The sequence below is a fragment of the Arachis ipaensis genome, chromosome B4 (genome assembly GCF_059453495.1).
Source record: "Arachis ipaensis isolate K30076 ecotype BB chromosome B4, ASM5945349v1, whole genome shotgun sequence".
NCBI lineage: Eukaryota > Viridiplantae > Streptophyta > Magnoliopsida > Fabales > Fabaceae > Arachis > Arachis ipaensis.
This window is the reverse complement of record NC_142439.1, coordinates 109,647,075-109,719,163: the sequence shown is the minus strand read 5'-3', so window position 1 is coordinate 109,719,163 and position 72,089 is coordinate 109,647,075. Positions and strand designations below refer to the sequence as shown.

Here is a 72,089-nt window from a genome sequence, read left to right as displayed (position 1 = left end):
AAAGGAGTAGTTTCTAAATCATGTATCTTATCCTTATTCATGCATAAATCTTTTAGAAACTTAGCATACTTAGGAATCTGGTGAATAGCATCAAAAAGGGAAATAGTTACCTCAACCTTTTTGAAGATCTCCACCATCTTGGGATCTAGCTCCACTTACTTCTTGGTGCTCCTAGCCAGGTGTGGAAAAGGAATGGAAATGGCCTCTTTCACAACATCGTCTTCCTTAGATACTCTATTCCTTGGTTGAGTAACTTCTTCTTCAGTCGCCTCTTGTACTTCATCCTCTTTTTCAACATCTTCTACCTCAACAACATCTTCATCTTAGATGTCTTCATTTGATCTCGGCTCCTCGGGACTTCTCTCTTGCAATGTAGTGCCAGACCTCAAAGTGATGGCATTGATTCCACCCTTGGGGTTGGGTAAAGGTTGAGAGGGAAGTGCACTGGAGCTTGAAGACTGAGTATTGGAGGTAGAGGGTTTTGTTGAGGTGGTTGGTATCTTTGGCCTTAGTTTTGCTGTTGGTATGGAGGGTTTTGTTGATACCGATTCTGTTGATAGTTGTTGTTCCACCTTTGATTTCCACCGTTGTCTCTGTCTCCTTGGTTGTAGTTGTCTTTCCATCCTTGGTTGGGATTGTCTTGCCAACCTTGATTGTAGTTACCACCTTAGTTGTAGTTACCGCCTTGTTGATAGTACCCTTGATTCAGACGATTGTAATAAGCATTGGTATCCACCAAGGTGTTGTCCTCTTGGAGTTGTGGACATTCATTAGTATAGTGAGAATAGCATGCGCAGATTCCACATACTCTCTGAGGGACTAACTGTTGACAGTTTTGTTGTGGAGGGGGCGGAGGTTGTTGTTGATTGAGCTGGATTTGCTTGAGTATATTGGTCATCTCTCCCAATATCTGGGTGAGAGCAGCTGTCTCACCACTAGAAGAAACTTCCGCAACAGCCTTGGGATGATTATTCCTTTGCCTTGCATTTTGGGTAGACTCAGCTAGATCGGTGATTAGTTGCCACGCTTCTGTCGCCGTCTTGTACTTTGTCAGAGAGCCATTACTCGCAGCATCTAAGAGGGTCTTGTCTCAAGGCTTTATGCCTTGGCAGAAATAGCTAATCAACACCAACTGGTCAATCATGTGGTGGGGACATGAGTCAATGAGATTCCTGAAGCGTTCCCAATACTCATAGAGAGTCTCTGATTCACCTTGAATGATACAGGAAATTTCCTTCCTCAATCTATCTGTGACCACTGTTGCAAAGTACTTGTCCAAGAATTCCCTCCTAAACAGATCCCAATTAGTAACAACAGCTTCCGGTTGAGTGTAGAATTACTCCTTCGCCTTCCCCTTAAGAGAAAATGGGAAGGCATATAGCCAGACGGCAATCTCATTAGCACCATGTCACCTAGAAGTTGAACAAGCTATTTGAAAATCTCTAAGGTGCTTGATAGGCTCTTGAGCAGGTAAGTCATGAAACTTAGGCAGTAGATTAATCAATGCGGTCTTCAGTTCAAAATCCACAGTCAAATTCGGATGACACGCTTGATATGGTTGCAGTGTAAAGTCCGGAGCTCCCGCTTTCTTGAGAGTAATTCTGCTAGGAGCTGCCATAGTATCTGCACTTAAATCAACAGAAGAGGTGCCAATGGAATTAATAGGAAAGGAACTAGTTTCTTCCTCAAATGACGCTTCAGACTCGACCTTAGATAAGACTGGTGAATTGGGCGAAATCCCTTCACCATCTTCAGAGGCTAACCGACACCGAGCTCGCCTAATACATGAAATGGTCTTTTCAATCTCAAGATTAAATGCGGATAGGCTCAGATCCGGTAATAAAATATACTAAGAAAAATAAATAATAACTACTACTAATAAACGAAAAACACACCAATAAAAATAAAATAAGATAAAAAAATGCAATTATGTAAATATAAAAATATTTACACCAACCAATAATTTAGCACACATATACAACTCTCCGGCAACGGCGCCAAAAATTGATGGTTGAAAAAATGCCGGTTAAGAATTTCTAAAAATTATTTTCTAAAATAACGTTGCAAGCACAGTCTTAACTGACGAAATTTTCACTATCAATTTAGAAGTGTGTCACAATTAGAAATAAATAACCGGGAGTAGAATCCCGGATCGATTCCCAAAGAGTTGACACAATGATGCAAATTATTGATCAGGATTTTTCTGAATATTTCTTTATGTTGAGAACGGGAAAATAAATAACCAGAAATTAAAGTGATGAGAAAATAACAAGAGATGTTATGTATTTAAAATAAAAGGCCTTGGCTAGGAGTAAAAATTAATTAGAATTTCTATCCTTGTTGTCTTTCCCAAGTATGATAGTAAATGTTCGTTGCTTCCACTTAGTTATCCTCTAACTAATGAAGGAAAGTCAAGTGGGTAGTACTAACTCTGATTCACGAGTCCTAGTCACTTCCTAGGGAAGGACTAGAGTGGGTGAAAGTTAAGTTAGCCAGCAATTCCCAATTACAGATCAATACTTGAGTATTACAACTCAAGTGTTTCCAATTAACCAACTCCTAAGCCAAGTTGAGAGCTTCAAATCATTAACACGAATGCCATTTTCAGAAACATATAATAGAAATAAATAAAGACATGATAATTATAATAAATTAATAAAATCAAAATTGCACGAACAATAATTAACCAGAATCAAACACGTACTAGAATTAAATATAAAAATAATTCATTGCATTAATAGAATTCAAAAATAACAATATCCAAATATGACACAAAGCAATTAAATGGGAGAGAGTAATTGAGTTATGGGAAAAGCAAACTATAGAAATGATGACTTCAATAGAAGGTAGTAGTAGCTCTTTCAACATCTAATCCAAAGCAAAACTAAGAAATCAAAATCCTAAGAGAAGAAAGTGTTTTCTCTCTAGAATTCAAAACTAAAACAAAAACTAAAGTGTGATGAAAAGTGGCTTCAGTCTCAACTCTACCCCTGCCTCTAATCTGTGTTTTCGGGTTTGAAACTAGGTCCAAATCGGCCCAGAAATTGCCCCCAGCAAGTTCTGTTAAGTGCAGCATGTGACGCTCTGTCACGCGTACGCGTCGGCCACGCGTACGCGTCGTTGGACTTCTGTGCAGGTCACACATACGCGTCGCTGAAGAACGCTCCAAGTCACGCGCACGCGTTAGCCATGCGTGCGCGTCGCTCTTCGCTGCTTAGCTCTTTAACTTCTTATGTTCCTTCCACTTTAACATGCTTCATCTTCATCCTTTGAGCCATTCATGCCCTGTAAACCTGAAAACACTTAACAAACACATCACGACATTGAATGGTAATAAAGGAGATTTAAAAATTAACAGTTTTATGGCTTAGGAAGCAAGTTTTCTATCATAACACAAATTTAGGAAGGAAATAAAAAACATGCAATTTCAATGAATAAGTGTGTAAATAGTTGATAAAACCCACTCAATTCAATCCAAAATATATCATAAAATAGTGGTCTATCAAAAATATTGCGAAGTTTTAAGATTAAAAAAAAATATGAGATTAGCAAATGGATTGGAACAATCAACTACTCAGGAGTTAAGGTCCTTTTCAGATTGGATACTTCAAATCGGTAAAGGTCAATGTGGAAGTGGTCAATGATAAACCTTGTGTTGATATTCCTTCTGATCTAATCATTCCTCTTTCGCAAAATCCAGTTGAAGATATTATAAATACAATTTATCCAAATTTGGTTCATAATTTTCGTGATCCAAATTTTTTCCAGGATAAGGCAATATTAGCTCCGACTGTCGAGAATGTTGAAGAGAAAAATAATTATATAGTTGACTTGTTTCCTGGTGAGGAGAAAAATTATCTTAGTGCTGATTTAATATGTGGTAGTGATGCCTATTCTGATTTTGATTGGATAAATGTTGAATTCTTGAATCAAATTAGTTGTTCTGGTCTACCTAATCATTCATTGAAGTTGAAATAGGCGTGCCTATTATTTTGTTGAGGAATATTGATCCAGCTGGTGATTTGTGTATTGGGACTCGACTTACTGTGCGAGATCTAGGGACAAATGTGATTGGTGCAGAAGTTGTTTCCGGTAGTAATATTGTGGATAAAGTTTTTATCACTAGAATGAATTTGATTCTTAGTGATACGGTTATACCATTTAAATTCCAACGCAGACAATTCCCACTTTCTTTGTCGTTTGCGATGACAATTAATAAAAGTCAGGGTCGGACATTATCAATAGTTGGTTTGTTTCTGCGCCGTCCTGTATTTTCTCATGGTCAACTTTATGTAGCTCTTTCTCAAGTCAGGAATAAAAATGGTCTTAAAATTTTACTTTGTGATGAAGGATTAATTGATTCTACCAAGACTGGAATGTTGTATTTAAGGAAATTTTTGATAAGATATGTAATTTTTTTATCATATTTTTCAATCATTGCTATGTAATTTGTAATTTTGTTTTGATTTGTATTTTCTTTAGACAGAGACATCTTCTTTAGTGCATAGAATCGAGAGTCTATATCTTCGTTTAATTATCACCCTGATAAAGTTAAAATTTGATTCTATGTCTTTATGACATGTGCCATTAATGTGTTTATTTTGACGTATTCAAAATGAAATCACAGGACTGACCTTAGTATTATGTTTGTTAGCTAGAGACTGAAATTAACATTTCATTCTCGAAATCGAAATTTCATTTGTTTCAAGGAGATATGTGGCTTCCTTGGGTAGCAGATTTCACATACTTCCTTCCCTGACAATAATAAGATTTGGCAGCATCTTCAGCAATACTCTTATTTCCCGGACTTCAATAATTACCACCCCATCATCTTCTCTCGTGCTAACGTTTGCATCAGTCCACAATTCTCAAAATTTTTTTAAGTTTTATTTTTGTTAATTTTGATTTTTTGTTGTTTTTTTTTTTTTTTTTTTGTGTTCGTTTATTCTAAAGTCTAGCTGTTTGACAAAATTTCTTATTCTACTTCTCAGTTTATTTTTATATAACGCATACAGTATTATGAGTTGCTGGTTTTGTTTTAATATTATTTTTTTGCTGATTATAGTCACACTGAATGGCTGCTTTTGATTATGATGATTTTAGAATATTTGTTGTTGGGTTCGGTTTACTTTTTTTAATGAAAAAATTACTTTCATTTTAACAAAAAAAAAAGTGCTCTTATTCAATTTATTACTTATTTGAATTTGTCTATTGGAAAAGGATTTTTCATTGACAAAGTAAATTATTTTTTTAAAATCGATCAATACGCTGTTTAAAGAAAAAGAATAAAAGATGCTTTTAATGGTTGAAAACTCTTTAAAAACCTATCCAAATTTAAAATGGTTTCTGTCTATTTAAACAAATATTTTTCTAAAATATAAAATAAAAAAGTATCTTTTTCAAAAGCTAATCGAAATTGATCGTTGGTGTTAGTTAGATTGCTTTTTCCCAGTGAAAAACATATTTTTTAAAATAAGGTTATTTTATCCAATTTGAAAAAATCTATTTGAATATGTTTTTTGGAAAAAGGTACTTTTATTTAAAAAAATTTAATTATTTATTTTTTTTACCTAACAAAATCTTCTTTTTTAAAAAAGCATAAATATAATATATTTTTAATATTTAAAATTTAGTTTTTGTGAATATATCCAGATGTAAATAAATTTCTTTCTACTCAAAAAATATCTTTTTATACAGGTGAAAAAAATTGTACTTTTCTTTAAAAAATGAATCACATTGGTTTTTTAACCCGTTAAACTCTAGTCTAATTTTTTTCAATACATTGAATCCATATAAAATTTTAAAAATATATATTAAAGGTGTGCCTCATATTTTCTACTATTGTTCTAAAAACACTTGTTAGTAGGACTTTTTTTTTAATTTCTGAAAAATAGTGGCCTCAATTCAACCATTAACATAATTAGAGTGAGACCAATCTCAATTTGTGGCAAACACATATAATTTTCAAGATGCTAAATGTAAATATTTCTATACTCCTCATCAGTTTCTCCTAGATTAGAGAGTTGTAAACCATAGCATTAATTCACTCCCACCTCCTCCATCCCCAATCTACTCTCCATTAGCCACAATATGTCTCCGCCCTAGTACTAGCCTCACTTGACCCTTCCACTTCTCTCCTCGGTGTCGGCCACATGCACAGAAGCCATGGGTTCCTCCACGACGCTCTTTGATTCCACCATGGCCATCACTCGGCCACATTCCCTCTCCACACTCCTCCTTTTGACCTGTCAGTCTCTCCACATTTGCACTCTTGTCTCACCACCTCATCCATCACTTGGTCTCAGCCCCTCTCCACTCTCCTTCTCACCGCCGCTCAGTCTCTCCAAATCGGAGTCCTTGTCTCACCACTTCAACCATTACTCTGCCTCAGCCCCTCTCCACTCTCTTTCTCACTGCTGGTCAGTATCTCCCCATTCGCAGTCCTTGTCTCACCCTTTTCCTCCCTCACAGTGGCAGTGTTGTTCGTCACTTGTCACTGCGCATTCGCGCTTCGAATCTGTAGCTAGTGTTCTCCAATGCTGTGCAAGAGCTGTCGTTCTTCTAGGTTTTCGTTTTTCAAAACTTCTAATTATTTTATTTTGTTCTTTGTTTGAGTCTGATTATTTGTTCTTGGTTCTGTTAATATCTTCTATCAGGATTTAGTTAATTATTATAATACTCTGTTTTTCAGTAAGAGACAAAATCTTGGTTTTCTTCTCCAGTGTTCATAAGAAGACTAGCAATCTCATACAGCTGAATGGTGATGCATGCAGATAGAGAAGATCCAAACAAGTAAATTACTGAATATTAGTAGAAAATCCTTTAATTTGAATAAACTTACCTAAGTTTCATACCTACTGTTTTATCCCTTCTTAACCAAAGCTCTTGGAATTAATGATCGTAAATAGTAAACTCGTAAAGAGAACAAGATGAGTAAATCGTGATTGAAGGAAGATGATTATATTTACTTTGGTTTTGCCATAAAAAAATTGTTTTGGTTTTATCATGCATATCCTCTTTCTTTTTTTAAATAAAAAAAACAAAGGCGATGAATGATTTGAGAAAAAAGAAGAAAGAAATGGTGCAACAACAAGATCATTGACTTTTCTGACTCTATCCTTTGAAAGTAATATTTAAGGTTCAACTATTTATAGATGAAAAAATAGTGCAGACTGAAATTTTGTTGTGATATAATCAGTATTACAACACCTCCTGAAAAACAAGGTTAACTTAATCTCTTCAGGGTGTTGGTCATATTATTATGGTTATTATTTTCCCTTCTTTTTAAAATAAACTTCTAGAAAACCTTCAATCTTTGTAATTTTATTTCTTACCTTAAGGTTTAGGTTAGTTTTCTTCACTGAATTTTGAATTTCATTGAAGTGTTATTTACCTTTTCATTGACTGTCCTTCACATTAAATTGTCAAAATTTTTATCTCACTTGAAATTTCATGTTATGTCATCTATGATTTTTCTTAAATGCTTTGTCAAATATTTTTCATGTTCTAATTCAATTTTATTGCCTTTTCAATCATATCTAGGTCAGAATTTATAAGTTTTCAGAATTTCTAAAATGTGTTATATATTAGTATTTAAAATTGGTTTCTTAGACTTTAGTTGGAGGAATAGAGCATTATTAGAGAAAGGATAGTATAATAAGTTATGTTTTCTATGATATTTAATGCTATTGATTGCTTAATGGATGTTTGGATTTCAGAGGCATCTAATTAAAAAGTGGTGATACTTTTTAGTGGTATTGGCTATTGTTAAAAATCATTAGTGAGTGAGGGGTGAAGAGTTTAGGAAAGTTTATAATGTTTAATAATTGGTTTGTATTTTTTGTATACTTAGGTACTTGTTTCCTTGCTTAAAATAGGTCAGCCTTAGATTGTGATTGTGTTGATATACTTGTTCAAATCGTTTTAGTTTGTATAAATAGGTATCACATCAATATGAAAAATGTGTATTCTATTTACTAAATTTTAAAATAATTACCATAGTGACTCTAACCTATAATGATACCATTATGTGCTATCAGGAGGTTGTAGCAATGCAACAACACTGGAACAAAGGAAAAGAAAGAATTTTTAGGTTTCGACTTTTCAATGGGCAGGTAACCAAATATATTATGTAATATTATATGATGCATTTTAAACAGACCTTGTTAGACATGAATTAATTTTAGATGTAATATCGAATATAGGGTGAGAGAGCTCTTCCATCGAGTTTTGTAGCAACTTATGGAAATAAATTAGGGTAAACCTTCTATGTGATTAATGAGTTGGATAATTGCGTGGTGCTAGAGTTGAAACAAAAAAATGAGCAGCTGCTTATAACTGACAGCTCATTTGAGCAACTTAAACTTTTCTCTTTTGTCAATAGAGGGGCAACTGTGCAATTTAGGTATGTGAGTTTTGGAATCTTTTTCATTTCCCTCTGGAATCACATGAACCAACCAATTCAAGTTCTCTCCGATCTTAACTTTTATGTGGCTGACCGAATAGACCAAAAAAAATACTTGACAACATATGTAGAGTTTTCCATATAAAGTACAACAAGAATGGTGATTCTTCATCACCTGATGTGATAGTGCTGTCTAAGTCTAAACCATCTAATAATGAGTTCTCGTCAGACGACGTTGAAAATGACACAATGGAAGGGCTTGATCCTCATAATCGAATAGATTTGTCTCGTGCAAGCCATTCATCAGAGTTGAGTTGAGCGAAGAAAGTAATGAAATAAGAGAATTGTTTGACAACGGATAATGTTAAATGCAATTTTTTCTCTTATGGATTGGATGATAATATCATGGTACATAGAGGTATGTTTTATTGTGGTGACTAACATCTTTAAATATCTTACTATAAGAAGGCCATGACACGTTCGAACTTGAGTGCATCTAGATTGACAAGTTGATCTTAAAGAACTCATTTCTTTTTTAACAAACTTGTGAAATATTGGTTGTGTATTTCTTATTGATTATATAGCAAAACTCTCCCTAGACCAACCCTAACTATGATTCATTCATTGCAGTATCCGTCCTCTAATTTTGCTGCATATCTTAAACCGTCTGGATATAGTTCGGTCTGGAAGATCACTGGTCCACCTTTCAGCGTAGGCAAAAATATATTTTTTTCCACCTACTGAAGAGTGGAGGAAGAAATTCAGAGTGAAAGTTCGGGGTTGAATAGAAAGAATGCTGTAAACGGATAAGTTAAAGAGAATGGACAACATTATCCAAAAGTTGACCTCCCTACCGAACCGGCACATAGAGTTGGTGATTGAAAGATTTTAAACCCTATAAAAAAATGGCCTCTTATCTATTACTCTATGGAAACACATGTTTTGGACTATATCTTGGATTGTGTTGGAGATATTTTGTTTTATTATCTATAACTATATGACAATCGATGTTTTGAAAATTATACATAGTAGCAACCTACATTTGTATTGGACATTTTTTTGTCTACGAATATCCATTATATTTTATTATCTAAGAATATCCATTATAATAAGGTAATGCATTACTTGTGTCCCCTTTTGCTTCTAATTTTTGAACAATTCAGTTGACAAATTCTCATGGGCATGTTAATTATTCCTTTAATTTGTATATTATTAATAATTATTTAATTAATTTGTAACTGCAATTTGTATTGGTGCATTTGCAAAAGCTTTTTACCTTTATTATTTAAACCAATCATATTTTCAGTTTCCAATTATTTTATTTTATTTTGTAACTATTTTACTTTATTTTGTTAAGGACTTCAAGGATCTATTTGGCTTTTAAATATGTATTTTTATCCAACATATTTTAGTTATATTTTAATATTCTTTAATTAAAAATTTTTAAAATACATGGATTTCGTACAATTACACGTGTTATCACGCTAGTAAAAAATAAAAGGGATAGATTGACATTGAATACAAACAGAATTACTCTACTTTTTATTCAACTTATTGATGCAACAAGAAATGAACTCCTCAACCTAACTTGTTTACACTGTAGTTTGAGAACTAAATCGAACGGACTTCTCAACCTTCTACGGTTCTACCCAATTTCCCGTGCAATAAGAGAATGACGCACTCAACCTCACTTGTTCACACCATGATTTCATCACGAAACCAAAATGTGCTTTGGCACTTCTATTCACTCAATATTACGACTACAGTAGTTAAGGACGTATTTATAATCTTTTATTAGATTAAAACAAAGAAAACTTTAAAGTCCATAAACATAAAATCCAATGTAGTAACTAAATAAACAAGAATAAAAAAATATCAAAATAAACTAATAACTTTTAAATAATATTTGATCTCTTCATATTATAAATATTTTAAGCACGTATCAAAATCTCTTGAAATTGGTGATTGTAATCATTCTTGATTATAGTGGAAGCTTTATCATAGTTCGTGGTGGAGACTATATGTAAGTCTTATTACACTTGGAGACTAAATCAGGATATATTGCTGTGTCATCTTCTTCCTTTATCTTTGTTACTACATATTCGGAAGGAGACAAAAACCAAAATAATCTCTTAGTTTATTAGTTCCGCTGCATAAACTATAAAAGTGGTTCCTTGATTTAACCCCTCTTCTCAACTCACTTGGGAACCTTCAATTGGCATTACAGTTTAGGTTCAAGAGGCAAGCTTAACATCTTGGAATAAAGGATCCATGACAACCTTTGTGGCTTACACACTAACCAAAAGACAATCATGTTATAGACCTCATCTCTTCAATGCAACCAACTATTCTTAATATCACAGTAATTCATATTTTTTTGAAAGTAAGAGAGAGAAAAAATTAGGACAGAGAGAGACAAGACAAATGCAATGAGCTTACTGAGAGAGGAGGAAAAGATAACGAAAGAAGAAGAAGGAAAAAATGGAGAAATGGGTAGTGACGGTGAGAAAATCTGCCATCATAGTCGCTGGTTGGGTCACCGAAAAAGGAGATTAAGGAGAGAGAGAGAGAGAGAGAGAGAGAGAGAGAGAGAAGAAGATTTGAGATTTATTTCTCCTCCTCTACCTCTGCTGCCACCACCATCGAAAGCGTTGCCACTACTGCTCTTCGAAACTGTCGTCGAAAAAGGAGGAAAAAGAGATCTGAAACCTCCCTTGATGTTACTCCTACTCACTCTCTCTATTTGCTGCGTCGACGGTGATGGTGGCATTCAACCCCACTAGCGTCTTCTCTTCTTCTCTTCCTCTCTTGCTCTCAATGGTGGCACTCTCTTTTTTTTTTTTTTATCTGAATGTGTGTGTGTGTGAGTGAGAAGAAGAGTATGATGGTTAGTCTTTGATGGAGATAAAGATATAATTTGAGTCAGAAAGATAAGAGAGTAGGGTTAGTGAGATAAGGATAAATGATCAAAAGGATGATTTCAAAAATAATTTTAATATTGAGGACTATTTTAAATAAAAAAAAAAGTTAGGGAAAAGTTTGATTTTGATCTAAACCTTAAAGATCAAAACAGTACTTATCCATTTTTTTAATTGTTTTAGTTTGTATTTTTAATACCATTACTAATTATTCTTTTAATTTGTTTTCATACACTCAAAACTCTTTTGCTCCATCATCAATCTATATACTCTTTCTTCCAAATACAACTCAAACTTAAACTCTTGGTTTAACTTGCAAAAAGTTTAAAGAATCTTTACTATCATTATAAATTTTGATTGTAGAAGTTGAGTTTTGATTTGTTACAATTATATAAACTAAGCTAAATTTGTACTCCGAACACAATCTTTGCCATCATTTGACCTTCTTTTAGCATTTGAGATTCATCAGCTTTTATCTCATATTTCATGTTCTAATGTTATGTTTGTTTAGAAAGATAGACACTGAAATATGAATACAGAAATATAAAATTGTATTTAAAAAGTAAGACATAGACAAAAACATTGTATCCTAGGACGCTGAATTAGTGTATTTTATGTCCTTCTTGATAAAAAAAACACAGAAATACTAGACAAAAATACAACTTATTTTTTATTTTTTTTATTATCACTATCAAATTTTTATAATTATATTTTTTATTATTGTATTTTCTATTCTAAATTTTGTGCAAAGAAAAAAATTAAATTAAATTTTTTATTCTTTATTCTCTCTTATATTCAGTTTATCACCAAATAAAATATAAAAGATTAATTTTTATATTTCTGTCTTTTGTACCATGTTTTCAATATTTTACTTTGTCTTGTTTTCAAAACCAAACTTAGGCAAAGGCGCTGAGATTTATTCACCTATAAACTCAATAGATAGATCTATTCTAATGTGTTCAAAAATTGCAGTGAACAATATTCCATAAGAAACTCCTACATTTTTTTTTATTGTTTCAGCCTTGCTCTTCTCAAGCATGTAGTCCTTGATAAAGTGAAAAAGGTTTATGGGTGTCTTAGTGAAAAAATAATAGTAAAGTAATGAATTTAGATTCTCTAAATTTTAAATTTTACTTTAGAGAATAAAATATAATTTTTTACTATTTATTTTATAAGTGAGACAAAAAAAAATATGAGAGAGAAAATATTTAAAAATAAAAGATTATACTTTATTTTTTAAAATAAAAATCTAAAATTTAGAGGATCCAAATTTCAAAATAACATATAGTTAGCAGTTGACATATTAACGCTTTTTTTTGTTCGAATTATGTTGTGAATTATATGGACCACTGCCCTTGCCCTGGCCAATAGTTTTGGAGTGTGAATCTTCTCTATTTTCATCATTCTCTTTGCAAGTGTCATGCTCACACTATTTTGTAGAAATTATTTGTTTTTATTTTAAATTTTAGACTATAAATATTAAATTTTTAATTTTAAATTTTATATTATAAATTTTAAATTTTAAATCTTAAATAATCTACTAAAAAAATTACATTTTATAATAAAAAAATTAACTAATGTTAAGTAACTAAAATTTTTAAAATTTTAGAATTTTTTTTAAGAAACTTATTAATCCCTATTTTTAACAAATATTTATCCTTAACAAATTTTTTTCTAATAAATAATAAAGTTAACAAAATTTATTTTCCACCTAACACATTCTTCTTGGAACGAAAATTTCGCACAAAAGTCAACGACTATGAAAACATCGATAAATTCTTATTCAATATCACCCTTCTTTGTCATATCATATTTTTACTTTCTCATCTCTGATCAATCATCGTATCATAATTAAATTGAATGTAATTTATAATCCAATAAGTTTGATATAATTTTTTTTACGCCATTTTAGCTATTTAGGCTTTTGCATTTTTGCTTGGAACGTCCTTTGATGTTTTGCCCCTTTTTTTTTAATTTTTATCCTCATTTTTGGGGCAAAGCAGGATAAGCTATTCCTTTTGATACTTCAGACATATTTTAGTAAAAAATATAAGCATCACATCAAGAAGAGTTATGCTACGTGTATACTAAAATCAGTTTTTAAAGTCAGTCACAAGTATAAAATATATGTTAAAATATAAATATATATTGAAAATAAATTAAATTACACATGTATTTATATATAAATATATTAATAACTAATTTTAGTGACTAATTTTAATATACAAATCGTATTTTTGTATTAAAAATTGCGAGCTTTAGAGAGAAAAACTAACCCATCAATTATTGTCAGCTTGGGCCAGCTTCAACTAAAATGCCCAAACACCACATTTTTAGGTGTTTTCGGCCGAGCTAAATATAATTTTTTGTTTTTTATCTATACCAAGCAAGGTTGTGAGAATTAGATTGGTCATCGAATCAATCGAATGACTAGTTAAATAGTTCAATAGTTTAATTGGAGTTGAATTGTAATTGAACCGATTTAATTAAATATAGAATAAAATTATAAAAAATTTAATATATCATTTCAAATATTTAAATTTAATAATTTCTAAACTAATAAAATCTAAAATTTAACAATTTTATAAAATAAATTATCCATAATTTATCATTAAAAGGTCATAAACAACTTCAAATATCAAAGTTTATAACTAAAGAAAATTAAAACACACATAGATGACAAACACAAAATGTTTTACAACCAAAAGAAACAATTAGTCGGTCTCGAAGAAGGGGATCTTATGTTTGGAAGAGTATATGTCGAGTTTGGGATATCCTGAAGGAAGGTTTTAATTGGTGCATTGGGGATTTGGAACAGAACTTTTGGTTTTCTAAATGGAGAAGAGAGGGGCGACTGTGTCAGGAGATGGATTATGTTCACATTTCTGATTCGGATCTCAGGATCTTGGACCTTTGGTCATCTAGATAGTGGAACCTTGAGAATATCTATTATCCTCTGAATCAGTCTCTGCAGATCAACATTAACTCTTACAACCCAGATGTTCAAGCTGGTTCAGAGGTCGGTTGGTGTTGGAGTGGTGCGGCCTCAAAGGTTTATGATGATCATAGTGGTTATTTGTGACTCAGTAAGAAGATGTTTAGTTGGGAGGATAGGGGTAATTGGCTTTGACTTTGGCGTCAACATGTTCCGGAAAAGCACAAATTTTTGGCCTGGCTATGTCTTCGGGAGGCTCTTCCTACTGCTGCATTTCGTTTTAGGAGGGGCATTTCGCACACGGATAGCTGTCCACGATGTTTCTCAGGTCAGGAATCGGTTTTACATTGTATTCAGGATTGTCCAAAAGCCCAACTTGTTTGGCAAGCTTTAGGGATCTCCGATCAACCAGTGGATTTGATGAGTTGGTTCTTACATAATAGCAAACAGCGCCCCTTTAGATTCTTTTCTGGTCTCTGGTGGATTTGGTGTTCGAGAAATAATGAGATCTTTCATCCCCACGAGCATTGGACCACAGACAAGGTGATTGGTATGGCTTTGTCCTTAGAAAAGGAGCTCTGAAATATTTTTGAGTTGCAACGACTATCTATTCCCTCAACCATTAGTGGCTCTTGGATTCCCTCCTCAGTGGGTACCTTTAAGATTAATTGTGATGCTAGCTATCCTAGCAGTGGTGCTCGAGTTGGTTTTGCTTGTGTTAGCAGAGATTGGAAGGGAAGGTGGCAACGAGGCTGTCTGGGAACAATTGAGAGTCGTAGCATTTTGCAAGGAGAGTTGTTTGCTATTTGGATAGGCTTTCTTTTAGCATGCGACTCGGGACAAAGAGACATTATATGTGAGACAGGCTGTGTGGAGGCTTTTACTATTGTCAATAATTTACAAGATTGCTCTGGGTTTATTGATCCTTTGGTGTTAAAAATCTGAGATATCATGTCTTGGAAATGGCGTGCTGATCTTCGGTTAATCTTGAGAGATGCAAATACAGTAGCAGACATCATGACAAAGACTGCAATGAGGACTATTTCTCCCCAAGTGGAGCTTCCATTGCCTTGGAAGGAGTTTGAGAGTAGTATTCAGCGAGACTGCCTTTCTTAAACAGTTTCTTTTTTTTTCTTTCTTAGTTTTTGCTTATTTTCTTTTGAAGTCACCAAAAAAACAAACAATACTTCAACTAAACAAAGACACTACTCAATAGAAGTCATAATCATCATTAAATGTTTCGATATCTCCATCATAAACAGATAATCCAAAGCCACCATCTTTAGAAGTACCACCAAAAGAAGTATTTAAGGATTCAATTACAACATCAGGCATATCCACTTCAACTTTCATGTCTCCTCCATCTAATAAAATAGGAAGAAAACTCAATAAGAAATCAATATTAATGACATATATCTTTATGGAATGAAACAAAGTTTGTTATGTCACTCACCATTAGGATACGAAGGCATAGCATTATCAGTGTATATTAAACTTTCAATGCTTTCAACATCTCCGTTAGTAAATTCAGGATCATCCTCATCTGCCATTACCAAAAATTCTACCGTGTTAATGCTTTCAATGTCAGTTGGATCATAATTCCTCTTCTTTCGATGCAACCTAGATTGAAGGCGTAGATTATAGGTCACATAAACAATGTCACTTAGCCATTGATGCTCTAACCGGTTCTTCCTCCTTGAATGGATTTGTTCAAAAAAGCTCTAGTTCCTCTCACATCCAGATGAAGAATAGGTTTGATGAAGAAGATGTAAGAATCGGAGTTTTTCTGTAAAATCGTTTTAATAAAAATAATAATTTTAGTGCCCGGAATAGATTCAAAATTTAGAAGTTTTAATTTGAAAATTTAAAGGTGAAATTTGATTTCAATGAATTTTACTGAGTTGAAAAATGTATCTTTTTCGAAAGGTTTTTGTAAAAATGCAGTACTAGCTCTAGTTTGTCCAGTACCACGTTTTTAGGAAAATAAGATTTTTAAAGATGATTTATTGTTTTAAAAAGGACAAAATTAATTTAGAATTGAAAACTGGGCACTAATCTTAAAGGTTTTGGCCTAAAGTGGGCCAAACGGGTTAAAACCGCTAACGGGTTGGACCAGGCCCAAACCGGGCCCAAAGTTCAACATATATATGTGTGTTTAATGAGTTTTAAACTCATTTTGTTCGGAAGAGAGAGAGAGAGCTCGGATAGGAAAAAGAGAGGTGAAGGAAGCCATTGTCACTATTCACCTCCTCCTTCAAAGCTCCATAACTTGAGCTACAGAGCTCCGATTGACGAGCTGTTTGTGGCCATGCGAAACTCTTGACGAGCTCTTCCTTTCTATCTAAGAAAATATGGTAAAAACTCGAAAACCACTCCTCAATTTCCAGCCCTAACTTTTGCATTTTTTGGGATTTGGTTTTTGAGTAGATTTTGTGGTTTTGCTTATTTAGGTGATCTCTAGTAGTGGGTAATCGTTGGATTTTACCCCTAATCTTGTTGGATAAGGTAATGTTTCACTAAATTCTTGTGTTTAGTTGTTTTGTGTATCTTAGGTTTTGATTTTGATATATATATATATGATGTTAGTTTGAGCTCTGGTGCTTGTTAGAGTTGGCTTGACTTTTTGGAAGCTTGTTGGGACTAAAAGTGGTGTTTTGTGCATATTGAGAATCGGCCAATGTATGATTTCGGTTTCCTTTATGTAATATGTAATATTTCGTGAACCTTAGGCTAGCTGACCTTAAGATAGGATTGAATGTTTTGGGTGTATGTTTAATTGTATGTGATTTTGATGTGTGAGGATAACTTGTATGATGGTGATGATGCTATGGAGTTTTGAGATGAGGAATATGTGAATTTGATGATGATTATTGGTATTTAATTATTATGAAGTTGATGTTGAATATGTGATTTATTGTTGTTGATGCGGGTTTGTGGATATGGTTGATGATTGATGATGGATATTGATGTTGTTGGTAATTTGAAGGTGAGTGTTGAGGTTGTTGATAAATGATGTGGATTATGAAGTTATGATGATGATAAATTGATGTTTGTATTGATGAGTGTTGAAGAAATTGATAAATTGAGATATTAAATATTGGATGTGGTGTAGTTGACTAATGATGGAATGCATAAGTTTTGATGTGAATATTAGGTTAAATTTTAGCCTTAGTTGAGGTGGACATTAAGTGGCTTGGTTGATTGAGTAGTTGATATGGTTGAGAAATGATTAGTATGGATTTATGTGTGAATTTTGGTATTGTGTGGAGTAGGCCTTGATTTGGTTTTAAGTTGAGAGATGTGGTAAATTGAGATTTTTGTGAGTTTTGGTAAAAAGGAAATTTTGGTGAACTTTGTCTGATTATAACTTATGTCTCGGTTTTAAAAATTTGTTGAAACTGGTTTGGAATTAAATTTTATTGAAAACTTTTCGAATTGATATAAAGGTTATAAAATTTAGAATTTTGTAGAGGAAGTTATGGTCATTCAAAGATTGGTGTCAAAATATGGATTCTACAAAGTTGTAGAATTTTGTGATTTCTGATATGTATGCATGCACAGCCTTGTGCGCACGCACAACCCTGTGAAATTTTAAACCTGTATGTACGCACATAACCAATGGGAATTTACAACCTGTGCATACACATAGCCCTGTGTGCACGCACATGTTGGGAAGAGTTGTCTGTTGAGGGCGCTAGTACAGCTTGTGCGAGCAAACAGACTTGTGAATTTTTGTATGTGTGCGTACGCACACTTTTTAAAACTTCACCTGGGCGTGCGCACGAACACCTCTGTGCGTACGCACATGCCCTGGTTCTCAAACTTAAACTTTATTTTCAAATATTTCACCTTCCCAACAAGTTTGTAAGCCTCTGTGACACTATTTTAAGAATCTTGGGCTTATCTTGGGTATTGAAACATGGGAAATGTCTTAGGAATGTTTGATTTGGTATTATTTTGAAAAGTTAAAGGATGGAGACCTAGATTTCTGGTGTTCTGATGATGAGTTTGGATAAGGGAGAAGGAAGAGTAGTGAACTTGGTGATTACTGACAATGAATTGAGAAACTGAATAACTGATGAACTGATGAGTTTGGAATGGAAATTATGAATTGATGATGGTTGTGATGAGAAGACAACTCAAAAAGGAATGATGATCTTGTTGTATGTTGAGAGTGTGCCAGGCACTATATCCTTAGGTTAAGTATGATGATAACTCAAAAAGGAATGATGATCTTGTTGAATGTGGAGAGTACGCCAGGCACTATATCCTTGGGTCAAGCATGATGGTGTACAGGGCACGATTCCCTGGAAATGAATTATGATTGATAATCTTTTCTACTGCAAGAGTGTGCCAGGCACTATATCCTTGGGTTACACATGCAAGTGTGCTTGGCACTATACCCGTGGGTGAATAGAGTGTGCCCGGTATTATATCCGTGGGCGTGGCAAAAAAGCTACATTCGAAATGATGTGTTGGGTTGGTATTTATGGACCGACAAGTGATATCACGAGCCAATAAGACAGGCATTCATCATGTGCATCTTCTATGTGTTTTGTTTGCTTTGCCTAATTGCATCTCTTGCCTAAATGAATAATATGCTTATTTGCTAGTTGTTCTACTTGCTGTACATGTATTTTACTTACTTGTATTATCTGTGTTTATCTGGTGTTGTGGAGGTTAGGTAGGCGGTGGCAATGGGATCGCACAGAGGTTAGGTTGGTGAAGGCTGTGGGATACAGCGGTGTGATTAGTATTAGTTAGAATCCCTTAAGATTAGATAACCCTATTTATGGTTTAGGTTCTTTATTTATTTGTTTTATTCTACGCTTGAGTATCCGTATGTGACGTAAAGTTCTAGGATTGCCTTTGGCGTCCCGGAGCCTTACATCTTACGTTATTAGGCACTGTTACCATACTGAGAACCTCCGATTCTCATACCATATTCTGTTGTCATTTTTTTCAGATACAGGTCGCAACCCACCTCGGTGAGTTGCTTGGATGGTGACAGAAGTGGAGGATCATGCTATTCTTTGGGGTCTTTTGATTTATTATATATCTCACCTTTGTATTTTGCTTTTGCCTAGAGGCTTGTATTGAGGGAGAAAAACTTGTATAAGCTATTTTAAATTTCTGATTTTCGTTTTGTCTGTATTTATGGCTAGCCGGCTTAAACTCCGCGAGCCGTGGCTAGACTATTATACTATCATACACTTATCTTTTATTATATTATACCTGTTTCTTGTGCGTTGAGTTAGTAGCTTCATGAGTACATTTTGCGATTTTAAATCCTGTTCTTGAGCTATATCCTTCATCAGGCTTCTAGAATTATGACTCCTTATTTATATATATATATATATATATATATATATATATTTATTTATTTATTTATGTACAAGTCATAGATTTGCCGTAACCTTTGCCTTACGACATGAGGTAAGGCTTAGGGTAATTAGGGTGTTACAGAAGACGGACTGCAATTTTTTGCAAATTAGGAGCACTCCCACCGTGTAGCCTCCACGATTCACCTACATAGATATAAAAATCAAATACTTTTTAATGTTTATCACTCAACATATTAAACTTTCAAACTAAACTGAACTTGGATATAAAATAACTTACCAGGCTCGAGTCTTGATGTCGCTCTCTTAGCACTTTCCCTCCCAAAACTTTCTTTACAATCTCGATATAGTTGTATCTCTTGCATTGCGGCAGCTGAGTCATCACAAAGTATTTCAACATCAAGCAAATCAAGTAAAGATTTCAAGATATTTGCCTTCTCAACAAAGCCCTCACTATATAAAATGCTTGGATTTAAAAAGTATGCCGCCACATAGAGATTGCGCTTCAAATGGATCTCCCACCTCATTTTCAAGATACTCGTATATGGCGTATAAGCAGTTTTTTTATTTCTAAACATTGTCTTGATAGCATTTTTGGCTCTTTGCATGCCTTCATATACGTATTCCAAAGAAGGTTTCTCATCAGCATCAACAAGGCTCAACAATTTAATAAGAGGACCAACAATTTTTGCAGTAGTAACAAAATCTTGCCAAAACTTACTATCCAAGACAATTGAACTAATAATCTTTCCATTAGCACTTTTAGCTAATTTATGAGGAGTGAAATATTTGTCCATCATCAATGTCTGTAAATATTTTTGTGATCATATATACTTTTCAAAGTAATGAAAACAATGGCAAAACGTGTGACTCTTGGTCAAACAATTTTTTTTCAACTTTTTTTTCTAAGCCAAGACAAAAAGATCATATGATTATAAATAAATACAGTCACTTTTAAAATACGAGAAGCAAGTTCAGTTATGTGAGAAATACTTACAATATCTTTCAAAATAAAATTGATATAACGAGTCCGGTCCGATTTTCACAACCTTGATACTAAGGTTTTAAAAATTGAACTGATAGAATTAAAAATTTAAAAGTTGAATCATAGTTTAATTTAATATAATAAGATATATAAATTAAAAAAAATTATTTTATATTTTTATTATTTTAAAATAATTAATTATTAAAAAAACTAAACCCGTTTGATCAGTTAATTGATTTTTATTTGGTGGCATGACCGATCATTTGACCAATTTTTCTATTTTATGACTAATTTATTGTTATTTTTTTATTTTTTGACTAATTTATTGTTAATTGATTTTTATCTTGAATCGGTTCTCGATTTCCAACCTGATTCTCATAACAGTGATAAAAAAATATATAATATATATTAATTAAAATTTACAGAAATACTGGTATAAGATTCCTTCACTCAAATAATCGGTTTCTGAAATGATGAAATCACAAGAGTGACCAAGCTGAAGCGAAACCATTACATCACAATTGGAGCAAAGAAAGAAGAGGAGGTTGCTTTCTGTTTTCTTTATTGTTCCTGCCAAGTGCCAATGTATATTTGTCTCTTGCATTTCTTGATCGATGAGATTTTGGAGCAATTTCTTGAATTTTGAATTGGACCTCAAATTTCTTATTCTTAAGCCTTGAGCTTGGTTGTTGTTTCAACTTCCATTTTTTGGCACTCTCACGAGTGGTTTTCTGCCATGTCCAATAACAAGAGAAGTTGCGGTAATAGCAAAGGTTCGAAGCGGAACCTGCCATCTTGGATGAGTTCAACGGAGGAGAACGAGAATGAGGAAGAAAATCGAGAAAAGAAACCATCTTTGGATGCTGAAGGCAAGAAATCACATGAAAAAGCTGGAAAATCCTCCTTCAACAAGCTTCTGGTACTTGATTAACTAACCCTAGTGGGTTTGGAATTTGTTGATTGTGCATTTGTGCGTTGTAACTGATTCAACTTTGTTTTCATGGTTGGACACAGGAAGGGGTGGTGTTTGTGCTTTCAGGGTTTGTGAATCCGGAGAGAGGAACGTTGAGGTCACATGCGATTGAAATGGGGGCAGAATACCAACCTGATTGGAACTCTGAATGCACACTCTTGGTTTGTGCATTCCCAAATACGCCTAAGTTTCGCCAAGTCGAAGCTGATGGTGGAACCATTGTGTCAAAGGTTTTCCCTCCATTATCTTGTGTTCTTGTAGATAATATGTATATGCCTTCATTCTTTGTGTCCATTATCTTGTGTTCATGTAGATAATTTGTATATGCCTTCATTTTTTTTGAGCCTTTAGTTCAATTTTTGTGTTCTACTTATTACATTGTTTGAACTTTTAAGACTGTAGGCCTTTCATGGTTGTGTCTGCATGAATCAGATTTTGTGCAATAGTGGATGCATTTTACAGTTTTACTAAGGAGTAAGGACAATACTATTAATTGCATGATTTAGATTTTAGGCCATGCCCTTTTGCCATTCCCGATGGCTAGTTGCATCATTTCCTTCTTGTTTTGTGGATTGCATTCTAAGCTAATGTAACATGATGTGTCCTTTCTTTTTCTGTTTCGGGTCTTAGGATTGGATAGTAGAATGCTACAGCCAGAGGAAGTTGATTGAAATTGACAGTTACCTTATGCATGCTGGGAAACCATGGCGTAAAGGAAATAAATCACATGAAGACAGCGAAGGTGATATAATTGTGTATGCAGTAGTCAATTCAATGCTATAGAATGCTGAAATGGCACCCTATGTATGCTAGATTTGTGGTTACATCGGATATTCTTATGTGATTGTTCTTGACTTCTTTGCTGACCGCTGCCACTCCCACACCATTTTCTTCCTCTAAGTTTACTCAGTCTTGTGAATTTGATACATGAATGCAGATAAGAGACCATCAGCGTCCAAAAGATATCCTGATCATGAAAGAGAATTGCCTTCAAAGCCAACCGCCTCCATAAAATCAAAGGTCAAAGCTGACCGATGAAATGCCCTGCAAGTTCTTTTGCTTGGTTTGAGAATATGGATCTAAGTAACATTTTTGTTTGCCTGAAAACAGTTAATCTTATTGTAGATTCTTATGTTTGCTGCATAATACAGGGAAAAGAGATTGCTGCTGCTGGGAAATGCTTTGTTCCTTCGGAAGTGAAGAAGTGGGCCATTGATGATTTGAAAAAAACAGTTCAGTGGTTGGAAAGTCAAGAAGAAAAGGTTATGATTTTCCATTTCCGACTAACAAAGAAGAAAAATTTATGTTAATTCTTGAGGTTGTCATTTTCTTTTAAGTAATCTAAACTTGAATGAAATCAAAGGAGAGGTGAGAAAAGAGGTTTGCAATGTGACCTAGTTCATTTGTTGGGAAATCTATATCTATTTTGCTCCTGACTCACTTGTAATTGTAAATGCTTGAAAGCTGAAGCTTTCTATTCTTCTCACTTCAATTGTGCTTAATATTAATGGTTATATGCTACATGGGTCTAAGTTTATATTTATCATTCCAGCCAGATCCAACTGAGATAACAAAGATAGCCGCGGAGGGGATTCTGACGTGTTTAAAAGATGTAATATCTGCCCTTGAGGAAAAGCAGGTAATAATTGATTGTCTTACAATTAAGTTGGCTATAAAATGTGACTGCTGATTGTGTTTGTCACCCTGATTGTGTTTATCTTATCTTAAACCAGGACATCCAAAAAGGAACTGAGGACTGGAAATTCCTACCTCGTGTTGTTGAAGAGCTCGCAATGTTCGATGCCCAGGGAAAAGATATGGCATCAATGTCAAAGGAAGAAATTCTCAAACAGGCACTGGAATGTAAACGAATTTATGAGGTGGAACTAAATAGTGTAGGTCATGATTTGAGAAAAACTGAAAACATAAACAAAGAACATAGTAGCAAGACCAGAAGAACGAATGGAAAATCTCCTGGTGCAAACGAGTATGATAGTGATGAGACAATTGAGATGACAGAACAGGAAATAGATCTTGCATATAAGACTCTGTCCTCTAAGATCCATTGATGTTGATTGAACTTGCTTAGTTAGGGATGAAAAGTAACCAACTTTTGTTTTAGATTTTCAATAGATCAAAAGATTTTAAAGGCCTGAATATATTTTCTGTAGTGTGTATTTTCTGTATTCGTGTATTTTACTTCTCTCGTTTATACATAGCAGCAGGAATAATCAAACATCAAGTGAAAGTGTGAAACTGAGATCATCTGCACCAAGTAATTTCACTACAGCATGTTCAAAGAGAAATTACTTCAAAGCCACTAGAAAATGCAAACTCAAGCGATGTTTTTCAAGTTCATATCCTTGGTTTCAACAAAAACTAGAATAATGATTAATGAGATGTGAAGAAAAAACAAGCTGATGCCAATTTTCCCATGTAAAAACCTTTAGTCCATTGTTGAGGTCACCATATGCTTTTAAACTTTCAAAAGTGGACTAGTTAAATTTCTTTGTTTAACAAACCATTTCAATTTTATTGGTACATTTCTAAAGCATAATTGTTCTTAGGTGCTAGGGCTAGTTATTACAACCTACAAAAAAGTTGTGTAATAAGCATGTGGACTTTTGAGTTAGAACTTAGATGTATTTATCAAGTAACAGATAGAGGAAAATAGTGAACTGATTCTCTCATTGTGTTGATGATATCAAGAGGAAGAATATGAAGGTTAGAGGGTGCTGAGTTTGCGAGCACATAACTTCATGTGCTAAGGGTCAGCTAAGCATTCAAAGCTCAAATATGACCAAAAGAACAGAACAAATAGAAATAGTGACGCGAAATATAAAAATAAAGTTTTTACTTTTTAATAAGTGAAGTAAATATTACCAGCTAAACTAATTTTACTTTCATAGTTTTTATATGATCTCTTTGTTAAGCATGATCTTTATTGACATGAAGTAGATATCTTGATAGCCAACTAAACTAGCTCATTATTGATGCCCTAAAAACACAAGCAGCACTTCGACTCCTTGGTATTAGGGTATTGAATAAGATCATGATGAATTCGAAGGTTTTAGACAAGTTTATTTTGAATTGTTGTAGATGATCAAGATGAGTGTTGAGTTAAGAATATAATTAATTTAATGATGATGACAAACATTAATTTATTGAATTAAACACCTAATTGGGTTTGAATGTTTTATTTAAGTGATACAGACTCATATGATGGAATAACAGTCCAAAACAAATTGAAACAAAGAAATAAAGGCTGCTGAAGATTAGTTGATCCACAAACAAAGCCTATAAGAAGGAAACATAGAAATCACATGGATGGAATGGAAAGTGATCTAATCAAGCCCAAATGCATCCCAAGAAGAAAGGTAACCCAAAACTAAGTTTCAGCATTGTTTCCATTCAGTCAAACATGAGAGAGAGAAAGAGAGTTTCATCCTCAAGTTCATACACAAGAGAAGAAAGAAAGAGAAAAGTTAATAAAAAAAAATAAGAGTCTAATCAAACAAATCAAAAGCATGTTATACTAAGTCAAAGGTTAAAGGTAAATAATTTTTTTTTTGCATGCAAGTTGATTTCTTCATTTCTCCAATTTTCTGCAACGTCATTTTTGGAAAAGTTGAAGAAAATAGTAGTTGATTTTTTCTACTGTAAATCAAAGGCTCAAATTATTACTTGGAGTCAAAGCACACTCTCAAGGATGTAGATTTGGAATTATCACTAAGCAAGCCAATTTATGCTACTCTGCACTCCTCGGTCAAATAAAGAACCAAATTTAAAATTTCTAATTTTGGGGTTGATTGAAGAAAAAGAAGGAAATAATTTCTAAAAGTTCAATAGTCAAGAAGTTGTCTCTAGAGGAACCCTATCTGTGGCTTTGACTAAGGTAGAAAAGGAAAGTTAAATCTCATTAGAGTTCAAGGAGAGAGAACCCGAGAAAGAGAGAGCAAAGAGTGAAATCTTACAATAGAGTTTGAAGTCTTGAAAGCATTGCACCTACACTAAAGGGAACACTCCGCCAAGATGAAGAATAAAGTTATGAGTTCAGATGGTGGGTTCAGTGCATTGAGTTAAAACTGTGATTCATCAATCTCCTTCATGTTTACTGTCTTATATTTCAGTTTTAATGTATATCTTTCTTAGTTTTTGTTGAGAGGTAAAAAGCAAGAAAGAGAGGCATTAAGAAAAAGTCATAAGAGTGAAAAAGGCTAAGAGAAACACTTGAGAGAAAAGTCAATAGTGATTTTAGATTTCTTTTGGTTGTATTTTCTATCTTGTGTCATGTACTTGAGAGGTATCCCTTGTTAAGTTGGGTAAGCACTTAGTGTGGTGAGTTTAGATATTAGTATAGCCAAGTCAAGTTTATGTTGAAGTTGTGTCCAGATAGAATTAAGTTGACTCCTAGGGAATTGGTGTATGTAATACTTGGATTATAGTGAAAATTTCACTAACGTTGTGGTGGAGACTAGACGTAAGTTGCATTGCACAAGGCAACTGAACCAGGATACATGGCTATGTTATTTTGTTCTTCTCTCTGCTTTAGTTCTGTTTTCTGATTTTTATAAGACAAAACGAAATTATTTCCTGATTTATCCGCTGCGCAGATCAATAGAAATCAAATTTAAAGTTCTTGTTTAAAGGCTTAATAATTCAAAATTAAAGAAGGTCATAATCTACCTTCTCTAAGCCTTTTGAAACTTTCAATGAGAACTCTTAGAAAATGGGTACACCTCTTATTAGAGGTGAGCACAGGTCGGTTTGGTTTGATTTATGGTAAAATTAGAATCGAACCGATCAAAATGTAATTGGTTCGGATTTACATTTTTTTGTAGATGTACCCGAACTAAACTAAACTGATTAAGAATATATTGGTTCAATTCGGGTAATTGGATACCCGATGACTTTGAAATTCATAAAAAAAAAAACTAAATTTTTATCTTAAAAATTCAACAAGTATAATAAACTTGTAACATCAATAGAAATAATCCAACCATGTTAAATACCAAATACATTAAAAACTAAGCTCATTAAAATCCAAACATATTAATAATGAATAATCATTTTCTAATGGAAAAGCCATATATATTTTTTTATTTTTTTATTTAGTTAATATATGATCGGGTTTGCGGGTTGGTTCGGGTTTTGCACCCCCAAAATTGATACCCGAACCAATCACTAACAAAATCCATCGGTTTGGTTCAGGTTGGACCCGATTACCCGTTGGTTTCAGAACCAATTTAATTGGTTCGGTTCGGATTCGGACGGGTAATCGCGTATCCGCTACCCGTGCTCACCCCTAGGCTCTTATGAAATAATTTAAAAAATAACTAACAAGTTTAAATGTTAAAAAAACTTTTTGTATTATGAGTAAAGTATTGTTTTTATCCCTAACGTTTGGGGTAAGTCCTATTTGTGTCCCTAACGTTTAAATCGTCCTATTTGTATTCTTAACGTTTATAAAAGTGATTCATTGTTATCCTACTATCAATTATACTAACAAATCAGATTATATTTTTCAATTATTCTTACTTGGATATATTTATTCTCAATTAGGTCTCACTTGGATGTGTTCGATTTTAATATTATACCCACTATTTGTGTTTAGATTCAATTATGTCCCTAGAAAAGTGAATTATGTAAATATTGTAGGAATTAGTTTCAACTTTTGATGAGCTATTTTTCGGAGTGGATCATCATATCGATTCTATCCCAGATATTTGTATTCTAACTTCAAGAAGAGATTTTTAAAACTCAAACTAAAGCGCTCATGATGTGTAATTGACGGCAGGATAACATTGAATCACTTTTACAAACGTTAGAGATACAAATAGGACGATTTAAACGTTAAGGACACAAATATGATTTATCCCAAACGTTGAAGACAAAAATGATACTTTACTCTTGTTTTATTTACTAAGTATAAACTAATCAACTAAACTTTTTCCTTTATAACATAAGAGCTTAAAATAACATTTTCTTTAAAGTTTTAGTACATTTATAAAAGAGAAAATATACTGAGTATATAAGGAGTAAATTTTTTTATAACCAATTTCAAATTTTCAACTAGTACTTTTTCTTTTTCTTTTTGAAATAAATTTTCTCTCCTCACCTCCTTCACTCAAAGTTTCACACTTTTCAAGATCTCACTTTAGTTCTAAACAAATATTACCCGTATCTTATAACTTCTAATAAAACCATAACTGGTTTTGAATATTTTATTTTACTTTTGGATGATGTTTTTAGTAGCGTTTTGGATGTTCTTCTAGTATGTGGTATTTGGATGTTAAATTGAATATTAATGTGAATTAAAGTTGAAATTCCAAAAGAATTGATAAATAATTGGTTCTCTAATTAGCTTCTTTAAAAGTATGTGGGATACCAAACAAGAATATTAAGACATAAAATTATGTTTAATAGATAAGACAATGACAAAAATATTATATTTAGAGACATTAAATTAGTGTATTTTATATCTTTTTTAATAATAAAAAAATAAAAAAATTTTAACAAAAGACATAACTTATTTTTTATATTTTTATTATTCTCATTAATTTTTTATAATTATATTTTTTTTAATTTTTGTATAAAAAAAATTAAATTTTTATAATTTATTTTAATTTATTATCAAACAAAATATAAAAATATTAATTTATATTTTATTCTTAGTATCTTATCTTATCGTATTTTTAAAACCAAACATAGCCTTAGTTCCTAGTTCCTACAGCCTATTTGAGTTTTGTTATACATGTTGTAGACAAAGTATTATATATGAAGCTAAACAATCCTAAAATTACTCCAAGGCACTTCGGTGTTTTTTCACTTTTAAAAGCTATCATTGATTCGTTACATTCATCCTCCCTATCTAACTAGTTTCTCGAAAATGGATCCTTTCAATTGTTAAAAAAAATTAAGGTGTAAAATATAATCTTTAACCCTTTATTACTCTTTCTCTCTCATATTTATTTTTAGTCCCACTTATAAAACTAATAATGAGAGATCACACTTTACTCCTTTAATTATTAAAAAAATAGAGAAGATCCATTCCCCCAATGTCTCTCTTGTGAATTTTACGTGTGCGAATAAATAAATAAATAAATAAATAAATAAATAAATAAATAAATAAATAAATAATTTGTAACAAAAAATACACTATCTTTATTAGAATTTTAAAAATATCATGTGTTACATGAGTTTTGAATGTTGTTAAGAATTAGAATGGATCCTTCCCGGTTATTTTACGCGAATAAATTAAAAAGAAAACAGTTTGCATAATTATCCTTAATTTTTTTTTTGTTACATCCATGTCTTTATTTACTATATATAAATCGTGGTTTAAACTACGAAAATGAATGAACATAAATTGTGGTTATGAACAACAACTTATAAGTAAAACGACCAAAGAGTGAATTGTGATTCTGTTCCACGATTTTAGAAGAATATAAATCTTGGTTTTAAACCACGATTTTAGTAAAGAGTTATGCTACATATTACATATACAAATCTTTTTGGCTTACAAATCTTATAAATTGGGCCAAATTTAACAAAAATTATATTCACCCACTTGAGCGTGATAACACGCGCATCACTAACCGTTTCTAAAGCACGCTCTCACTCATCACCATTATGGAAGATGCTTCTTCTTCTTCGCGTTCCTCTTTCTTCTTCTTCTCCTTCTTCTTTGCGTTTCTCTTCCTTTTTCTTCGCGTGTTTCATCTTCATCGTTGTTTTTTTTATTACTGTTGTTGTTGCTTTATTTTTTTACTCTTCCTCTTTCTATTAATTTTGCAACATTAGGTATTTTTTTTCTTTGTTTGATTTTTTCTCCCAAGAAAAATTATAAGAAAACGAAATAAGAAGATGAGGAAGTAGAGGCGGTAGAAGATGAGGAGAAGGAAGAGGAAGAGTTTTGAATTATGCAAAACTTATCAGAATAAAAATACACCAAAAAATTCTTAAAATACACTCAAATATCTTCGTGTTACACCCAAATTTGCTGCAAATACAGAAAAATATTTTCTCTAATGGTGCATTTTCTTCTTCTTCTTTTTTTCCTTATTTCTTTCTTTCTTTTAGTTAAATAAATGTAAGTTCATCCTCTTCCAAGTAATTTTGCAGCATTATGTGTTTCTTCTTTTCTTTGTTTGATTTTTTTGTTTTTATTATTGTTAAGAGAGCAAAACAAGAAGAAACTTGAAAAGGTAAAATAAAAAGAAAAAGATTAAAAAAAGAAGAAGAAGAAGATGGTGATGATGATAAAAAAAATAGAAGCAGTAGAAGATAAGGAGGAGGAAGAGGAAGAGTTTTGAATTATGCAGAACTTATCAGAATAAAAATACACCCAAAATTCTTAAAAATACACCCAAATATCTTTGTGCTACACCCAAATTTGCTGCAAATACAGAAAAATATTTCCTCTAATGCTATATTTTTTCTTTTGAATTAAACCACACATCAGCTACTTGATTGGACTCCAAACAATAATCAATTTCATTTTAGTTCAATTGACAATCTGAACTTAAATTATTCATTATGTTCAACAAGGAAATAACTGATGATGGAGGAGAAAGAGATAAAGGAAGGAGGAGAAGAAATTCTAATAAAAAAAGAAGGAGAAAGAGGAGGAGGAGGAGGCGGTGTTGGTGACGATGATAACGAGAGAGAAAAATAACGAAGAAGAAGAAGAGGAGGAGGAAGAAGAAGAAGAGGCACGGAGAAAAACGTGAAAGCGCGTGAATATAAATGACTTGTATTGGGAAAACGCTTATATATAGAGATTAATTCTTTAGTAAATCTTAGTTTTAAACGTGCAAAGGTTACCTGGCAAAGGATTCGATGGTCCTAGAACGTTTGGACCATTAAATGTCCCATAACAAAACATATTTTTTAAGTTTTTTAATAACTGCTAAATAGTCATTTTCTAATTTTAATTACAAATTAACCCAATATATTTTATTTAATTATAAAAACTATTTTTTATTTTATAAATTATTATTTTATCATTCATCTATTATGTTTATTAACAATATAAAAAAAACAATAATAAATTAGATCTTCCATTGATCGTAATAACTTTTTGGCAATCCCAATTGATTAAAACTTTATCTTTGATCCGTTACATCCGTCGAGGATTGTGTAATCGTGTTTCTTAGAAAATCAATCAATTGGATTAACAAAGCAATCGATTGAATTTCAGGTTTTTCATAACTCAATCGATTGGATTTCAGGTTACCACAAAACAATCGATTGAAAGTTGCAAGGCAGTCTGGTTTTCGCAAAAATCAATCGATTGGTCATGTTACCCAATTGATTGAACAATGACTAGAATGTTGGTTTTTTATAATTCAACGATTGTTTATATTACCCAATCGATTGACATACGCTATTAGAATGATATATAAAAGTTTAATCGATTAGTATGATAATACAATCGATTGAAGTTTGTACGTGACTAATGATATATTCTAATTCAATCGATTGGTATGAGCATTCAATCGATTGAAATGTGACGTACATAAGCTTTTTCTGCATTCAATCGATTGGTAAGATAATCCAATCGATTGAATTTTGAAATGTGCTATATATTAAGCCTGGTAACCATGCGTATTCAACCTCCCTCCCCTTTTTAAAACATAACAACACTATTTTTGCATAACCTCTCTTCTCTCTCTAAATCCAGAAAACTTCTCTCTTCTTCTTCTCCAATCTCACCAACATCCACTCCAAACTACATACATATTATTAATCCTCATCCAAATCCCTACGAAACACACCGAATTAATATCCCTAAAATGGCCAGAACTAAAAATGCCAAAAGAGCTAGGGTTGAGGGTGAAAGTTCTGCATCTGCCAGAATAGTTGCTTCATCCTATTACATGACAAGGTGGCTGCCGTCTCCGAGGACATTGAACAACTATGTGGAAAAGTTTGAGTCAAGGGCAATTGTTCCTCCCAGGTACATAACAGTCGAGTTCATTTATGATAGACATTATAATTTGGTTTGGAATGCTTTGCAAACACAGCACTTGATTGATTTTGTACAAACTAAGGATGATTATTATCCCCACTTGGTTAGGGCTGTTTATAGTACTTTAAATTATGTTGTTCCTGAAACTGATAAAGAGGGTGAGGAAGTAATACCGCTAATTAAATTTGATTTAGGGTCACAACATTATAAAGTTACTTTGGAACAATTAGCTGAACAATGGAATTTAGTTTATCACGAGGCAAAATTTACTGGAGGTATTGCGGCAGATGAGGAATGGGGTGAATATAATAGATTTGTTAGTTTGCAGAGTCTACAGTATGAGGATCCACATATGGATGCTAGAGGTAATATAAGTTGCAGTGGTTTGGGTAATGAGCAGCATATATTGATGTACCTATTTTCATACATGTTGATTCCAAGAAAACATAATCATGGAATCTTGTTTAACGAAGATATTCTAGTGGTTTGGGCTATGGTGACTGGAAAGGAGATAAACTAGCCTTATTTTATGGTTCATCATATGCCTAAACTTAAAAGAGGAAAATCAAGTGTTGGTTTAGGATATACTTGCCAATGGACCAAGATTTTCAAATGGCTTGGAATTGACTTGAGTGAAGAGAAAAGAATCGTCTTGAGTAATGTAGCCAAGATTGATGACATCACTCTAAGATAGATGGGAAGAGATTCGGATACCTAAGAACCTTAGATCCAAGGACAATCACAAGACCCTGAGGGTGTGTGTGGTTGGGGGAATTATAGAACATTCCCAGGAATTTTAAGATGGGAATATGAAATTCCTATGTGTGGTTCAAAGTTAAAAAAAACATTCCAAGGTAACTTTTATTCCTTGGAATTAAATTACCACTCATTCAATTCCTATCTCCCCCCTGGTTATCTTTCATTCCAATGGGAATGGAATGTAAATAATGAAACAAAAAGACTAAATTACCCCTATTATTTAATACTATATTTCACTTCTTCTTCATTTTTTTTGAAGAACTAAACCCTAGCAGAGCAGTTTTTTCCCAAATCAGTGAGCTTTACCAACGCCACCGCCACCGGAGCCGGCACCGGCACCGGCACCGCCGTTACTCTAAACGGAAGATTCGTCTCCTTATCTTCTCCGATTCATGTTCGCACTGCTTTTCTCTGTGAATTTTCTTCGAATCTCATATTAAGGTTTGAGTTTTTTCCCAAATCAATGGAGGCTTCACCAACGCCACCGCCATCGGAGCTACACCGGCGCCACCGCCATCGGAGCTACACCGGTGCCACCGTTACCTTAAACGGAAGACTGGTTTCCTTCTCTTTTTCAAGTTCATGTTCGCATTGCTTATCTCTGCGAATTCTCTTTGAATCTCTCGTTAAGGTTTGGGTTCTTTTTATGCTTTCTACATCATATTACACTAATTTTCTGCAATAGACTGCTAATTTGATTAGTTATTTTTTATTTTGCTTGATTTCTTATACGCTCTTTGTGATTATGTTGCATGCAAACAACATGTTTGATGATTTGCCTCAATAAAGAGTTTAAGCTTTTGACATATTTTTACATGCTTAATTTGGCTTGAATCTGACAAAAACATATTTTTACATGCTTAATCTTGTCTTAATTTGGCTTCCCGTGCTGTGTACTTCATGAGCCATGTTACAATGCACTACTAAGCTTGCATTACTATTGCTCTGCTTTTTTATCCTGTTGTCTTGATGAATTTTACATACTAGTAACAATGTAAAGTTGTTTTGGTGGCAATCTAATTTTCAGCTACTGGATCTGTGGGATCTAGTTTTCCAATTTTAAAATGTATTTTGGTGTGTATGTTCTGGTATACTTATATGTTCTGGTAATATTTGTTACAGTTTTGTATGATAGTGTAAGTTTGTTCAATTATTCAATCTGCATGTTTACAGATTTTGGCATATAACAAGAAGCCCTTTAAGTTTTCCTCCGATGCTTCTTCAATTTATTTATTCTGTTTTACTTGTTTGTTGATATATTTTAGATTGTTTGAAAATTGAATTAGCCAACTTACTTAGTGGAACAAGGATCAGTTGTAATTGTATTTGTTGAGAACTGATATTTCCATATTGCTATTACTAAATTTGATATGTGATCACCGGTTCTTTTCTTTCTTATTAACAGCAACTCGGGAGTGGAATGACTCTTGTATAATTCCTATGTGCAGTTAATGTTTTGATTCAAGTGATTTGAATAAAGTCTTGAATTAGATTGAAGGATAACTAGGTGAACGAGCATTAGTGCATTACCATTAATGTGCATGTAAAATTCTCTAAACCACAATGAACTTTGATTTATTTTTTCTTGATTTGATAAATCTGAATGTTAGTTTATATATAAAAAATGAATTCGAAAAGAAAAAATGTAAATTTTGGTACTACAATCAATTTCAAGATAAGCGTTACCGTGAAGACCTTTGTGTAGTGCTTAAACTTCCTTGGACTCATATGCTACCTGCTGTTGATAACCATTGCCCCTGAAAAGCAAAATACCTTTCTCTTCAAGTATTATCCAAGCTAGGCCCAAACTTGAGCAGCAGTGTTGTTCTTGAAGTTTTAGATATGGGTCTGCATGATGAAGCTGAAAAAGTAAGAACTGAAGCTGTCATTTCTATGCTAGTGATGCTTTCCTGGTCTACTCTTGATATATCATCTCCTGTCATTCAAAAGATTGAGTAAGTAACTAAGTAAATGTTTTTGCATACATGATTTAGATAATGTGTTTGGTTAGGCTTGTTATTTGGTTAGTTTCATTGTAGTTGTTTGTTTAACGTGAAGGCTCTCATCGACGAGATGTTGATATTTGAATTGCAGGAGGTAATTGAAAGAACATGTTTGCTATTTTTTTTTCCTTTCCTCCAAACTGTTGCTTCCTTTTTCTAGGATGATTATGTCTGGAACAAGCATTTCTTTTTCCTTTTCTATCTTTCTCTCTTTTTTTTCCCATCATTTAAAATTCAAATGGCAAAATCTTGTTCTTTGAAGTGTGCTCCCCTTTTATACCTCTATTTTTCATCAAGATTGTTTGATTAGAGGTTTTCTGTTTCCAAGGTTTTTCCTGTTCCAATATTATGACAACTGCTCCTGTTCTTAAGCAGTTCTTTTGCCATTATGTATGTGTCAGTTAAATTTCCCATCACATTGATATATGCATGGAGGAAAGTTGTATCTCTTTTAACAAATGATGCACAGACAAATCTTCTGCTTGTTACATTTTCCCTATCTGTTATGCAGGTACATAAAGAGAGATAATGAGAAGGTAAAGAAATTGGTTCCCATAACACTTGGTCTGTTGTCATGCCTTTATGGATGAAGAGGAGCTACCTCTGGCATACATACAGATGAATGCCTTTATGGTGAAGTCATTGTTGTTTTCTCTAACCATTTTGGAGATCATTTTGGTGTCTGGTTTCTTCTGAGCATTTTGGTCATTAATATTTAATTAGCTTTATATTTAATTTTAGTCATTAATATTTTAATTTGAATGAGTAAGGGTAATTTTGACATATTACATAATATGACTAAGAAATTTAAACTCAACCAAACAAAAATTTAGTCATTTCTAGGATTATTACATAATATTCCAATGCATCAAGTTTTATAAACAAACATGGGAATCTTATATTCCAAGTAATTTCATTCCTAGGCATTATATTCTTAGGAATAATATTCTTGGGAATAAAATTTAATCTTTGAACCACACACACCCTGAGGTGCAAGCACAACCCCAGGAATCCCCACCACCACCGCCTCCTTCACCAACAATGCGAGATTTGATGGATGAATTGCGAAGCATGAGATTATACATTGAGGGACAATTTGCTGAGATGAGGCAGCGTCAAGACAGGCGAACTGAAGCTATCAATCGTCAAGGAGAAGCAATTGATCTTCTATACACTAATCTAGGCATCACAAACCCAAGGGGCCTCATCCCAAGGTCTGGACCATGAAGAAATGTGTCGAAGAATGAAAAAAATCTGTGTCAGGGTCTTGAAATTATTTCAGTTGTTCTTAAAATCAATTGATATGCATTCAATCAATTGAATTAGGAAAACAATCAATTAAAGAATGCTTGCAATAAGGAGTTTGTATGCATTCAATTGATTGTTTTGTTAGTGAAATCGATTGAAGTATCCTCAATTACTAATTCAATCGATTATTTTGTTAATGAAATCGATTGAAGTATCCTCAATTATTGTTTCAATCGATTGGTAAGTGCTTGAAGACGTGTAGTGCTATTCAACTAGTTTGTTCCTATTTTTATTTAATTGTTAGTGATCCGTCCAATATTATTATTATTATTATTATTATTATTATTATTATTATTATTATTATTATTATTATTATTATTATTATTATTTGAGTATTTATCGATTTAAACATAATTATAGATAAGATATAATCATATAAATTAATAAAATTCGCTTTGTTAAATTTTAAAATAAAAATCAAGATAAAATTCAATTTGTATTTGATTTTAACCAAAAGATAAGATAACATAAAAATTTTTCAAATTGTTCATTTAGTTTAAAAATTAAAAAAAAGATAGAATTAAAATTTGACTATCTTTATTAGGTGTATATATATGTACTCACTCCGACTAATTTTTTATACTTTGACAAATTATTTTAAATATTTGCCATTCAACCAAACTTACTCATACAATATTATTCAATTGATAACAATCATGGATATTCCTCCTAAAGAAGATTTAGTGCCCAATGATGCATGTAATATACAGAATATGTCACTGGCTACAGACTGTGATCTTATCACAATTGATCTAGTTGATCAAATTGGAACTATAGTTCCTAATGCTAAGGTAAGACATAATGGATTTCTAATTTTTAGTAGAATTTATTATGAGTAATTTAATTTTTTATGTTTTCTTTCTACAGGATGACCTAGTTATCAATGACGATGTTATTCAAAACAAGGATCTAAATAAAAGTGAAGAATTGTCTATTAAAGTGGAAGAGGTCCTCCTTAGCATGCAGGTAATTTAATTTGGCAAATAGTAATGCAATTTATATTATGTAATACATTTTATATATTATAAACATTTTTTTGCTATTAGTTGTGATTAGAGAAATCTTTGTCTTATTCCATTGACAATCTCATCAGAACAACCATCACTCTTTTTGTATTTTTACATTTATATAAAATTATTTTACCTAAAATGTTTGCAGTCAATGAGAGTTGCAAACATGGCTCGAGACAAAAAAATTGATAAAATCCTTGAATCTGCAAGCCGCATTGAGACAATGATGACACAACTGAATCTGAACAATGATTTCGAGACTCCGACCAAACTTTCTTCACAAAAGACACGTCCATTCCCAAATAGATTGAAGGCTAAGAGTTCGGATATTGATATTCATACTGTTATATCGGATGATGAAGATGATCTTATTGTGCTGGATAAGAGGTCTTTCACTCACAATGATGCGTTCAACATCGAAATCAATATGGACAAACCAGTATCCCCAACTGAAAGAGCTGCAACGAAAAAGAAAAATATATCAAAGGTATATGCATGTGTAGTAAAATTCATGCATCATATTTATTAGTATATTCCTAACATGATAATAAGTGTTTACTGACCTATTTTTTTTCTTAGGGTAAGACTATTATGGGGACACAGAAAAAATTATCATTCACTCTCCTTGGTGGAGTTAGAAAGCCAAAGATTGAGACCAAATCATTCAATAAATCCAAGGCGTTTTATGCACTGAGCTAACACACAAAAGACTATAGAAGACCTGTTTATTTCCTTTCCATTACCAACGTAATTACCTCTTAGGCACCAATCTTTAATTATCTAGTTTGTTATGAGTAATGCTAATTAACCATATAGTCTTCTACAATGAGTATTACTAATACTTTTGTGTTAAACCTTGTAGTCAATGAAGTGTAAATTTATGCCAACTCCAATCTTGCATCTTTTGGAAGATCAGATAAAGGCATGTGCATATGCATTTTCAGCCTCACTAGATCCATCGTAAGTTATTTTAATATTATCGGTGTTGTTGATCAATGAGGACCCATCTAATGTGTTTTGGTTTTTAATTGATACAGTGAAGAACTTGTGGTAACAGACACAATCAGAGCTACTAGATCAAACTTTGATCATTTCGTACCTAACAGACCCATTACTGATAAGGTACACAAATCATCTATTAATTTATTTACATTTGATTTTTTGCACAATCTAGTAATATATTTGGATTATGGTTCATATTCTTGAATTAGTGACATTGAGATGCACTGATAATCAATCTGATATAAGTTTCAAGACAACATGGCAACTTCCACCGAGATTTGTGGTATGTTCTATAACACCTAACAAGATAATTTTACTGATTATAAGTTATAAATATAATGCTGATAAAGAACCATGCTTTATCATGTACTAATAGTTATATGAATGTATCAATATTTTTAGGTGGATGTTTTCAGCAAAATACATTTAAAGCAAAAGATGCAACACTATATATACAAATTTATGTAATCTACTACTGATTTAAAATTTGTTAGATTTTTTTTGGATATTCTTTGTTAAATATAGTTTTTCCTTATCAACATACATAACTCACGGACAAATTTTATGGTCTAGATATATGTTCCTATTCAAGAGGGTGACCACTGGTATCTAATGGTAATCTCGGTTGATGATTGCACAATCTATCACTTGGACACCCATTTTAATGATGACAGAATTCACTATGGTGAACGTGTTATTAAGACACTAGTAAGGCCAAAAAAAATTTTATAAGCTTATTTGCTGATATTTTGTTTTTATTATTTAACTAGTTAATTAAAATCAGGCAAACGTACTGGAGCAAATCATCATGTCGAACTTTTACAAGGATGATGGCATTCAAGAGTATAATAAACAATCTCATGACTACAAAATTATAATTCCAGAAGATATACATCAATGTAGTTCAAGCTGGAACTCTGCAACTTGGGTAATGAAGTGGATGGATATGACTTTTGAGTTTAAACCAAAGGGTAACAATCACTACAAAAAATTTTGGTAAAACCGGCGGTTTTTTTTTGTGTTTATGGCAGTTTGAACCGCCATCACTACAAATAATTCTGGGTGCCATTCTGGTTATTACGGCAGGTTTTTGAAAACTGCCACAATTCCTTGGGTTAAAACGGCGATTTTTGAATAGGTTAAAACGGCAGTCGTTATTTCTAAGGTTAAAATGGCAGTTCTTGGATAGGTTAAAATGATAGTTTGAACCGCCATTATTACCCTGACAGAGTGGCGTTTTGGTTGGTTAAAACGGCAGTTCAAACCGCTGTTATTTTCAGGGTTAAAATGGCAATTTTTGGATAGGTTAAAACGGCGGTTTGAACCGCCATTATTACCCTGACAGAGTGGCATTTTGGTGGGTTAAAACGGCAATTTGAACTACCATTTTTACCTTGACAGTAGCATTTTGGTTGGTTAAAATGGTATTTTTGAACCGCCATTTTACCCTGACAGTGACATTTTTTATCGTTTTAAAAAATAATTTTTATTGTTATTTTTATCGTGTTAAATAAATAATTTTGTGATTAAAATTTCACAATAGCAAAAAATCATAATCCATAAATGAAATATTATATAACTCATAAACAAAATATTAATATAATATATAATTTTTTATTATTGAAAATCAAAAGTAATAACTCCTATACAAAATCTTGTCTTACTAAACTTACCAAAATACAAGCATTGCAATAAACACTAATAAGTCAAATCTACAATCCAGTTCCCTAAACTATGTTAATATCTAATAATGTATTTAAACCATCTAATAAGTGTTGTTTTTACTACTTAGAATATGAATATACAAGACAAGTAGCTTAGCTAAGTGATGATGAATAAGATTTGGATGCCAAAAGTTTCCTCCTTTTGTAATTAACTTTAAAACAAGCCTGTTTTAGTTTCTTGGTCTCTTGTGTGAGTTTCATCCCCGGAACTTGTTCCAACTTCATTATCCAAACTTATCTCTTACAAAGATTTGTGGAAACCTCTCCTGTCAGGGAATTTCTATCAAGCCGGCTGTTATAAATTGAAATTATTTATATGAAGCTGCAGTGGTGATAATTAATATAATGTTAAGGCCATATCATAAGGACTACTACAACATATGTTTCTTGTACGGAAGCCTTTGTGTAAATGAACAAAACAAAAACAATATAAGAAAACTTACCCTTACAGCCAAAGCTTTTATGACCTCTTTTGCTGCTTTGGACTTAGCAGCTTCCTCCTTTGCTACAAACCAACTCTTCTCAATTTTCTGTTGGCACTCTTGTATCTTATGATTTTTGAGTTCACACTGTTCTTCAAGTCTCTTTAACTATCAAAAGAACATGCATAAGAGAACACATTAAATGCATAGTTAGATGTTTTTTAAATACGCAAGTGAACAACATTGGTTAATTTGCTACTCAGATATATTAACTGTTTTTTGTCACAAATGCAGCATGTAGAACATTGAAACAAAAGTTACCTCAGCTCTCAGCCTCTGAACTTCTTCAATGAGCATCTTATCAAACTTTGTTGTATCTGACTCTGCACTAGAGAAGTTGAATGCTGCCACCGGAGATTCTATATTTGGTGAGGCAATAGTAGCTACTTTATTTTTCGACGAAGAAACATGGCCAGCCAAATTTTCTTTACAATTGATTCTAAATTGTGCAGGGCATGAAACTTTCCCCCATTGGGGCATCCCACCTAACATAGAAGAAGAACTATCTTCTAAATGCTGATGTCTCTCTTGTTGGTTTTTCCAGTCCTTTCTACCACTGGGCATGCTTTTCTTATAACATGATTGGCCGAGCGTCAAGAGAGGACCCTGTGCCATAGTTGTCTCTCCTCTATCTTCAGTCAGATCAGGAAGTCTGTGTAGCTGCAGGGAGTTACAATTTCTAGACTTCAAAGCCATTGCTGAATGTGTACTTCCTTGCCTTCTATCATAGCGCTAATCACAAACTCGAAAGGCATTGCTCTTACTCGGGGCTAGAGAAGCATTTATAACCTTTTTACTACTACAAGCGCGGCAGAAATAAAGGCCACAATCATAACAGTTATGCTTCTTCCTTGTGAATCCAAACGACAGCCTACACCCACTACAAGCTGACTGGTCATTGACAGAAATCGGTCTGTGCAAACAGATTGCAGCCGTGAAACTTGATCCACAAATTATTGTTTCTACTTGCCTGTCTCTTAGAGCCTCAACAAAAGAAGACGTGTACCTGTCTTCGGTATCACCGAGTCCAAGTTGACCATTTTCACCTTTGCCGCATGTATAGACACTCCCGACCGAAGTCAAAATAGCAACATGATATGAACTAGCCGAAATCACTTTAACCTGTCTTCTGGCGTGAGGATTTCTGAGCTGTCCATATCTCACGCTTCCCATTGCAAATACCTTCCCTATATTAGTAAGTGCTACAGTCAACGAATTGCGAAACACAAGTCGGCACAAGCTTATTTCCATTATCTGCATGACCAAGCCTCCCTTCATCTGCATCTCCCCAAGTAAACAGCTTGCCCGTAGGAGTATTATACCGAAAGTGATTAACCATGACTTCCATAATTGCAGCTGTATGCCATGAACCACAAGCAACAGACCTCACCTTTAGACCGCTAAGAGACTCAACATGTTTCAGTCGAGAACAGCTCTGAAGATTGCCATGGCCAAGAACTCCGAAGGTACCATCTCCATATGTAAATAATTTCCACAGCTAGAGACAATGGCAGTGTGCCATTCTCCACAAGCAATGGTTGAAATGCTAATACCATCTAGAGGACCTGAAAGTTTATGTGGTATCCATTGATTTTTTATCCAGCCTTTATTAACCAAATCCGAACAACAAACATCATTCCCCCATGCATATACTTCACCAGAATCTGTCAAAGCACATGTATGATACTCACCACAGGCTCTTCCTAAGCACTTGTGCAAGGTAACGCCTCTATATTTGGAAATTCCTCTTGGAAACCCAGTGCTTTGTCGCTGAAGCACGTGCACAAATTCTTCCTTTGTCAAATTCGTCATCTATTTATTATTTTACACAACACACCACCGTAATGTATCAAACTTGGAGAATAGAGATGCAAATCAAATGAATGAATTAATTAATTGATGAATCACCTGCTTCAAGTCTTCTTCGTAGTCTTCTATGTTGAAGTTAATGTCAGCCTCCACTCCGTGGAACTTAATTGCTGCTCTATCATAAGCACTGTCCAAAGCAGAAAAATGAATTAATACAAAAATAAAGAAAGGTGAGGAGAGAGAAATATATATATGCTGGCTCACTCACTCACCGAGCAGCTGCATGTGCGGTGTCAAATCCACCTGCACAAATTTTATCCAGACAAAAGAGAACCAATTACTTCAGCCAGCATATTCATTGCAAGCATAGATGCGATAAAACAATATCTTTGTGTATGCATCAGTTTATTGCCAGAAAATTTAGAGGAATTTGAAAGTTAAATAGAATGGAAAGTGGAAGCTAGTAAACTACTTGTCATGGAACAACAAACCTGAATATGGTCATCAGGAAGTAAGACTTTCTGTGCATTTAGACATCTGCAGGTTGAAATATAACATGATTCCAGATATAGCGAAAGTTAAATCCAAGGATATAACAAATTAATAATATTGGAATAACCTTTCAAAAGGTTCTTTTGAATCTTTTAAATTGCAAAATGCTTGCAGGGTCAGAGCTAAAGATTCAGCTGCAACAGCTGGACAACAAAATATGTTTAAATGATTCCAATTTCTAAGAAGCAAAATAACAAACACATAGAGTGCATTATTACTAAATGTTTTTCTTCTCCCTGTAATAGTTAATATCTTCTTCTGGTGGTCGATCATCTCTCTCTCTCTCTCTCTCTCTCTCTCTCTCTCTCTCTCTCTGTGTGTGTGTGTGTGTGTGTGTGTGTGTGTCTTCGGCAACCCAAAGCAGCACGTGAACAAACTTCGATGGAGGATGCAGACGTGCACTCTTAGATGGATAATAATGAAAATTCTCGTGTTAATTGTTCACTACCCTGCAATCTTTGTTCTCTTATCTTTTCTGAAAATCCATTCATTTTAGATGGAAGGAGTGGTTAGAAGGATAGAATTTCTTGAAAAACAAAAGGATTTCCTTGGTCTGAAAGTATACAGCTAACCTTTATGTTGGAATTCTTCTCTTTCAGATATTTTTCTGCACCAGTGATGGTACCACCAGTACCTATCCCGCATACAAGCATGTCGACTTTTCCTAAACCAAGATATAAATAAGTACAAACTGAATGCCTAAACCAAAAAACCCAAAGAGTTTGTAAACAAACTGAATGCATATGACAAGAAATTGTAAGGCAAAATTAATTAAAATATTAGAAGAGGTAGCATGTAATCATACACAAAAACCAGAAGATTAATGCACTGAAAATTGGATGCAAAATTTTGTTCCTACTAGTTCCTAAAAATAAGATAGGAATAACTATGCTTCATTAATTGCTTTTCTTTTATCTACTTTTTGCTTTTGTGAGGATCACTTGTCCCCCAAACCTCATGTCATTCTTCTGAGCTTTATTATATTCTTTTTATCAAAGTTAAACAGCAAAACTTTGTCAAAAACTTTTAAAGAACAGAGAGCAAGCTAGAAGGTAGCATTAAACACAGGGTTTGAATAATCTTTTCTGTTTCACCTATAAAAGAATAAATTTATTTAGGAAGTCAACTATGTAATTCTACAAAAATATTAAAATATTATTGATAAACCACTATTTTATGGTTTATATTGTGTTTAATTGTGTGGTTTTATCATGATCCTTACCCACTTATTCATTAATTTAGCATGCATTTAGATTTCCTTCCTGAATTTATTACATGTTTGAAAACTGCTTCCTAGAGACTTTAATTATGTATTTTTAATTATCCTGTATTCCATTCGATGCCGTGATCTGTTTGTTGAGTGTTTCAGAATTTACAGGGCATGAATGAGTTGGAGATTGGAAAGGAAGCTAGCAAAAATGGAAGGAACACAAGAATTTGAGGAGATAACCAGCGAGAAATGACGCGGTCGCATGGCTCACGCGACCGCGTGAAGGAGAGCAAATCGCAGTGATGCGGCCGCATGGCTCACGCGGCCGCGTGGATTGGAAAAGTTCAAGTGACGCGGTAGCGTGAACGACGCGAACGCGTGGCATGGAAAAGCGCGAATGACGCGTCCGCATGAGCGACGCGATCGCGTGACATGCGCGATCTGCATAATTTGCATAATCGTTGGGGGCAATTTTGGGCCACATTTTGACCCAGTTTTTGGCCCAGAACAGCAGACTAGAGCTAGAGAACATGCAGAAACAAGGGAGACAATTCATTCTAGACAGTTTTGGGGAGTTTTAGATCTAGTCTTTACTCCTCTCCTAGGTTTTTCTCTTTAGTTTTTAGGATTTAATTTTCAATTGGTCTTAGCATTGGAACATTGAGAAGAGTTATTGCCTCATCAAGACTTTGTCATTCTAGTTCATTCTCTTAACTTGGTTTTAGTCTTCCATGTTCTTTGCTTTGTTCAATTTTGTCATTTGAATACTTTTAAGATTATTTAATACGAAGGTTATTTTTTATTTTTAATTAATCATTTTAAATTCTCTATTTATTATGTCTTCCTTTAATTCCTATTCTGATATTATGAATTTTACATTTGCAATGAGTGAGTAATCCCCTAACTTGATGGGGAGTTGATTGAAAGGAACTCTTGAGTTGGAAGGATTGAAAGAGAAATTGTAATTGGGTAAACTGTTGGATTGCTCTCTAGTCACTAATACCAACTCATTTTTATTAATTGAATTGCAACTTGTGAACAGACATAGCATTCCAATTTGTTTGACTTTTCCTTATTCAGTAAAGGATAATTAAACAAACCAATCTTTAATTATCAATTGCTCTGAGAGAATTCCAACAACATTAGAGATTCTAACTAATCAACTCCCAGTCAAGGTTTTTATGGACATTATTCTATTTTATCAACTTTAAATTTCTAATTTACTCAAATCACTTCTTTGAAAACCTCTGGTTAATAAAATAGCACACTTTCTGCAACTCGTTGGGAGACGACTTGGGATTCATACTCCCAGTATTTTGAATTTCAATTTTCTGTGACACATTTTAAATTGATAGGCAGATTTTCGGTGAGTTAAGACTATACTTACAACGTAACCATTTTAATAATTTTTAATTCACCAACTTCTGTGCTACATCAATTTTTGGCGCCGTTGCCGGGGAGTTGCAATAGAGTGCTAAAGTTATTAATTAGAATTTATTTATTTGCATTTTATTTTATTTTGCTACTATGAGTTGCAGGTTTCTTCCGTCAAATGACGCGTTCACTTCCTGATCCGCGCTTGCTAATATTCGATCCTGAAATTGAAAGGACTATTTCACGAATAAGGCGAGAACAGCGTCGGTTAGTCCGCTCTGAGGGCGGATCTGAAAGTGAACTTGAGGAAGAAACCAGCCCCCGTTCTACTGATTCGGTTGTTTTACGTGCAGAAAACATGGCAGCTAGGAGAGTTACCATTCAGGAGGAAGGAGCTCCTGATTTTACGATGCAACCGTTTCAAGTGCATCATCCAGCAGTAGCTACTGATTTTGAAATAAAGACCGCACTGCTGATTTTGATGCCCAAGTTTCATGGCTTACCTGCTCAAGAGCCTATCAAGCACTTGAGAGATTTCCAGGCAGCCTGTTCTACTGTCAGGCGTGATGGTGCTGATGAGACTTCAATTCTGCTGAAAGCTTTTCCATTTTCTCTTGAGGGAAAAGTAAGAGAGTGGTACTACACTCAACCTCTAGCAAATGTATCCAACTGGGATACACTCAGAAAGGAGTTTTTGGAGAAATTCTTTCCATCTGAAGTTACCGATAAACTAAGGAAAGACATTTTCACAATTGTTCAGGACGACAATGAGACTCTCATTGAATATTGGGAGCGCTTCAATAATCTTCTGGAAGCATGCCCCCACCACATGATTGACAAGATATTGTTACTTAGCTATGTCACACAGGGCATGAGGCCCCAAGATAAGACCACATTGGAAAGTGCTAGCAATGGGTCTATGAAGAAGTACAAGACTACTGATGAAGCATGGCAATTGATTAGTGATTTAGCTGAATCTACTAGGAACCACAGGCAAAGACAAGGCCGTTCAAAAGCCGTTGCAGAAGTATCCTCTAACAGAGAAACTGCGGCTCTAGCTCAGAGTATATGTGAGATGACCAACTTGCTGAAGCAGATGCAATTGAATCAACAACAAGCTCAGCAAGCTCAACCTCCTCCACCACAGCAAAACCAACAACTAGTCCCATAGAGAGTTTGCGGAATCTGTGCTGATTATAGCCATTATACTGATGAATGCCCGCAGCTCCAACAAGAAGATAACATGGTAGCATCCACTCATAACTTCTATGACCGCCCCAACCAAGGGTACAATCAAAGTGGAAATAATAACCATGGATGGCAGGACAATTCTAACCAGAATTGGAGGGACAACAATAACAGAGGAGGCAGAGATAATCAGGGAAATCAGAGGTGGAATAATAACAACAACAGGCAGCAGAATCAACCTTACAGAGCACCTCATCTGAGGCAAAACCAAGGACCACATAATAATCAATAGCAGACCTCTCAATTCACCCATTCTTCTTTATCTCATAATGAAGAGTTATTACAATCTTTTGAGCGAAGACAACAGACCATGGAAAGTAACATCATGAATAGTATTAATGCCAGCCTGAATGGTCTCACCTCTACTTTGCAAGCTCTTATGTCACAGATTGGATCAACGCAAAATTTCAGTAACCAACCCTCAAGTTCCACTGGAATCCCCTCTCAACCATTACCCAATCCAAAGGGAGGCATTAATGCCATCACCCTGAGGTCCGGAACCACACTGCAAGAGAGAAATCAGGAGGAACCAAGCTCACTAGAACACGCCTCAGATGAAGAGGTGGTAGAGATAGAAGATGTTGAAGAGGAAGAGGACATACAGGACATAACTGAAGAAGAAATAGCTCAACCACAGGAGGAAGCACAAAAGGGCGAAAACACTACTCCTATTCCATTTCCACAACTTGCAAGGAAGCCCAGGAAGCAGCTGGAACCCGATCCTAAAATGGTAGAAATATTCAAAAAGGTTGAGGTAACTGTTCCCCTTTTTGATGTTATTCAACAGGTACCTAAATATGCAAAGTTTCTAAAAGATTTATGTATCCATAAAGACAAAATTAATGAATTAGAAACTATTCCTTTAGGTAGTTCCATATCTGCTTTAATGGGAGGATTACCTGAAAAATGTAGTGATCTAGGTCCTTGTATAGTTAGCTGTACTATTGGTGGTGTAGTAATTTATGATTGCATGTGTGATTTAGGAGCACGTGTTAGTATAATGCATTTGTCTATATATGATATTTTGAGGCTCCCTCCCTTAAAAAGGTCGGCAGCTCGTTTTGTGTTAGCAGATAAAAGCATTATTACAATGGCTGGCGTTGCTGAAGATGTTTTGGTGAACATTAAAGGGCTTACATTTCCCACTGATTTTTATATCTTGGAGATGCCCCATAATGATTCAGATAAACCATCATCAATCCTACTTGGAAGACCATTCCTGAAGACATCAAAATTCAAATTGGATGCTTTTTCAGGAACATATTCATTTGAAATAGATGGCCGCATTGTAATTTTCAATTTGAATGAAATCATTAATAACCCTCCAGAAGATCATTCTATCTTCCAGTGTGATGTCATAGATGAAACTGTAGCTGAAGTCCACAAGGAAGAGTTTGAAGAGAGGCACACTGGACAAGGCCCAAGTGTGGGGACCCTCTTAACTGACAATGAGGGCACTTCGCCATTTTCACAAGCTCCAGATAATCCAAAGCCTGCCCATGATCAGAAGCTAGAGTTGAAACCCCTTCCACCACATCTCAAATACGCTTATCTTGAAGATGAGCAGAAGTTTCCAGTTATTATTGCAAGGGAACTGACTTCTCAACAAGAAGAGCAGTTACTTGATGTGCTGAGGAAGCATAAGAAAGCAATTGGGTGGAGTTTGGCAGACATAGTAGGCATCAACCCTCAAGTATGTGAGCACAGAATATTTTTAGAAGAGGGAGCAAGACCTGTCCGTCAACCCCAAAGAAGATTGAATCCCACCATCTTGGAAGTTGTCAAAAAGGAAGTGACCAGACTATTGGAAGCAGGTATCATATATCCCATTTCAGACAGTGAATGGGTAAGCCCAGTACAAGTGGTGCCCAAGAAGTCTGGAGTCACTACAGTGAAGAATGAGCATGGAGAGCTCATAGCAACTAGAGTTCAGAATGCTTGGAGAGTCTGCATTGATTACAGGTGTCTCAACCAAGCTACCCGTAAGGATCACTACCCACTTCCATTCATTGACCAAATGCTGGATCGCCTGTCAGGTAAATCTCATTATTGTTTTTTAGATGGTTACACAGGTTATTTCCAGATTCATATAGCTCCTGAGGATCAGGAAAAGACTACTTTTACATGTCCTTTTGGGACTTATGCTTACAAGAGAATGCCCTTTGGCTTGTGCAATGCACCAGCTACTTTTCAGAGGTGCATGATGAGTCTTTTCTCTGATCTTATTGAGGACTGTATGGAGGTTTTTATGGACGATTTTAGCGTTTACGGTGATTCTTTTAACCTTTTCTTAGATGAATTATCTAGAGTATTAGACAGATGTGTTAATACAAACCTTGTATTAAATTTTAAAAAATGCCACTTTATGGTAAAACAAGGGATTGTATTAGGACATGTGGTGTCTAATACTGGCATTTCTGTGGATCCAGCAAAGGTGAATGTTATTTCTAGTTTACCTTACCCCTCCTCTGTGAGGGAAGTCCGTTCGTTCCTTGGCCATGCAGGTTTTTACAGGAGATTTATTAAAGACTTTAGTAAGGCAACACTTCCCTTATCCAGATTACTGCAGAAGGATATTGAGTTCGAGTTCAGTGAGGATTGTAAAGAAGCGTTTGATAAACTGAAGACCGCTTTGACTCAAGCTCCAATTGTGAGAGGACCAGACTGGAGCCAGCCGTTTGAAATCATGTGCGATGCTTTCAACCATGCAGTAGGAGCAGCGCTGGCTCAGCGTGAAGGTAAGGATCCTTTCGTAGCTTATGCGTCTAAGACTCTAGACACTGCGGAGTCCAATTATACTACTATTGAGAAAGAACTTCTTGCTATTGTTTTCGCTCTGGATAAATTCCGAGCCTATTTACTTGGTACTAAAGTAGTAGTGTATTCGGACCATGCGGCTCTAAAGTATCTATTAGCTAAAAAGGAGTCCAAACCAAGACTTATATGTTGGATACTGCTATTACAAGAATTTGATTTAGAAATTAAGGATAGGAGTGGTAACCAGAATTTAGTGACAGACCACTTGAGTCGCCTTGAGCACATTAAGGATGATTCTACTCCTATAGATGATAATTTTCCTTTTGATAATCTGCAAGCAGTATCTGAGGTTATCCCTTGGTATGCACCTGTTGCTAATTATTTAGTTAGCCGCACATTTCCTCCCAATTTTTCTAAACATCAAAGAGACAAGCTGAAAAGCGAGTCTAAATATTATATATGGGATGACCCATATTTATGGAGATGTGGCACTGACCAAGTAATTAGACGTTGTGTGCCTCAATCAGAATTCCAGTCCATTTTAGAGGCCTGTCACTCATCTGAGAGTGGAGGACATTTTGGCCCTCAAAGAACAGCTAGAAAGATCTTAGACTGTGGATTCTGGTGGCCTACTCTTTTTAAGGACGCTGCTGAGTTTTGTAAATCTTGTCTCTCATGTCAGAAATTTGGTAATATATCCAGGAGGGATGAGATGCCTCAACAAATTATGCTTTTCTGTGAAATTTTTTATGTTTGGGGCATTTACTTCATGGGTCCATTTCCAAATTCTAATGGATATTTTTATATATTGTTAGCTGTAGATTATGTTTCCAAATGGGTGGAAGCAATTCCTACCCGTACTGATGATGCTAACACTGTTGTTTCCTTTGTGAGAAACCATATTATATGTCGCTTCGGATCACCACGAGCAATCGTGAGCGATCAAGGCACCCATTTTTGTAACAGGAGACTAACAGGATTAATGAAGAAGCATGGGATAATTCATAAAGTTGCAACAGCTTACCATCCCCAAACTAATGGGCAAGCCGAGGTGTCAAATAGAGAGATAAAGCGTATCTTACAAAAGATAGTAAAGCCTCATAGAAAAGACTGGAGCACCAGGCTACAAGATGCACTGTGGGCATATAGAACAGCATACAAGACACCCATTGGGATGAGTCCTTTCTGCTTAGTTTATGAAAAAGCTTGTCATCTCCCAGTTGAAGTAGAGCATAGAGCCTTTTGGGCAGTTAAGGAGTGCAACATGGGAATGGAGAAAGTCGGAGCTGAAAGGAAGTTGCAACTGTAGGAACTGGAGAACCTTCGCCTAGAAGCTTATGAGAACTCAAGAATGTACAAGGAGAAGATGAAGGTTGTACATGATCAGCACATCAAAAAGAAAGAGTTCCAACCTGGGGATTTAGTCCTCCTTTACAAATCTCGACTAAGGCTCATGCCAGGTAAGTTGAGATCCAGATGGGAAGGTCCATATAGAGTAGAGAAGGCTGAACCATATGGAGTTTATCACCTACACCATCCTTTAAGCTCTGAACTTATCAAGGTTAATGGACAACGCCTAAAGCTATACCATGGCGAGAAGATGCAGCGAAACAAGGAGCTTGAGATCTTCCTTTTGGAAGATCCCCACGTAGCAGAAGATTGAGCTAGTGGAGCGTCCAACTTACGGACGTTAAACCAAAGTGCTAGGTGGGAGACAACCCACCATGGTATGATTGTTCTTTTCTTTATTTTTAGTTTTTTCCTATTCAATAACTCTTTTCTTTCTTAGTACTTTCGTGCATTTACATTTACATGTTTTTATTTCTTTCATCAAAAAAAAAAAATGCCACGCGACGCGATCGCATTAGCGACGCGTCCGCGTCGCAAGGGGAGTGAAGAAAAATAAAAGTGAACAGAGAGTCACGCTGGAGCGTGGCTGGAGGCGTGCCAATGGCACAAATCGACCCACGCAACCGCGTCGCTGACGCGTCCGCGTCGCATGGGAATCATGGCCTCCCACGCGACCGCGTGCCCCACGCGGCTACGTGCCCTGAGTTTTCGACGTAAAAGGGTGCACAATGAAATATTGTGCGAGAGTGGTGCTGGATTGGTGCTCGAAGCACAATCCTTATCGCGCGACTGCGTCACCCACGCGGCTGCACCCTCCAATTTCTGAAGCACACTCACGTGATCGCGTGACCCACGCGATCGCGTCACCCCAATTTTGGCAAATAAATTACTTCAAACAGAGAGTTGTGCTGGCGCGAGGCTGCACTCGTGCCAGAAGCCTAACACGAGTCACGCGACCGCGTGACCAACACGATCGCGTCACCATACTTGAAGTGTATCCACACGAACGCGTGCCCCACGCGGCCGCGTCGCTTGCGCCGCACAACTCAACCTAAAGTGCCAACATATCTTATCTTTTTCCTCTCCAATCCTAATTTTTCTTTTCCCTCTTTATTTCTTCCTTCTCCCTTCTTCCTTCTATCTCACCTATCTCTCTCTCTCTCACCTCCATTAATAAGGTTCTATTTCCTACTTCCCTCTTTCCTTTTCTATCATTCTTATTATTCTCTATGTTATTTTCTTTTTCTTTTCTTCTTCTTTTCATTATTTTTATTTTCTTTTATATTATTTTTCTTTCTTTTCTTTTTTACATGGTGTTCAAAATTTATTTAAGTCATTATTCCTCATTATACGCTTGTAGATTGTTGTAAATTATTTGGCAATTATATATTATTTTCTTTAAAGATTGCTTGCATGTTTACTCTAATACTTTCTATACCTTATTCACCATGCATGCCATGTGTTTGTGAAAAAGCCCATATAGCATTATGCACTTTTATACATTGCTTTACTCTACCATTCAATGCTTGCTTTTCACAAATTCTCTTTACTATTGTATTAATTGAATTTAATTGTCAATACAAACATGATAGTTTGTTACGAAGGGCAACATTTTCAAATTGGACATTGAATGTTAGATCTATGCTACTCATGCCTTTGCCTGCATACCAATAAACCTCTCGCATTCCATTGTCCCACATGCACTTGCTACATTTCCATTGATGAGCTTTTCACATGTAATCTGGACCATGTGCTAACGCCATTCATCTTTATTGTGCATTAATTATCACTTACACTATCCCTTCCTTGCTCTATCTCTTTCAATTTAATTTACTTTCTCTGTCCCTTTTTCAGGATGGCCACCAAGAAAGAAAAGGAGAAAACAACTACTAAACCTCCAGCAAGAAGAGGAACTAAAAGAGCAATAGTGGCAGAGCCTTCTTCAACCGCCGTCAAGCCCTCAACAAAAAGAGTTAAGAGGATAATAAAGGTTGATGAAAAGGAGAAAGCCTTTCCAGCAAAGGACACTGCGCGATTTTCCAATCGCTACTGTGAGCAGATGTTCCCTATCCTGGCAGAAAGGAACTATAACAATGAATACCTCCTTATCCTCCCGTCCAATATTGCTACCTTTGTTGAGCCGTAAATTGAACGAAGACAATGGGGTTTCCTACGGAGACAGCCAAGGCAGGTCAATCTTTCTTGGGTAGTTGAGTTCTACTCTAACCTCTACATGCCAACTCTGCAGTCTGTCTATATCCGTCAAAAGCAAGTCCCCATTACAGAAGAGGCCATTCAACAAGCTCTGGATCTTCCCGCTATTCCAGAAGGATTGGACACTTTTCAAGAAGCCGCACTTAAGCGCCAGACATACCAATTTGACTGGGAAGCTGTTCTCAGAATTATCGCATTACCTGGCAGCCGTTGGATCTACGGATACCACCGTACCCGCCCTAAGAGAATCTTGGCTTCAGCACTTACCTTGGAGGCTCGCGTATGGGCACAGATCATGTCCCATTATGTCCTTCTGAGCACTCACGAGTCCTCCTTCACTGTGGACATGGCTGTTCTACTATGGTGCATCCTTACAGACCAACCTCTGAATCTCTCAAGACATATCCGGAATGCTATGGGACACGTACAAATTGCGGGCAATTTACCTTTTCCCGCCTTGGTCTCAGATCTTGTCTCAGCAGCCGGAGTATCCTACAGAGCTGGGGACACCAAAGCCGTGCTTCCACGGGATGATCAGTATGTCCCTAACGGGAAATACCTTAGACTTCCAGCAGCCACTACAAGCCTTCCTACTGTCCCAGTTGAAGATAATCCTTCTTCAACACCACAAGCACCTACAATAGATTAACTGCTCCAGCAAATAATAAAAAGATTGGATCAGCAAGAACAGAAAGTGAAGTTAAGAGAGCGACGTAATGAGCGCCGATTCAAACACCTCAAGGAGCTGCTCAAGGGACACTTCAAGGACTCAGATACCCCGGACTCCACTTCTTTTACCAGAACAGGGAGCCATGATGGTCCTGACTGTGGAGATACTGCTACTAGCCCACCCCTGTTCCTGACAGATGGCACCGAGGACGGTGCAAAGCCTTAAGTGTGGGGAGGTCGGTCAGTACCTGACTTCTGGAGGTAATCTCTTTTCCCTAGCACCATTAAATTAGGATATTTTAGTTAGATTTTTCTTTCTTTTATAAAATAGGATAAATTGCATAGTAATAGGTTAGTTGCATGCATGATCTACTTGATTAAAAAGACAATAAGTTTTTCCTAATATTCTATCTTTGGAACAAAATTTTACTAATTTTTCAAAATTTTTATGATAAATTTTCTTGAATTGTATTTGGAACATGATGTTTGAGCTAAAGAACACACAACATGTGAAAGATTTGAGCCTTTATGTATGGTTACATTATTTAACCATAATTATTTTATTCTTGTGTGTTTACTTCTCTATGATTGTAATCTATATTTTGTTTTATCTTATATGTCCAATATTTATTATATTTACATGCTTGCACATGATTGAGGCCATTATTTGTTTAAACTCACTTATCCAAATTAAGCCTACCCTTTTCAATTACCTTTGTAAACCACTTTGAGCTCTTAAATCCCATTTGTTCTATATTTTACCACATTAGTAACCTTAAGCCGAAAAACAATTGTATATCCCAAATTGAATCTTTGGTTAGCTTAAGATAGAATTGTGTGTGCTAATTAAGTATGGGAAATTGTGGGAACAAAAGTTGTTAAGGGAATATGTCATGAGAATTTAATGGAAATTTGGATACCTGCTCATGTGAAACTATAAGAATTAAAAATCTATGTGCATTGATAAGCTGAATTTATTTTAATGTAAAAAAAAAAAGTAAATAAGGGGACAAAAATTACCGCAATGTTAAATTCAGAATTCAAGGATCAATGCACATATGATAGAATCAAAATACAAAGTTGATACATGAGTATGGATTGAAAAAGGGAATTCTGGGTAGCTAGGTATGAACCTTAAGATTACATTAAAAATATATAGGTTGGGTTGAAGCTTGGGTTAATTAAAGATTCAATTTATCAGCTCACTTAACCATATGTATACCCTTACCTGTACCTTGGCCCCATTACAACCTTGAAAAGACCTCATGATGTTTGCATTGGTATATTAACTGTTGTTGATTGGTTAGGAGAAAAACAAAAGTTAGAAAGCATGATTAGAGAAGGATAGAGTGACTACCCTATACACTAGAGATTAGAGCGTACATACATTATCAGTGAGGGTTCAATGCTTGAATTTTCATGTTCCCTGCTTTCATGAGCTATCTTCTTGCACTTTTATCTGTTTTCTGGTATAATGATATAATTAGTGGAATTTGATCTGTAATTGTTTTGAAGAGCTTATTTACTTTTAATCAGGTGGGCAAAAATCATATAGTTGCATTTATTTATATATATATATATATAGGATTGCATTGCATTTCATGAGTTTCTACATGTTCATACTTATTTACTTTATCTCCTTCAATTAAGCATGAGGACATGCTAATGTTTAAGTGTGGGGAGGTTGATAAACCACTATTTTATGGTTTATATTGTGTTTAATTGTGTGATTTTATCATGATCCTTATCCACTTATTCATTAATTTAGCATGCATTTAGATTTCCTTCCTGAATTTATTACATGTTTGAAAACTGCTTCCTAGAGACTTTAATTATGTATTTTTAATTATCCTATATTCCATTCGATGCCGTGATCTATTTGTTGAGTGTTTCAGAATTTACAGGGCATGAATGAGTTGGAGATTGGAAAGGAAGCTAGCAAAAATGGAAGGAACACAAGAATTTGAGGAGATAACCAGCGAGAAGTGACGCGGTCGCATGGCTCATGCGACCGCTCGAAGGAGAGCAAATCGCAGTGATGCGGCCGCATGGCTCACGCGGCCGCGCGGATTGGAAAAGTTCAAGTGACGCGGTAGCGTGAACGACGCGAACGCGTGGCATGGAAAAGCACAAATGACGCGTCTGCATGAGCGACGCGATCGCGTGACATGCGTGATCTGCATAATTTGCAGAATCGTTGGGGGCAATTTCGGGCCACATTTTGACCCAGTTTTCGGCCCAGAACAGCAGACTAGAGCCAGAGAACATGCAGAAACAAGGGAGACAATTCATTCTAGACAGTTTTGGGGAGTTTTAGATCTAGTCTTTACTCCTCTCCTAGGTTTTTCTCTTTAGTTTTTAGGATTTAATTTTCAATTGGTCTTAGCATTGGAACATTGAGAAGAGTTATTGCCTCATCAAGACTTCGTCATTCTAGTTCGTTCTCTTAACTTGGTTTTAGTCTTCCATGTTCTTTGCTTTGTTCAATTTTGTCATTTGAATACTTTTAAGATTATTTAATACAAAGGTTATTTTTTATTTTTAATTAATCATTTTAAATTCTCTATTTATTATGTCTTCCTTTAATTCCTATTCTGATATTATGAATTTCACATTTGCAATGAGTGAGTAATCCCCTAACTTGATGGGGAGTTGATTGAAAGGAACTCTTGAGTTGGAAGGATTGAAAGAGAAATTGTAATTGGGTAAACTGTTGGATTGCTCTCTAGTCACTAATACCAACTCATTTTTATTAATTGAATTGCAACTTGTGAACAGACGTAGCATTCCAATTTGTTTGACTTTCCCTTATTCAGTAAAGGATAATTAAACAAACCAATCTTTAATTATCAATTGCTCTGAGAGAATTCCAACAACATTAGAGATTCTAACTAATCAACTCCCAGTCAAGATTTTTATTTACATTATTCAATTTTATCAACTTTAAATTTCCAGTTTACTCAAATCACTTCTTTGAAAACCTCTGCTTAATAAAATAGCACACTTTCTGCAACTCGTTGGGAGATGACCTGGGATTCATACTCCCAGTATTTTGAATTTCAATTTTCTGTGACACATTTTAAATTGATAGGCAGATTTTCGATGAGTTAAGACTATACTTACAACGTAACCATTTTAATAATTTTTAATTCACCAACTTCTGTGCTACATCAATTATACAAACTGCAGGGATAAAACACATAGCTAACCTTAAAACTTCTTATGTCTTTAGTCTCCCCAAGTTCTGGACTCACAATTGCATGCCTCAAATTTCCTTTGCCTATAAAGTGAATTTTTCCATAGGGAATAGATTTACAAGATAGAACTCATCAAACTGACAAAATACACATCAACTTGTGTTTTTCAAAAGTTGAGCATGTCAACTACTCTACATTAAAATTGTAAGAAAATTTTAAATTTAAATACTTGCTGCACTAATTCTCCCACTTGATGCAAGGAATGGGCAAGAGCTGACTTTTCAACATTTGGAATTCTAATTAATATTACTATTGCAATATAATTTGCATGACTAGTTCCCTTCAATTTTCTCACTTGCCGCTGTATAAGGCCCAAAAGCTTTACAAAGGAAAAAGTCCAATTAGTAATTCATGAACAACTAGAAAATCAGTATTAATAAAATAAGAAGATCAATATAGATGTATCAAAATTATGCTCTATTTAGCACATTTCATGGTTGTCATATTTCTATTGTAGAATATGCACAAGATCTTTTTTCCTTTTCTTTTGTATATTTTAAGTTTTCATGAAAGAATTATTTTGTAAGTGTAGGAGAAACCAAAGATAACAAAGCAGGACATGGTATACTGCCTGCCAACAAGATGAGGTTAGGAGCAACCTTTAGTGAATATATATGGATAAAAATTGAAATAATTGAACAACCCAGAGAAGATAGAAATTAGAATATTAATCAAAATAAAAATCCACAAAAATATGGATTAGTTAGGGTATCATCGAACTTCAAAATCTTTTGGAAGCGATAACTTGCCTAGCATGGTACTACATAAAGTCCGACACTTAAGGAAAAGTTGTGCAAATCAGCGATCACATACACATTGAAAATTATACCACAAATGTAATAAATAAACCACAGATGAAGTTGTCACACCAAAGATATGATGAATCAACATTACCACAGATGACAAAGCTACACAATCAAACACCAATGCCAGAGATCGAAGAAATCATTTTCCCATACGCAGGCCTTCTCCGGTATCCTCACCTTCTTGCTGTAGCCAAGACCAACTTGAACTATTTCAATTATATTGAAAATTGGACATTGTTCATAAATAAAAGATTTTATAATTACACCGAATATTTTGCCTAGGATACAAACTCACATTATATATTCGGGTTGCAGGAGATTCAAATGATTTTAACTTCTCAAATAGCCTATAAACAAAAGCATAACAAGGAAAACATAAAGAAAAAGATCTATGCAGTTCACAATGCACGTAATACCAGGAGAAAACATGGATTCACATGATTTTACTCAATCCTATAATTACAAAAAAATTCAGTGAAGAACTTACTCAATTTCTTCTAATAATCCCCAATTTCTGACCTAAAAATAAATTGAACAAGGAAAAAAAATTCAAAACCTGGCATTAAGTAAAATAAGTAGCAGAAGTTAGCATAGAACAATCAAAACCTGGAATTAAACAAAATAAGGTCAATGAGGAGAAGAGAAGCTCGAAGAACCGAAACTAATAGAATACCTCGCAGATCGCATCAATGGAAGCAAATATGCCATCGGAGGAGAAGCATTGATGGAGGTGACATCAACAGAGGGGGAGAATCATTGATGGAGGAGAAATTGATGGAGGAGAAGCTCGCAGAGCAGCAGCGATATCATTTTCAAGTTCTGCCACACCAACACAACTCTTACATGCACAGATGCACTATACTACTCTCACTCTCATTTGCAATTAGACATGGATCAGAGAAGTTGAATTTTTTAAAACTGGTTTAAAACATAATGGCGTTCAAAACCGCCAAAATTGCCGCTAACTAAAGTTGAATTGTGGCAGCCACATAAACCACCGTAATTCATAGATATTACGGCATTTTTATGAGAATGCCTTAATTTTAATGTCGTTTTATAACCTTTTTTTTGTAGTGAATAAGGTGAGCACCTTTTACAAATTCCTAATATTTATACTCTATTTTTTTGTACTAATTTATAATAAATAAATAGTAGCTTGAGGATCATGATATTCGCATGATGTAACACCCTAACTTTTAGCAACTCATGATCGTACTAAAAGCTCAGGCGTTACTTACCTCTAAACCTTTTTATTCAATACTATCTTTACTTAATATCGAGCCTTCGCGAATACAAACCAAAATTTTAATTAAGAAAACAAAATGAGACTTTATTTTAAATCACTTAATCACAAAAGTAGATATATTCACATAGTTTTATATACATAGACTTATTTCAAGGTCTTCAAATACAATTCTTACCCTTCTAAAAACTAAAACAATAAATGACAAGGGAAAAATAAAATCTAACAACTCAACTTGTAAACAAAATCTTCTATGTTCTTGTAGTTCCGCACTAAACCTTCGCACCTGTAGTTGAAAGGGGTGGAAATAGGGAGTAAGAACTAGGGAGTTCTTAGTAGGGTCGGGGTGTATAACAGAAATCGCGTTGGCGACGGTGGAACAGAGCTTCATGACTGAGGTAGGAGGCGAGCCCGACGACTGTGCTTCCACTGCTGAATCGTTAGCTGCACGAGTAGGAGTGAGGGAGTGAGCTTCAAAGGTCCGACTTGTGACGTAGTAGGAGAAGTCTAGCGGCAGAATGGAAGTAAGGGAGTGAGTGAGCTGGCATTGAGAGGAACGACGAGCTCGAGGCTGATGGGAGGGAAGGAGTGTGTGCTGCTACTGTTGTGCCGTTGGAGTGAGTTAAGGTTGCTGCGTTGGTAATGGTTAGGGTATTAGTAGATCAGCACACAAAATGGTAGCGTTTTTAGTCAAATTCAAAAAACTCGCCAAGTCCCGGTTCGGTCTGACCTACTAGTTTTTGGCCGGTTTAGTGGTTCAATTCCGGTTTTCTAGTTTTGCGGTTTTAGCATATAATCGAATCGTAATTCTTATCGATTTGCAGTTCGACTGGTTCGTCGATGCCAATGAATTTTGTAAAATTTTTATTAGCAATAATTATATAAATTAATAATTCTATGAATTAAATAAATCATTAATTTATTTATTGTCTAACCAAGATTTATTTGACAATTATTTCATCTAAAAAACATAAGCACGAATATTCTAAGAATATAGAAAATTTTATTAATATAGTAAAAAAATATAAACACAAATATGTAAGTAATTCTCTATGCAAAAATATTAAGTTCATGGAGGTTGCTAATTATCACTATCTAAATCAGGAGTCGGTTCGGTATACATGTTGCCATTATCTAAACCATTAGCTTCATCTTCCATAACGTTGTTGTCAATGTCCTTCCATTTGATAAACACTACAACGTTGCTGCTTCTTCTTAGATGGTTGTCCTGGGCCTATATTGGTTCGATGCACATACGGATTGCTACTTTTAGCTACATCTGACTAAGGTTGAGTGGTGCCTTCGTTTGCAACCTTGTAAGATGAGTACAACCCCATAATAATGTCACGTGTCTCTTCAAATCTCTCTGGGACTTTAGCAGCAATAGAAGCCAATTGTTTAGAAAATTCCATCAAGGCACTTTGACGACTAATAACAACAGCATCCCTGGTGAACCCACTTGCATCATTGAATGCTGATTTCACCTTCTTTGTCTATCTATCCAACACTAATGATTGGGGAATCTCACAAATGTCTCTGTCAACCAGAACTTTCACAATATGTTCACAAGGAATTCCAAATGACTCCATTCTTAAACAAGAACACATGAAGATCATTTCTTCTTGACGAAATTCAACGGTCCACAGAAAATTGGGCCTCCCATGCTTACACACATATGTACTTTGAGCAATCATTATTATTATTATCTATGTTTAGCACCCGCATTGATCTAGCTCTAGAAAGAAATGGCCGAAACAATAGAAATATCTCATGAGTGTATACCTCAGCAGCAAATCTCTCTAGCAGCTCTATACAAGTCTGTATGACGGGCGCCCCACGTGTAGATTCATAATCAGCATTAAATTCTTTAAAGCGCAAGTGTGCAACACACCTTTGAAAATGCTCTACAAAACTTGTAAAATCATATCACGACCCCACATACCTTGCCACTACTGAGTGTAAACCTTCACATCTTGAGATAGTTCTAAAGCCAACAAAAAAACTTACCTCTTATATATGCAGTAGCCCATATATGCTTCTCTTCATACATGTTGTTCACCCACGGATTATCCTCAAGGCCAAATTCTTCAATAAGTTGAACCCACTTACGCTTAAACACGGGAATCTCGTAGTCTCCCATCATGATTTTCTTGAAATTAGAAGGAAAATTTGGATTTCCAACATTGCTAGTCACATTTCGAATAAGGTACCAAGCGCATAATCTATGTCTGACTTCGGAAAATACATCTTTTACTGTATTCCTAATCGCCATGGCCCCATCAGTTATTATTGAGGTCGGGGTCTTACCCTTCATGGAAAACATGAGCTGACGCAGGAGCCAAATATATGTGCCAGTAGTTTCGTGCACAATTAACGCAGCAGCAAAAACAATTGTTTAGTTGTGGTGGTTAACCTCACTAAATATGACTAATGGACAACTATACTTGTTCTTCTTGTACGTAGTATCCAAAGCAATTACATCCCCGAAGAGTTGGTAGTCTAGTTGGCTAATCCCATTAGACCAGAATAAGTTACGTAATAAACCTCTTGAATCATGACATGCCTTGAAATATAATGGTGGATCCTTCAATCGCATATCCTCCAACTTCTTCAACGCTCGTGCTGCATCACCAGGAACTTGACGCCTTTGCCAAGCAATCTCATTGTACATATCTCTAGGACCATAGCCGACACATTCATACCCGCATGCTTGACTAGCTAGAAGACAAAATATCTGTGAAGTGCTAATTCCGGACTTTAGCATGTTCATCATTTGCATAATATCTGCCTCTGACATTTTTCTATGGGCAGGCAACATAGAACTAAATTGTATATCCAATAGATCATGGTTGTGTTCGTTAGAGAAATAAAAGATATGCCACTTTCTAGTTTTAGGTACAAATTTAACATCCATTCAGGCTTCACACCCAGTTCTTGTTTCCAATCTAGGCTCCTTCTTCCTTTTTTTCATAAACTTTTGTTTGTAAATCTCGTTAATACTATTCTTGAAAGTCTTACTCTTCCTTACACTAAAGCCCTTCGACTTTGAGTACTTCAGATAAAAATCAAATGCAAGATGTAAAGTAGAAAAGTGATATTTACCAATTTTCTCCGCACAATTTTCAGTGAAATTCAAAGTTGTATTGTCTTGCACAAAGTCAACCGCATAAGCAGCTTCAAGGGTATCTTCTGACGGATCAGAATCAGAAAAATACGCTCCCTCAGTAAATTCATCTCCAAAATCTTGTTCGAATTCATTCTGTTCATCCATCATATCTTGGTCACAAACTAGCTCTTCTTGTTGGTTAATGTCATCCTCCTCCTGGTATTGCTCATCCATCTGACATCTTAAAAATGTCCAATGAAAAAAAAATTTCGGTACACTCCGTCTTATAACATTAAAAAAGTAAATAGCTTCCAATATTGCTAGCTAATTAATAATAAAAAATGATAAAATTTATTTAGCTTTTAGTATTTTTCAATATCTGTGAATTATTAAAAGATAAAAAAAATATTTTTTCATTACACAATCTATTTCACGAATAAAGTATCGAAACGAAGAATTGCAAAATTAGAGATTCTATTCACTGACCTCGATTTTGGAGTCAAAATGGTGGATTGTTTTCTGAACACTACAATGAAAAATTGATTGGACCTTTGTTGATTGTTGCAACTATAATTATCAATTAATGATGAACAAATATTGGATATTAAATAAACGGATAAAAAATAAAGAAAAATTGGATATTAAATAGATGGATATCCGAAAGAAAAACAATGAAAATTTTGATAATCAAAGAGATTGATACACGATTCCAATTGTGGGATTGAGTAATTGGTGATAGATTATTCACCAATTTATAATCTTAATAATAAAGAAAAGATAAGAGTAGAGTATCTAAATCAAAATAAAAACTTAAAAATTGAAAATAGAATTTTAAAGATAAGATAGATGAATAATATGATAATAATTTATAAAAACAATTGGAAAATTGAGAACGGCGTAGTGCACAATTCAATCGATTGGATAACACAACCAATCGATTGAATTTTGCAAATCCATATTGCTTTGAAGACTTAAATCGATTGGGTAACACAACCAATCGATTGAATTGTGAGACCTCAAATTGCTTTGAAGCCTTCAATCGATTGGGTAATATAAACATTCGATTGAATTATAAAAATCCCACATTTTAGTCATCGTTCAATCGATTGTGTAATATGACTAATCGATTGTGTAATATGACTAATCGATTGATTTTCTAAGAAACATGATTTCACAACCCTCGACGGATGTAACGGATTAAAAATAAATTTTTAATCGATTGGCATTGCCAAAAAGTTATTACAATCAATGGAAGATCTAACTCGTTATTGTTTTTATTTTTTATTATTAATAAACATAATAGATAAATGATAAAATAATAATTTATAAAATAAAAAATAATTTTTATAATTAAATAAAATATATGGGATTAATTTGTAATTAAAATTAGAAAAGGATTATTTAGCAGTTATTAAAAAACCTAAAAAACATGTTTTGTTATGGGACCATTTAATGGTCCAAATGTTCTGGGACCATCAAATTCAGTACCGGGTTACCTTGGAGTTACCAAGACAATTACATCTTATGGTTGGCTCTTTTAATCGTTTGGAATATAGTTTTAGGAATAAACTTGCAAATCCACATTTATTTTTATTATTTTTCAAGGTGAGAAAGGTTCATCATATTTGACTCTTGAGATAGAAAATATGTACAAGACTTCGTTGGCACGGATTGAGAGAAGGATCGGGGATCTGTCGACCTTGGTAGCAACAGGATCAGACTTCTAAAATGGCGGGGGGTGGTACCTGCAAAGACACTCTGACGCTCAAGTCAGAATGGATTTAAGAGATATAGGTGAGACTAGGAGTGTGTACGTACCTAAGGGAGCCTTTGACTCCCTTTATATAGTTAAAGTCCATTACCTTATCTTTTTAGCTAAGATAAAACAGATGTTTGAATTTGAATGTTGGTTAGGAATTTATAGTTATTGGGCCGGTTTGGACCGTAATGGCGACCCAGATCCAGATCACCGGGTCGTAGTTGCTCCACTAAGAAATCCGGGAATCAGGTCCGGAACAAAATATATCTTCTAAAGTCTTTGTTATGCTCAAATCCACTTGAGTATCTTAAAAACATCAATGGTTCATGTCTTAATTATTCTCAAAATTACTTCTAAAGGGCTTAAAGAGCATACATGTAACGGAATGTATGACCTAAGCTTCATTTATGTTCATAAGAACCTTAAGAAACTCAAATTAATTTTCAACAACAGGTTTTGTAAATATATTAGCGATTTGAAACTCAATTTTGATAAATTTGAGTTTTGTGGTTTCTTTTGGAACAGTCTTTAATGTGATAAAACTTAACCTCTATATACTTTGTTATAAAATAAAAAACAAAAATTTTAGAAATGCATATGACACTAGTATTATCACAAAGAATAGGGATTTTAGAGTACCTAAACAGATAATCGTCTAGCTAGTTTCAGAGCTAAAGAAATTGTTTGTAGTAATTGGTGGCAGCTATGTACTTTACTTTGGCCGTTGAGAATGCAACAATGTTTGGTTTATTACTCTCCCAAATGATAAGACCCTTAAAGATGAAGCATCAACTTTCACTTGTGCTCTTTCTATCCACTTGATCTCCAACAAAATTAGCATTAGTGTAATCAACTATATCACTACCTGAACCTTTTCATATCACAGATCAAGATTAACGGTCATTATAAAAAAATGTTGAGTATTATCGGATTTACCATCTGATTTATCGTCGTTTTGGAGTTGACGATATGAACAGCGCCGAAAACTGTTTATGGATGCATTATTTTCATCCGACGCTAATTACCACTGAATTTTATGTTGGTTTTTTCAATCAATTATTTGAGACTGAATTAATGATTACCATCGGATTAATCCGACGGTAACTTTAATGCCATTTCACGTGTTTAGGCGTCATGTTATAGTTGAATTTATTCACCGGTAGTTATTTTTATTTTTATTTTTATTTTGTATAGTTAAGTCACAATTAGTAGTGAAATTAAAACTCTTGGTAATAAAATTGTTAACAAAAATCTAAAATTATCATAAATGAACAAATTTATCTATTCTATTATATAAAAATCAGATTTCTGCCACTTAATGATGGAGCTGAAGTGGCATGTTTCTGAGAGTGTTTCCCAATTTATTTCTTTTAACTCATTAAATACAAGTTATTACGATAAACTAACTATATCAACTAATTAATTTGATTAAATATTTAAATATCATATAATTTATTATAATTTATATCAATTTGATCTGATAGTATTTTCTAATTTATTTATTTTAATATTCTGTTAGTATTTTTTAATTTATTAAACCAAATTTATTGTGTGTACTAATTAATTAATTTGATTAATTTATTAGCCATTAAAATAATAAATCTATGAATAAAATAGGCAATTGAAATATTTTTAACTAATAATTAAATCAAATCAAATCAAATCATATATATTGAGCTAAATTCAAATAATGTGAATTAATGACTAAATTAAAATAAGATAATTTCTTACTTATTCAAGTTGAGTGCAATAAATACAAATTAATTTTGTTAGGTAATTATAGTTGTGTGGTCTACTATAGATAGATGGCCACACAAAATTATAAGAATCGTGATTTTTATCGCTCTTGCTATTTCAACTCTTCTTTTCTTCTTCTTTTTTTCTTTATGTATGTATAATTCAAAGTGGCCAATGTATTTTTTATGGTATTAGATAGAAGAATATGTGTTAAAATGAATATACTCATTGTAATAATTTTTTTTTCAATTGTTATATTTTTATGTTAGTCGTATAAATTCTTTGAAGGCACAAGATAATAAAATAGGTTGACTTTAATATCATTAGAAGCTAAATTTAATGGTTCAAATAAGTACCACTAATTATGTTAAAAAAATAATTTTGTAATAATAATGTGATTTATATATTAATTTTTCGAGTAAATTCATTTTAAAATATAGAAATTAGACTCAATTACGCTAAAATTTTAAAGGTAATATAAAATTTGACAACAAAATTAACATTCATTAAGAAAATAAATTTATTTAGGACTATTTCCTAATTATAAATAATAACAAGACTTATAAAAAAATATTCATGTCATCATTCTTATTAATTAAATCATAATATTAGGTAGTTGATAGTTTCATAGGCAAAAATTATTAAATAATTATGTAAAAATTAGCAACAAACAAGCAATAAGAATTTAGAAAAAATCTATTATATAATACCAATTTCGTAATTAAAATATGTCACATATCATATTCTTATATATTCTATTTATTATCTATTCTATTATATAAAAATTAGATCTTTGTACTTAATGATGGAGTTGATGTGACATGCTTATGAGAGTGTTTAGTGATTTGTCTCTTTTAACTCATTAAATACAATTTATTATGATAAATTAATTATATCAACTAATTGATTTGATTAGATATTTAAATATCATATAATTTATTATAATTTATATCAATTTGATTTGGTAGTATTTTTTAATTTATTTCTTTTAATGTTTCGTTAGTATTTTTAATTTATTTTTTTAATTTATTAAACCAAATTAATTATACTAATTATCTGTATTAATTAATTAATTAGATTAATTAATTAATAATTAAAATAATAAATATATAAATAAAATAGGTTCTCGAGATATTTTTCACTAATAATTAAATCAAATCAAATCATATATATTGAGCTAAATTTAAATCATGTAAATTAAGGACTAAACTAAAATAAGATTATTTTTTCTTATTCAAATTGAATGCAATAAATAAAATTAATTTTGTTAGATAATCATGGTCATCTGATCTTCTATATATAAATAGCCACACAAAATTATAAAAATCATCATTTTTATTGCTTTTGCTTTTTCAACTCTTTTTATGTATAAATGTACTCAAAATGAGAAGGTATGGATGAGTGTTTCATTAATTGTTTGTTTGACAAATATTATAGTTTGAAAATGTCTCAATTTAGGCATTCTGTCGTGGTCGATGGAAGTTGAACTTGTAGTAATTCAGGGTGACCATGATATTTTTTTATAGTATTACATAAAATAATATTTTTTAAAATGAATATACCCGTAATTAATTTTCTTTGTCAATTTGTTATCCTTTACCTAACAAACAATATCCATACTGAATATATTATTTTCATCAGAAGCCACATATAATTGATTGATAATTCTATATATACAAATACTCATGTGGTAACTAAATACCATATTGTTATCTCGCTAAAGTTAATTCTCCTATGATTATGCGAATGTATAGTACTATCAGATGAAAATTGATTGGATTACATTATTTTCAACGAGGTAGGTGATCTTTTAGGCCTAATCACGGTCAGAGTTGAGGAAGATTTGAAAAATGCTAATAATGTAAATACTTTTTATTTTTAATACCCAATAATAAATATATAAATTAAAACTAATATTGTTTCGTACAAAGTCATAAAATGTATAGCATACTCAAAACATATCCAATCCGTATTAACTGTCATTGTTTATCAGTTACGTTATGACAAATGTGGTTATTAAAAAAAGATTAAAATTAACTTAAATATACACATTATTTCATGCTTTTTATTTTTTATTTTATTATCATAAAAAGTCATATATATTATAAGAGAACCTCATCTTTTTACCAACGGTTCTTCCATTCAATGGTTTCTATAAAGAAAAAAGGTATAATAATATTGTGTTTGACAAGAATATATGGGATTTTAAAAGGTTGAAGTATAGGTTTAGTTCTTAACATATTTGTAGATGAAGTGTAGAGTAGATAAAAAGATAGCTAATAAAAGAATAAATGGTTAAAACTTCCTCAATACTAACAAACATAGTGTATGATAGGTGTTCTATAATTTTTTTGGATTTGATTGTTTCTTTATTATTATATGGTGTTCTGTTTAATTTATGCTAAAAAGACTTATAATAATCATCTTATTGTGGTAGTGTAAAAGTTGTAGGTATTATATTTACTTTGTATGCTCTTAAATCTCATGTTCTTGATGGATATTTGTGACTGAGTAATTATTAAAAGAAATTGGTTTAATATATATTTTATATTCTATCTAAATTATAATAGTGAGTAAATATTTTTTTTCAAAATAAATAATGCAGTTTTTTCATAAAAATAAAGTTTAAATAATTGTGAAATTAAATTATACCACAGATGATGATAAATATCTTGGCATTAGATCTGTTATAAAACAAATTTTTAGGTATATTACGTGGTATTATATAATTTAGTTATATTTTTCTTATCTTCAATCTATCTTATTTAGATTAGCATATTTTTAAAAAGGGTTATTCAAGATTTTTTTTAAATAATTAAATCAAATCAATTACAAACTAATTAATTAGTTTGATTAAATATCTAGATATCTTATAATTTAATATAATGTAATTTATATAGATACATGACTTTTACAATTTTATTATTTATTATAATAAATTCTAAAGATAATTTTTATAAGTTATAATTTATTATTTTTATCTGCATATTCAACTTTTAAGAATATATTTTTTTTAATTTTATATTTATAGTTAAATTATTTTCTACTTTAATATATGAATTTTTTTATTACGCAATTCACTTTAACAAAAATAAATTAATTTATGAAAATTTAAACTTGAGCATTTACTATGGTTAAACTCAAATTTTAATTTATTTTGCTATATTATTATATAAATATTAAATTCTCTGATTAAACACTTATTTCATTACGAAATGATATTATATGTTACTTTCATATTGGCAATTAAATTTCAGTTACTACACAAATATTGTATTTTAGGTAATTGTATATTTTTTTGTTATTTTAAAAATTATTATATAATTTTAAGATCATTTAATTATGTTTATTTTTTTAAAAGCATTATCATTATTGGAGAGTAACTAATGTTTGTGATAATCTAAAATTGAGACATAAAAATACAAAATATTAATATAATAAATTTTCAAAGTATAAATCTTGAAGTAAATATATGTAACTATAATTAATGATCATAATTAAAAATCTTTATTTTATTTCAATTTGTTCAGGACATGTTTATCTTAAATTTTATTTTTTTATTAATTAGTATTTTTTTGTATATTTAATTGTCATTAATTATATAAATTAAAATGTATAACTTAAAAAAAATAGATGAGTGTTTAAAAAATAAAAAAAAATCATTTTTTGTTAGTAAAAAATTTATGTCACTTTTTTTGGCATCATATCTTACATTTTTACTATAATTAAAAGTTAGAGGTAAATTATTTAATATAAATTAGTAAAAAATATAATACTTAATAAATTATCATAATTACATTTAAAAGTATTTAAGTTATTTTCATATAATAAAAGTGATATGCTTCAAAAAATATTTGTATATAATTTACCAACGAATATATGAGATATTTATCATAATTTTTATTTTTAATAAAAATATCATTGTACTAAAGTAATACATTTTAAAGATGTATAAATGAGATTTTTATTAAAAAAAAATTACAAGATAGCAAATGCAATTTTATTTTAATTTTATCTTTAACATTTAGTTTTAGTTTTACCTTTAGAGTTTTAATATGTTTCAATTATATTATTTGATTTGACCAAAATTAAATAAAGAATCAATTATTTAATAAATAATAAAATAAATAAATTTAATTTGAATTATTCTCCTATTATTTTCTATATCTAGGAATCAGAATGTGCTTTTATGTATTTTGATTAATAGTTCTTAAAGGAGTTATTATTTTATTTATTAATATTTTAATTTTTTTATAATATTTTCATAAAATTTGATTAATAGGTTCTTCTTCACAATATTTTTTTTTATTTTTTAACAAAAATATATCTTAATTTTTGTCTATCATCTTTTATATTCATTGATTATACTAATTTTTTTACAAATCAACTACATGCATTATTTTTTTTTGTATTTTTTTACTTTTTTTAATTATTTTATTACCTTATTTTTAATTATTTATTTTACTTTCTGTAAAACCCGGTTAATTAACGGCTAATTAACCCATAAATAAGAATTTATTCTAGAAAGCCTAAAATGTGATTTTTATGGCTAAATGTGATAGAGGAGATTGAGACGAGAATTTTGGTACCAATTTTATAGAATTCGGACCAAGGTTGGACCGAACGGGCCAAACCGGGCCAACCGGACCCAAAGTGGGCCCTTGGCCCAACTAAACTAAACCAAAACCCTAGTTTTCAGCACTCTCTCTCCTCATTTGAGACACTAAACACGCTGAAATGGAGGCCATGGAGGGAAGAACACTCTCTCAAGTTCTATCTCTCACTTGATCTTCAAACCACCATAACTTTTGATCTAGAACTCCGATTGCCGCTCCGTTTGTGGCCACGCGTTCACCGCAGAGAGCTCTACAAAACCCATACAATTAATCTTGAGGTAAGCCACGTGTTTCTGTTCGAAATTCCAGCCCTTATTTTCGAGTTTCATGGGTAAAATGTTGAGATTTTGGGTTCTTTGATGTTATAGGACCCAACTCTCTTGAAGGAGAAGATTAATCTTGTCTCCTTGGACCTTGGGTGTGGTAAGATTCTCAACCCTAGTGTAATTTGTGATTTTATGATGTTTGGGTTTTGAGATGTTGTGTATGGGTATCATGGTTGTGGCTTAGGTTGTGTATATGTGAATATTGGAGCTTGATTGGTGACTTTGAAAAGCTTGGAAAGGGTTTGGTGGTGAAAAATCTGTCCTTGGAGGTGTTGAGGCCTTGAGAGCTTGTGGATAAGTGGTTTGGAAGTGCTCCGGGGGAGCTTGGGAAAATCGGCTAAGGTATGGTTTCGGTTTCCCGTATCTAATATGTAATGTGGTAGGAAATACTTAGGCTAGAGGCCCTAAGATAGGCATTGAATTGTTGATGTTGTTGAATGATTGAGATATATGATGTGGTCATATATGTGATGATGATTATTGATGCCTTGGTGGTATGATGTATGAGAAATATGCATGTTGTGATATATGCTTGATGATTGGTTATGGTTGAATTGTGGATTGATCCATGTTGATGGCGAGTATGATGTTGATTGTGTACAATAATGATTTATTGGAATTGGTGTTGTTGAGAATTGGCATGAGGAATAGTATATGATATGTCAATGTGTTTGAGTTTGAGCCACTTGGGAGAAGTGGGGTAAAATGATGAGATAGTGATTTTGGTAAATTGTGGTTATGTGTCAATGTGTGAGTTGAGGAGGCTTGATGTTGAATTTGATACATTTTGAATTGATTTCAAAGAAAAGGGATGAAATTGGCATGTTTTGATTGATTTTGGGAAGAGTTGAAAATGGTTTGTTTTGAAAATGGCATATTGTGGTTTTGTATGAAAATATGGTTTTTGGGCATACTTTGACGGGACATAACTTGGACTACGGATCTCCGTTTTGTACCAAATCTGTTTATAAATGAAATTGGATCCGGGATGTCCATGCCGTTTGAAGAACGGGTGAAAAACAATTTAAAATGAGGAAGTTATGTCCGTTGGAAGATTGGGGTTTAAATCTGTGAATTCTGCAGCTTTTAACTTAGAAAATTTTTAGCAGAATGACCCCTTGTGCGTGGGCGCACCTGGCGCGTGCGCGCCGATCTTCCGAAAAAGTGCCATCCACGCGTGCGCGTGGAGTGCGCGTACGCGCGGCCCTGTTTTCATCCCAAAGTTGATTTTTGAGTTTTAAAAGCCAAATCTCATACTTCTAAGCCTCCGATCTCACCATTTATGTCTTAAATCACTATGGCATGCCTAGCTATTAAAAAGGGGCTAGTGAATGAGGTAACTTGCGAGTGAAGCAATGGGAATATGAATGATTAATGAGGATCAAAGACGATTATGTGAGATGTGGAGAATGGTGGTGGAAGTGCTTGTTATGCCATGGGCCAAAAGGCTGTAATTGTTAATGAAATGGCTGGTTATGGATTTAACCGCGAGCCGGAATGGCTGTGTATGATTATGAATATTGGCTGGTTCTGGATTGAACCGTGAGCCGGAATGGCTGATATGGATGTTGATCCATGGATGAGAATTCATGCATGTTGATGCTGAATTATTGATAATTGTGAATTGCACTTCCACTATCAGAGATACGAGTTTCCCTGGGTAGTAGCAGTGGCTAGCCACCACGTGCTCCAGGTTGAGACTTGATACTCTGTTGACCCTATGTCGTAAGTGTGGTCGGGCACTGTGAAAGACCCGGATGAGCTCACCCCCGAAATATTCACCAGTGAGGGTGATGGATATGGATCATGTTTATGATCAAGTTTATAACGAGTATAACTCGAGTTGGGGATGCGCGACAGAGGGACAGTCCAATGGTTAGCGACCAGGACTTGTCGGGTTGGCTCTATAACCGACAAGATGATATCATCGGCCACTAGGGACAGGCATTCATCATATGCATACTATGTGAATTGTTTGAGATTGCCTATTTGACTGCATATTACTTGCTAATTGTCTAAATGTCTTAACTGCTCCTAATTGTATATTCTTTGTCTGATATAACTGTGTTTGCTATAATATACTCCTGCTGGTGGTTGGGAGGTTTGAAGGAATTGGAAAGGGAAGTATTAGTTAGACTGAAGAATCGTTAGTCAGATGCCCTTATATGGTTTAGCTTGTTTATAAGCTTTGATATTATCTGGAGGAAGTTCTAGGATTGCCTTTGGCTTTCCTCTATT

At 33.6% G+C, this 72,089-nt stretch overlaps 2 protein-coding genes and 2 pseudogenes across 2 annotated transcripts; 2 read left to right on the top strand and 2 right to left on the bottom strand.

The window, feature by feature from the left end:
- The first annotated feature begins 21,011 nt into the window (after positions 1-21,011).
- Positions 21,012-23,714, top strand: ATXRCC1 (BRCT domain-containing DNA repair protein). Its single transcript, XM_016342700.3, has 7 exons — positions 21,012-21,503; positions 21,599-21,787; positions 22,188-22,299; positions 22,495-22,577; positions 22,709-22,819; positions 23,110-23,196; positions 23,291-23,714. The coding sequence occupies exons 1-7, from the start codon at positions 21,321-21,323 to the stop codon at positions 23,624-23,626; spliced, it is 1,101 nt and encodes a 366-aa protein (XP_016198186.1). The 5' UTR covers positions 21,012-21,320; the 3' UTR covers positions 23,627-23,714.
- A 15,970-nt stretch (positions 23,715-39,684) lies between these two features.
- On the bottom strand, positions 39,685-51,868 carry LOC107637732 (PH, RCC1 and FYVE domains-containing protein 1-like; annotated as a pseudogene).
- A 483-nt stretch (positions 51,869-52,351) lies between these two features.
- Positions 52,352-53,227, top strand: LOC148568744 (uncharacterized; annotated as a pseudogene).
- Positions 53,228-59,388: 6,161 nt separating this feature from the next.
- LOC107636352 (protein FAR1-RELATED SEQUENCE 5-like) lies at positions 59,389-61,104 on the bottom strand. Its single transcript, XM_016339872.1, has 5 exons — positions 60,721-61,104; positions 60,315-60,615; positions 60,090-60,211; positions 59,621-59,800; positions 59,389-59,541 (listed from the first exon to the last, which is right to left on the bottom strand). Exons 1-5 carry the CDS (start codon positions 61,102-61,104, stop codon positions 59,389-59,391), a joined length of 1,140 nt encoding a protein of 379 aa, XP_016195358.1.
- Positions 61,105-72,089: the final 10,985 nt, after the last annotated feature.

Excerpts from the sequence above, each read along its gene's own strand:
- ATXRCC1 (XM_016342700.3), top strand. The coding sequence starts at position 21,321 with ATGTCCAATAACAAGAGAAGTTGCGGTAATAGCAAAGGTTCGAAGCGG. Across the intron at positions 22,300-22,494 it reads ATCACATGAAGACAGCGAAG|ATAAGAGACCATCAGCGTCC; the intron begins GTGATATAATTG and ends ACATGAATGCAG. Across the intron at positions 22,820-23,109 it reads TGGAAAGTCAAGAAGAAAAG|CCAGATCCAACTGAGATAAC; the intron begins GTTATGATTTTC and ends TTATCATTCCAG.
- LOC107636352 (XM_016339872.1), bottom strand. The coding sequence starts at position 61,104 with ATGTCAGAGGCAGATATTATGCAAATGATGAACATGCTAAAGTCCGGA. Across the intron at positions 60,616-60,720 it reads CATTAGTCATATTTAGTGAG|GGTAAGACCCCGACCTCAAT; the intron begins GTTAACCACCAC and ends TTTTCCATGAAG. Across the intron at positions 59,801-60,089 it reads TAGAGAGATTTGCTGCTGAG|ACAAAGAAGGTGAAATCAGC; the intron begins GTATACACTCAT and ends TTGGATAGATAG.